Genomic DNA, 71,058 nt, shown 5'->3' with positions numbered 1-71,058 from the left:
TGCCAACGACCCGCTCGCTGGAAGGAGTATCAATCCTTCCATTCCCCACCATCCAAGTCAGAGCTGAAGAAGCTTCTTGGATGAGAAGCGAAATGCCTTCAAAGGAAAAAAAAGTCTGGGGAAAAGAAAACACCTTTGGGACAAAACACGGAAGGAATTGGGGGAACCTCTCAAATCTCAGGTGAGACAAGGTAGCAATGAAAACAACTTCTCTTATTTTCATCCATTCAACCAGCGGTGTAATGTGAAGCGGTGTTTTGCCGGTTCGCTGGCTGCGCATGCGCCCTGCATGCCAAATGTACGCTATAGAATAGAATAGAATAGATTTTTTATTGGCCAAGTCTGATTGGACACACAAGGAATTTGTCTTGGTGCATTCGCTCTCAGTGTACATAAAAGAAAAGATACCTTCATCAAGGTACAACTATGCAGTGCACACCACATGCAAGGGGCGCGTGGGCAGTGCAACGCCAAAAGGAGGCATGGGGTAAGTAGAACAGCGCGCGGGGTGTGTGTGTGTGTGTGTGTGTGTGGGATCAGCTGTGGCGCGCAATCTTTTTTTAAAAAAAACTTTTAAAAGCGTTTTTTTTACAACCCATTCAGCCGAATAGGTAGTTAAAAAAAAAAAAGGCTTTTAAAAGTAAAATAAAAAGGCTCTGACGATCGCACGGCTCAGCGGTGATCGAAAGAGCCTTTTTAAAAAAAAACCTTTTAAAAGCATTTTTTGCAACCTCTTCCCACCATTCGGGCGGGAAAAGCGAGCGAGCCGGGAAGAAGCGGCAAGCGGGCAAGCGGGTGACTGAGCGATTGGGTGGGGCAGGGATTTGTGCTGCCGTTTCTCCAAACCACTCGCCGCCATCGCTACCGGATCGGATGATCCGGTCCGAACCGGGAGTATTTCACCCCTGCATGCAACAAACTGTTGGATCCTGGCTACGAGGGCCAATTGTGACCAAGGGCCAAGGGCAGACTGGTGTCTGTGGATGCTAGGTGCCGACCCCACGGGATCAACATTTTACCCCATCAGAGGACAAAATCTTTTAGAAATATTCTTAAAGCACAGCGAAATCCCCTGACGTCTGACAAGCCTTATCCCTCTGCCTTGGGAGGATACATCTTAATTACTTTCACACTTGTATGTGATGGTGTTCATATATATATATTTTTTCCAGGCTAAAAAAAAAAAAGAGAATTGCAAGCCAAACAGTTCCAGTGAGTTGGAAATAGCTTCGCTTAACAGAATTTCCGTCCAAGGACACTCGGGCCTGATGGTAACAACAGCGCCAGTTTTCCCGTCGAGGCAGTTTTTCGGTTGCTAAGCGAGGAGAAACACAAACACACTAGCTCATACGGGGCACGGTCGAAATCTGAACGTCTCTCCCCTTTTCTTTCCTCCCAAGAAATCAAATCGCCTTAACAGAACAGTTCGTTTTTGAACGTTTTGTTACCGGCCAGGGGTTTCTCTGCGTCCAAGCGTCAATTTAAATGCCCGTGAAGTTGTGTGTGTGTGTGTGAAAAGAGATTTTGTGAGATTTCTTTCCTTGATGGGGATCATGATTAGCAAGACAGATACAGACTAACAGAGGTGGAAGGGACCTTGCAGGTCATCTAGTCCAAAGCAGGAGACCCTTCCCTGTTTCTGACCAATGGCAGTCCAACCTCTTCTTGAAGACCTCCAGGGATGAAGCTCTCACAACTTCCGAAGGCAACTTCTGTTCCATGGGTTGATTGTTCTCACTGTCAGAAAATTTCTCCTTATTTCTAGGTTGAATCCCTCCTTGATCAGTTTCCATCCATTATTCCTTGTCTGGTGCTTTGGAAAATAGCTTGACCCCCTCGTCTCTGTGGCAGCCCCTCAAATATTGGAAGGCTGCTATCCTGTCTCCCGTGGTCCTTCTCTTCACTAGACCAGCCATGCCCAGTTCCTGCAACCGTTCATTGTATGTTTTAGCCTCCAGTCCCCTCATCATCCTGGTTGCTCTTCTCTGCACTCTTTCCAGAATCTCAACATTTTTTTTTTAAATAGTGTGGCGACCAAAACTCAGTGCAATATTCCACGTGTGGTCTTACTAAGACAAAAATTGTGGGATCCATTCTCTCTTAAGCCTGCAGGTGTCAGGTGTGGAAAATCCTTTATTTGGTGTTTATTCCTTTAAGAAAAGACAGGTGGACAGCCAGCTATCTAAAATGGTTTGGGGTCTCCTGCTTGAGCAGTGGGTTGGGCTAGATGACCTCCATGGTCCCTTCCAACACTGTTACTATTATAATCAATGAAACCTCCGAGGTCCCTTCCAGCTCTGTTCTGATTGTTGCAAGCAGAATTTACCAACCCACAACTAAATTCCAAATCAAATAGGATAGCCGTAGATAATAAAAGCAGGATATAGATAATCCTCAGTTTACGATGACTGTTTAGTGACCGTTCTAAATGTCTGACGCAGCAATGAGGACCCAGATTGTTGGGGGCCATAGGCTGACTCTGTAAACCGCTTAGAGAGGGCTGTTGTTGTGACCCAGGTTCCTGGACCCGGACTCCTGGACTCGGATGATTCAGAAAGTGAGGGAGAAGACCTGGCCAGCCCTGCTTCTCTTGAGCCCTTTCCCTCCCTGGCACCCACTCAAAGGGATGGGGAGGGGCCGGCACAGCCTGATTCCATGGAGCCTCCTTCTGATTTGGCAACGCCCCAAGAACAGTTTTGGAGCGATGCAAGGTCACGTAGACGTAATCGCCGTGCGCAGCAGCGGAAGAGTTGGGACAAAGCCAAGTCATAATTGTCATGCAGTGACATCTGCAGAGACTATAAATAGGAGGCGGGACTTCCTGGTTTTTTGTCTTGGACAAAGTAATGAGTTGGCGCGAGCTAATGAATTGGTGCGAGCTAACTATTTCAATGGAGGGAAGAATATATTCGTGAGTAATTCTGGCCTTATCTATAATTTCCTCGTTATCTCCAGAAACTTGGCAGGCCCGTGGGTAGACGTGGCCAGGACATGTATCTATGTAAATAAAAGGAAAAAAGGAAGGCCTCTGACGGACTCTTTGCTGGGAGTATTGGGGGAAGGGAAACAGAACATTTTGTCCAAGATCTGACTAAAACATCTTCCACCAAAGATGGATAAGCAGCAGGTACAGCAGCAGTTAGAGCAGCTACACGCGGCTAATCAACAGCTCCAGCAGCAAGTGGCTCACTTGGCAGGCCAACTTGCTGCCAGGAATGTGCCTGCAGCCCCCCATCCTCCCACCTCCTCCTCGTCGCAAGTGCCCGATAACCGTGCCGGATAAGTTTTCTGGGCAGCCTGAGATGTTCCCGACCTTCTTGGGACAGTGCCAGCTCTACATGGCTATGAGGCCAGAGGATTTCCCAGACGACCGGGCTAAGGTGGCCTTCGTGATTAACCTTCTTTCCGGCTCGGCTGCTCGATGGGCCACGCCTCTTGCTCCAGGACAGCCCCTGCTGGCGGACCAACAGCGTTTTGGCAGCACCTGCGCACCATGTATGAGGACCCGTTCGAATGCTGGCGGCAACCAGGCGCCTTAAGGAACTCAGTCAAGGGAAACGCCCCTGCAGGAGTACATCGCGAATTTCGTCTTTTGTGCCAGGACTCTGACTGGAATGATGCAGCGCTGGTGGGCCAGCGTTCAGGAGGGACTCTCAGAGGAATTGCAAGGCGAGCTGGCCAGCGTGGGCGCGCGGACCCTCGACAACTTGGTGCCCTTTGTCTCCGCCTCGATGCCCGTCTGCAACGGCGACCGTCCCGTCGCACCCCGGGACCCGCCGTCGACATCTGCACCCCACTTCCTGCACCACCAGCACCCAGGGTCGCCCACGTTTTGTAACCGCTGCGGAAGAGCCCATGGAGTTGGGAGCGCCAGATCTCGCCTGACAGCCCAGGAGCGGAACCGAGGCGCCAAGGGGATTGTGCCTGTACTGTGGGAGCCCGGCCGCCGCGCTTCTTGCCCCAGAAAGCGAAGTGGGGCACGACGCCGTCCCCGAATCACAGCGTGACCAATCGGAAGCGGAGCAGGCCCGACCTGGGAAACCCTAGGTCGGGCACGTACTAAGCCCCCACTGGACGCTATGGAAGTAGACTCTGGGCCCCTCGGCATCTGATTCTGGACACACGGATATGGTTGGGGAACCAGTCGGACGGGCTCCAGGCGCATGCGCTGGTGGACTCAGGGCCACAACAAACTTTATGGACCAGGCCTTTGTGACCCAGTTTGCGGTCCCGTGGTTCCGGTGGACCCTCCGATGCGGGTAGAGACAATTGATGGGCGAGAACTGGTGTCCGCCCCATTAAATTCGCCACCCAGCCTTTGCGCCTGGCTATTGGGGACCATGAGGAGGCGATCCAGTTTTATGTCACGGCGGACCTTCATTTTCCTTGGTCCTTGGGATGGCCTGGCTTCGGACCCACGATCCTCAGGTGGCCTGGTCGCGAACGCCATCTCTTTCCCGAGTCTGCAGTGCGTCGATCACATCCGCCACACCTGTGCCGGCCAGAACGTCCCCACCGCTGCCATCACCTTGCCTCCTGAGCTGACGGACTTCGCCCGGCGTGTTCAGCGAGAAGGAGGCGGACCGACTACCCGCATCGGCCCTACGATTGCCCGTGGACCTTCTGCCCAACGCACCACTGCCTGTGGGACGCCTGTATTCCATGTCGGAGCCCGAGTTGGCCGCCTCAGGGACTTCCTGGACAAAAACCTGGCCCGAGGGTTCATCCGCCTTCAAAGTCCCTCTCGGCCCCGGTCCTCTTTGTGAAGAAGAAGACAGGGACTTGCGCCTATGCTGTGATTACCGCCGGCTAAACGCCATTACGGTGCGGAATCGCTACCCCTGCCGCTCATCCCGGAGCTACTGGAAAGGTTGCGGAGGCCACGATCTTCACCAAGCTCGATCTCCGGGGCCTACAACCTGGTGCGGATACGAGAAGGAGGCGAATGGAAGACGGCATTCGCACCGATACGGACACTACGAATACACTGTCATGCCATTTGGGTTGACCAATGCTCCCGCCGTTTTCAGCACTTCATGAACGACGTGTTCCGAGACATGTTGGATCGGTTCGTGGTTATCTACCTCGACGACATCCTGATTTACTCCGGTCCAGGAAAGCCACCGACACGTCAGTCTGGTTCTGCAACGCTATGGAGCAACAACTCAATGCGAAGCTGGAGAAATCGTCTTCTTCCGGACTTCCATAGAATTCCTCGGCATATCATCTCGCCCGAGGGCATAGCCATGGACCCATGTAAAGTAGAAGCTTTGTGTAGCTGGGAAGCCCTCGTCGGGTGAAGGATGTTCAGCGCCTACTGGGCCGCCAACTACTACCGGACCTTCATCCGGGCTTCGCCACACTGACAGCTCCACTTACCCAGCTCCTCAGGAAGAAGGTTGCATTCGGTGGGGTCCCCGCAGCAAGAAGCATTCACAGCCCTCAAGAAAGCCTTCGTCACGGAACCCGTCCTGAGGCATCCCGACCCGCCCGGCCTTTTGTGGTGGAAACGGACGCGTCAATGTGGCTCTGGGAGCGGTGCTGCTACAGGCTCCGACGAATGGTGGCACACTTTTCCCTGCGCTTACTACTCCGGAAACTCAACCTTCCGAGCGCAACTACACTATCTGGGAAAAGAGTTGCTGGCTATCAAGGCTGCATTCGAGGCTTGGCGACACCATCTGGAGGGCCCGACATCAGGTGGAGGTCCGAACGGACCATCGGAATCTCGAGCACCTCACCACAGCTCGGAAGTTAAACCAGCGGCAGATCCGGTGGTCGTTGTTTTGCCCGGTTCAACTTCCGCGTGACCTACATTCCCAGCGGTCACAACCGGAGGGCGGATGCCCTGTCCGCAAGCCAGAGTACCTCTGCGCCAAGGACCCCTTCCTCCACGGACAGTGCTGCCGGCAGAAGCCTTGGCCGCAGCACGGGAGCCAGTGGACTTGCGGGCCCAGGTGCGAGGCGCAGCGCCAGGACGCCTGGTCGCAGCAAAGGAGGCGGAGGTGGGCCCCACGTCTCCTTGGACCTTGGAGGAGGACTTACTCAAGTTTGGGCGATTATATGTACCCACAGGACCACTCCGAGCCCTCGTCATGACCCAGTGCCACGACAACCCTGCAGCAGGACATTTTGGGTTCTTCAAGACCCTCCACCTGGTGACACGGACCTTTTGGTGGCCCCGAGTGCGGCATGATATACATGCCTACGTGACATCCTGCGTACCGTGCCGGCAAGCCAAGACCGCCACGGGGGCCCCTCCCGGGCTCCTCCAGCCCTTGCCGACACCCGACAGACCCTGGGGGGCGATCTCTATGGATTTCCTGACAGACCTGCCGCCGTCCTCTGGGTTCACCACGGTGCTGGTGGTGGTGGACATGCTCACCAAGATGGCACACTTCATCCCATGCCGCGGACTGCCCACAGCCGCAAAACGCCCGCCTCTTCCTGCAGCACATCTTCCGCCTCCATGGTCTACCGGACAGGGTGGTTTCGGACCGTGGAGTTCAGTTCACAGCCCGCTTCTGGAAGAGCCTGATGGCCGCGTTGGAGGTGCAGGTATGTCTGTCGTCATCGCACCATCCGGAGACCGACGGGGGTACAGAGAAGGTCATCGGTATACTGGAACAGTATCTCCGTTGCTTCATCAACCAGCAACAGGACAACTGGGCGACTACCTGTCCCTGGCGGAGTTTGCTTTTAACAACTCTCAGCACACCTCTACTCAGATGACCCGTTCTTTGCCAATGTGGGGTACCATCCGGCTCTTCCTCTGGCACCACCGGACTCTCCTGTTCCCGAAACGCAGACCTTCCTGACGGAATTGCATGCGGTCCAACAGTTGGTACGTCAGCAGCTGAATCGGGCAAAGGAGGATTACAAACGGTCCGCCGACCGCTCCCGACGGGCAACGCCCCCGCTGGCAGTTGGAGACCGGGTGTGGCTCTCCACCAAACACCTCCCGTCCGACCGCCCGGTAAAGAAGTTGGACCACCGATTCATCGGCCCGTTCCCTGTCGAGGCAGTCATCAACCCGGTAGCCTACCGACTGACCCTGCCACGATCCATGCGGATCCACCCCGTTTTTCACCGGTCCCTTCTGGTTCCTGAGGCCACACCGAGTCCCCTTCGGTGCCCAACAGCACCGTCACTGTCGCCGAGGGCGGATCGGAGGAATCTGAAGTCCACAGCGTCTGAGACTCCCGCTGGCTGAAGGGTCGTTTCCAATATTTGATCGCGTGGAAGGGATACGGGACTGATTTCTCCTGGGTAGATGCCTCCGGCGTTCATGCCCTGACCTGGTGCAGGCCTTCCATGAGCAGAACCCAGCCCGACCGCATCCCGATCGTCAGCCCGGGGAAGGGCCCTGCGGTGAGGATAGTGTTGTGACCCAGGTTCCTGGACCCAGACTCCTGGACTCGGATGATTCAGAAAGTGAGGAGAAGACCTGGCCAGCCCTGCTTCTCTTGAGCCCTTTCCTCCCTGGCACCCACTCAAAGGGATGGGAGGGCCGGCACAGCCTGATTCCATGGAGCCTCCTTCTGATTTGGCAACGCCCAAGAACAGTTTTGGAGCGATGCAAGGTCACGAAGGCTTGATCGGCGTGCAGCAGCGGAAGAGTTGGGACAAAGCCAAGTCATAATTGTCATGCAGTGACATCTGCAGAGACTATAAATAGGAGGCGGGACTTCCTGGTTTTTTGTCTTGGACAAAGTAATGAGTTGGCGCGAGCTAATGAATTGGCGCGAGCTAACTATTTCAATGGAGGAAAGAATATATTCGTGAGTAATTCTGGCCTTATCTATAATTTCCTCGTTATCTCCAGAAACTTGGCAGGCCCGTGGGTAGACGTGGCCAGGACATGTATCTATGTAAATAAAAGGGGGAAAAAAAAGGAAGGCCTCTGACGGACTCTTTGCTGGGAGTATTGGGGGAAGGGAAACAGAACAGCTGTAAAGCACTATGAAGCGGTATGTAAGTCTAAGTGCTATTATTTTCCTTCCTTCCTTCCTTCCTTCCCTCCTTCCCAGTGGTTAGAATACGGTATTGCCGGCTAACTCTGCCCACTGCCAACAGTTCGATCCCAAACCAGCTCAAGGTTGACTCAGCCTTCCATCCTTCCAAAGTCAATAAAATGAGGACCCAGATTGTTGCGGGATGAAGCAGTATATAAGTGCTATTCCTATTCCCACGGTCATGTGATCCGAATTCAGACGCTTGGCAACTGGTTCATATTTATGACGGTCGTAGAGTCCTGGAGTCACATGCGATCCCCTTTTTGCGACCTTCACACAAGCAAAGTCGATGGGGAAGCTAGATTCAACGACCGTGTGACTCATTTAACTTAACAAGCGTGGCAAGGGATGTCGTTAAAAATGGGTGGGGGACCCCAAAACTCTCTTCACCGATGTCTCGCTTAGCAGCAGAAATTCTGGGCTCCGTTGTGGTCATAAGTTGAGGACTAGCTGTGAATTAGAAAAAAAGGGAAATCAAACAAATAGCAGAGGGCTATTATCTCACTCAGCCCTTTTTTTTTTTTTTCCCGGCTCGGATCAAAGATAACCAGAAGCAAAAAATAAGAAACATTAAAAAAAAAAAATTGGCTCGCAGACACGAGAATTTTGCTCACTTCCATGAAGTAACTCTTTTTTTCTTTCTTTCTAATTTTGTCTACGAAAAAAGTCGGGCACGGAGCAGGAAAATATCCAGGTTTGCTGAACAAAGGAGGTTAAAGATCAGACAGAAAGAGAAACGTCCCAGACTATTGTTCGAAGTGAGATCCGAGCGGTTCTCCAACGCCAGGTGTGACAGCTTCCTGCCTAGCCAAGCCTCATCCTGTCATTCGGTCAAATCCAGACAAGGAGCCCCGCGTGTGTCTTTCTCATGCTGCTAATACAAAACAAGGAGAAATCCAGGGGAGGGCTGCTGAGGGTTCGGGAAAACCTCTAGCTAAGATTCAGTGCAGTTCGGACAACCCCCAAATCCCACTCCTGGCTGGTCCCGTCCACCCCTCCCCTCCCAGGAGTCCCCATGTGGCCTGTTTTGGAAGTGCAGAACATGTGCGGAGGCTCGGGGAGGGCGAAAAATGGGCCTACTGGAAATGGGCCCGTTTCCGGCCTCCAGAGGGCCTCTGGAGCCTGGGGAGGCCGTTTTCGCCCTCCCGGAGGCCCAAGAAAAGCCTCTGGAGCCCGGGAGGCCGTTTTCGCCCTCCCGGAGGCCCAAGAAAAGCCTCTGGAGCCTGGGGAGGGCAAATGATCCAGGTAGTTGACTAGGCCATGCTCACTGTGGCCACGTCCACCCAGCAACCGGGCAGAGAACCCCTTGCTAAAATTTTTGAAGCCCACCCTTTGAAGAAATCTTGGAGACATGAGAGCAGTCTTCCAATATTTGAGGGGGTCCAGCTATTTTCCAAACCACCCGAAGGCCAGACAAGGAACAACCGGATGGAAACCGTTCAAGGAGAGATTCAACCTGGAAATAAGGAGGGATTTCCTGACAGCGAGAACTATCAACCCGTGGAACGGTAGTTGCCTTTGGAAGTTGTGGGAGCTTCATCCCTGGAGGCTTTCAAGAAGAGACTGGACGGCCATCTGTCAGGAATGGTGTAGGGTCTCCTGCTTGGGCTGGGGGGGTTGGACTAGATGACCTGCAAGGTCCCTTCGGACTCTGTTAATCTGTAACCTGTAATCTCGTTTTTGCAAACCCCGGAAGACAGAAAGGGGCCGAAAAACATTAGGAGATACCTGTCCCGAACCTCATTTTTCTCTAGGGTGCCTATATACAGGTAGTCCTCGACTTACAACAGTTCAGTGACCGAAGTTACAACAGCACTGAAAAAAGTGATCTAGGGCTATTTTTCACACTTATGACTGTTGCAGACTCCCCATGGTCACGCGATTTACATTCGGTAGCTTGGCAACCGACTCATATATTGCAGTGTCCTGGGTGTGTGTTTGTCACATGATCCCTTTCTGTGACCTTCTGACTAGATTAGACTAGACTAGACTAGACTAGACTAGACTAGACTAGAATAACAAGGTAAGGCAAGGCACAGCACGGCATGGCACGGCATGGCACAGCAAGGCAAGGCAAGGCAAGGCAAGGCAAGGCAAGGCAAGGCAAGGCAAGGCAAGGCAAGGCAAGGCAAGGCAAGGCAAGGCAAGGCAAGGCAAGGCAAGGCAAGGCAAAACAAAAAGTTTATTTTCTCTTCCCCCCTCGAATGCAGCCAATCTCTCTTTGCAAATTCCAGGCCCGCCTCAGAGACTCTGCCAGCTGTCTGATGACGGGATCATCCCTAAAAATACTCCTCTGGGTCTTTTATTTTTTTCCAGTCCCCTCTTTGCTTTTCATGAGTTGTGTTTTTGGCCGAGCGCCAGACGAAAGCCAAGCCCGTGGTGCACGTAATCCGGGAACCCACAAAAAAAGGAAAAAAATAAAATAAACACACACAGAAAAAACCCCGATGTCTGTTAATGATGAATCTCCCAGTCCCTGATAATCATGACGGGGAAGGTTTTATAACTTTATTTTTGGCGTGCATTCCTGAGCAATTAAAACAAAGAATAGGAAATAACACTTGGGCCTTCTTTAGAGGCTTGGTTGCCGTTCTTCCTTAATTCGAAAGTTTTTCCCAGCTGGGCTGCCCGTTTTCCCAGAATTCCCCATCCAACAAATTTTTGCTAAGAATTCTGGGAGTTCCAAGCCGCCATGTTGAGACACCCTCAGCGGTAGGTTTCCAATATTCTTACTACCGGTTCACCACATGCACGCCTTCTGCGCATGCGCCCGGTCTCGAAAACGTGCCTAAATAGGACGGCATAGAACCGGGGCGGGCCCACCTGCGATCTCTGCTACCGGTTTTCTCGAACCGGTCCAAACCGACTAAATACCACGTCTGGACGCCCTCCTGTTTGAGAAAAGCAGAAAAGCAGACCCATAGGCAATATTCAATATTCGATAGTCCTCGATTTACAACCATTCATATAGTGGCTGCGCGAAGTTACAACAAGCACTGAAAAGGGTGACTTACGATCGTCACTCACCCTTACGACCGTCGCTGCGTTGCTGCGTCCTCATTGCACAAAATCAGGTGCAGCTCTCTTTAAGAACCGTTTAGCTTAGCAATGGACATTTAATGACGGCAGGGATTCGCTTAAGAGCGGTCGCAAGGAAGGTCGTAAGATGGGGCAAATCTCGATTAATAACCGCGGAAATATTTGGCTCGCTTGTGGTCGTATGTCAGGGACTCCCAGTAGCTGTTTTTCCTTCTCCACACTGCAAACCAAGACAACCATGGGATGCAATCGTTGTGAATCCGATCCCCGAAAGAGCTTTCCTGGGAATAAACAGCGCTAAAAATAAAATCCAGTTCTGGATTCTACTCTGATCAGCAACCTACAACTTTCCTAGCGAGCGGGGTTATCTCACACTTCTTAGGAAGCGCTGGCCTTTTTCTATTTTTAAAAGCAAAGTGGCTGGAATCTCTTTCTGAAAACGCATCGAGAAGGCACGTCTTCGCTGGAAAGCGGCGGTCCGTTTGTTCCCACGGGGAAAACTCTCTGGATCGGTTGAGAGCTCGCCGGCACGTCGAGTAAACTCCGCCATCGGCCGCAATCCGAAATAAAATAATAATAATCATTTTAAAAGGGTGGGAAAAACATTGCACGCTGTTCTCCGGGATATTAGATGTCAAGAGTTCGCTTAAAGTCAACCAGTGTGGTTTGGAGCTAATGAGAACAATTCAACCCAGAAAAAAAGTGTGGGACCCAAATACCGCTTTTCCCAAAAGCTGGGGTTTCCCCCTGGAAAATTGTGGGAAAAGTGACTTACGATCGTCGTTCGCCGTCGCTCAAATTTTGATCACATGAGCAATGAGGATGCAGCGACGGTCGTAAGGGCGAGTGACGGTCGTTAAGTCACTTTTCCCATCCCAGGAGGGAAAATATCAATGCATGTCAGACTTGGGATTCGCACCCGGCACATTGCCGTAATAACCCTGTATTTGCTCTGAACACGAAGCCAAGGATTTGGCATGCCTAAAAAACAGGTAGTCCTCGAGTTATGACCACAATTGAGCCCCAAACATGTGCGGTTAAGTAAAATGTTTGTTAAGTGAATTTCGCCCCCTTTTTATGACATTTCCTGCCACATTTCTTATTTCTAAATATTGTTTTACTTTGTCTTCTGAAATTGTCTCCTGATCATATAGTTTTCCGTAAATGTTTTGAATCACTTTTTTTTAATCGTCATTTTGATGGTGAAGAGTTCCTTCACCATCCATTAATTGGTGAATCAATTTCCTTCCTTTCTCCTTTTTCAATTTATATGCCAAACAGCTTCGTAGTTTATCTGCATTTTTTTTCTCTTCCTGCCACATTTCTTAAGTGAATCACCGCAGTGCAGTGGTGAAATCCTTCGTGGATCGCCACCAGTTCACTGTGCGCACATGCACAGTGCGCGCCAAACACGGGCTTCGCGCGGAAAAAGAAGACTTTACTAGGTACGTAGAATAGCGAGGCGGGGGGGAACAGCTGTGCCGCATGATTCAGCTTCGCTAGAAAGCAGGATTTCCTGCTTTCTAGAGAATATAAACCGTGTGGCACAGCTGATGGTCAGAAATACTGGTTTGGACGAACTGCTAGCTTTTTTTTACTACCGGTTCGATCAAACTGGTAGTTTTTATCACTACCGATTTGCCCGAACCGGAGCGAACTGGTAGCATTTCACCCCTGCCTTAGTGGTTAAATTAGTCAACATGGTTGTTAAGTAAATCTGGTTTTCCCCGTCGACTTTGCTTGTCAGAAGGTCGCCAAAGGGGATCACATGATCCCCCCCGCTCCAGGGGACATGGCGACCGTTGTCTGAATTCGGTCCTTGCAGGAGGACGTGTCAAACCGCCAGCGTGCTGGTTAAGAACGGTACAAACTGCCCTTATTTAATCTCAACCTCGTCTCCGGATCCTTGCAAGCTTCAGATTGTTTGCCCGGGATAAATATTGAATGTGCTTTGGGGCCAAAGCAAACAAATCCTATCAGAATTGAAAGATCAGCTCATGTGTGAACCAATATTGGCTTTTGGAGATGGCCGGTGGGGGGCGGTGGGGGGCAGGTTGAAGTCTATAATCAATTCAGACCAATCGGACGCCGCAACTCCCAGTTTTGATAACTGAGACATGCTTTAACAGCCCCAACATGTTGCCGATTGGAAAGGGTGCAGAGAAGAGCGACAAAGGCGATTAGGGGACTGGAGGCTAAAACATATGAAGAACAGTTGCTGGAACTGGCGATGAAAAGAAGGACTAGGTGCAGTGGTGGGATTTAGTTGGTTCTATCCGGTTCGGGCAAACCGGTAGCAGAGACTGCGGTAGGCCACGCCCACCCGCCCAGACATAATGCCGTCCTATTTCACGATGTTTTAGAGGCTGTGCGCATGCGCGGAAGGCACACGCAAGAGCATGTGAGGACGGCAGAACATGTGTGGAAGGTACTCGCTCTCACCTCCGACTAGCTGATATAATAGCAGTATTCCAGTATTTGGGGGGGCTGCCCCAAAGAAGGAGTCAAGCTTTTCTCCAAAGCACCTGAAAGCAGGACAAGAAGCAATGGGTGGAAACTAACCAAGGAGAGAAGCAACCTAGAACTAAGGAGAAATTTCCTGACAGTTAGAACAAATTAATCAGTGGGACAACTTGCCTCCAGAAGTTGTCTTTGCTCCATCATTGGAGGTTTATAAGAAGAGACTGGACTGCCATTTGTCTGAGATGGCATAGAGTCTCCTCCTTGTGCAAGGGGTTGGACTAGAAAACCTCCGAGATCCCTTCCAGCTCTGTTGTTCCAATTGCAAAAGGTCTTGTTAACCCGCAAATGCCTTTGATTTTCCCATCTGTCTCACCTGGGCTGATCTCAAAGCACCGAAACCTGGGATGGGACGCCACTCGGAAAGCCAAAGAACAGCACGTTGTATTTTATTGCCCGACAAACAATGCCAATGTCTCTAAAACATCCCAGCAGGCATACTTAACTCAACGGTTAAGTATGCCTTAACTCAACAGTTAAGTATGCCACGGCAATGGAAGAGGCCAGCTGCAAGCAACTCCTTGAATGGGAGACCACGAAGTGATCTACAACCCCATATTTATAACGTTTTCCTGCAGGGACAAATATCTAGAGGTGGTGGTGGGGGAAAACCCACCACCTTTTAAGAGTTTTCCTTTCCCTATTTCTCACCCAATTTCCATGCTGTTGAGTTGGAGAAAAATCACACACACACACACACCCTCCTCTCTCTCTCTGTGCCCTTGGATGCGCAACAAAATTCAAGATTTTTGCAACTCCAGGATTCTTTCTCCAGGAGGAATTCCTCCTCCCGTCTCTTTGCAGAAATGGAAAGTGTGTGTGTGTGTTTGTGAAATGTGGATCTTGAGTTCCTCGAGAGCCGCCAATGTAATTTTTTTTGGAGGGTGTGGGGGGCACTCCGGCGATGTTGCAAGCTTGCATAAAACCATCACACACTTCCCCTATACCCAGGGCCAAGCTAACACACAACAGTTGTTGGCAAGCTTAGTGCCTCCCTACATTCCCCCGGTTGGGGGTGTGCGTGTGAGTTGCCATGGTTTTGTACATAAACACACACCGGAGGTAAAGCTGAATACTTCATTTTTGCTGGCTGTCCTACATGTTTGGGTGTCTGGAAGGGAAGACCGATAAAATATTCGCTCTCCCCCCCCAGCTGAAATTATTTTTCCCCGGGCCTTTGACAGCCCCTGAACGCAAAGCACATTCCATCAATGGTTAGAAAGGAAAAGGCCTTCTATGGACAGCCTAGCGGCTGCTTCGTAAGCTACCCCCCCCCACAAGTTCATCTCTGCTCCAAGAATCCCCCTCCCCTTTTAATGGATACCACTATTGCAAATATCGAAGGAGGAGGGAGAGGGGGAAAAAAGGGGGGGGGAAAGAGAGAAAAAGACCCTTAAGTAATAATTTTATTTTATTTTTTTTAAAAAAAGCGGTTCCATAGAAACCGAGCAAAATATTTTTTTGCAACCTGGAGGGGGATTTGCAAGGACCGAGCCTCTCGGGCGCCTCTCAATTTTTCTTGCAAAAACGTTTAAAATAACAAAAACACCACACACACACACACACACACACACACACACACACAAAAAGTCCGTTTCTTCTCCAGTTCACCCACTTCCTCATTTGTGGGGGGACTTGAAACCGGGTTGGCCCCGTTGCTTAACAAGGATTGCAGAAGACGCTCCGAGGTGAGCGAGTTTGCTCGGCCGCCAACCGTTTTTTTTCGTTTTGTTTTGCAAGCCGCAGTGAATACGCTAAACCAGGTTAGAGCTCGGCCTGGTGGGAGAAACAGCCAGACAGACCCTAGTTTCCTTCACTGGTCAGTCTGAACATCCTTTGTCCCGTGAAGTACAGGTCGACTTACGACCGCGATGGAGTTCAAAAACTTCGGTGTTAAGTCAGACCTTTGTTCGGTGAGTTTTGCCCCATTTTGTGACCCTTTTTCCCCCCCCAGTTGTTAAGTGAATCGCTGCAGGCGTTACGTTACTAACACGGTCGTTAAGTAAATCTGGCTTCCCCGTTGGATTTTGCTGGTCAGGGGGTCGCAAAAGAGGACCACGGGGACGTTGCGAGCCTCATAACCAGAAGTGGGATTCAGCCGGTTTGCCCGAACTGGTAGCGGAAATCGCAAGTCAGAGCTATGACTCAGATGTCAAACCTATGAATTTTGATCACCTGACCGATGGTGGTGTGAAAAATGAATCGTAACTTGAAACGTGATAGCTCAGGCTGTTAGAAGCCTGTTATTAGAACACAGCAGCCTGCAATTACTGCAGGTTCAAGCCCGGCCCGAGGTTGACTCAGCCTTCCATCCTTTATAAGGTAGGTAAAATGAGGACCCAGATTGTTGGGGGGGCAATAAGTTGACTTTGTAAATATACAAATAGAATGAGACTATTGCCTTATACACTGTAAGCCGCCCTGAGTCTTCGGAGAAGGGCGGGGTATAAATGTAAATTTAAAAAAAAAACGGTCCCTAAATTAACTGTTGTAAAGTCGAGGACTACCTGCAGAAACAATCCAACCTCGGCATGGAACTGTCAGCTTTAAACAAACTTCCATCTCTCTTTTTTTTTTTCTTTCTTTCTCCAAGTGTTGCAATTCATATTTTCATCCTTTAGTCCAGGGGGTCTCCAACCTTGACAACTTTTAAGGCTTGTGGACTTCAACTCCCAGAATTCCTCAGCCAGCAAAGCAAAGCTGGCTGAGGAATTCTGGGAGTTGAAGTCCACGAGCCTTAAAGTTGCCAAGCTTGGAGACCCCTTTCTTTAGTCATTGGAAACAGCCCCCTCCCTCCCCATCTTCCAGCAATCCAGCACCCGAGAGAATATATTTCATTTTATTTTATTTTTTTGGGGAACGGAAAATGTGTCACTCAAAGATTCATAAACCGTTGGCGAGATTGACAGCCACAGATGCGTAACTATTAATTTTTTTTTTATTTTCGTTCTCTTTTGCTTTCAACGGGGTCCTAATCATCTACAATCCACAAAAGGAAAGGGGGGGGGGGAAACCAGTGAGAGGTTTTAAAAAAAAATTGTACAAGCCAGACACACCAACGATGTGCACCGAAGGAAGGAAGGGAGGAAGGAAGGGGAAATGAAATATTCAAGATAATAAAGCAAAAAAGGAAAGACACCACCTACGTGCCTGAATTTTGGTGTGAGTGGGAAACGGGGACGAAAGACAATTTAAAAACGCTTGGCTCTGCACACATTAAAATCCTTTTATGTGCAATTTTTAAAGTGTTCCGCTCGAAAAGAGTTTTGGTTTTATTCTTCCATTTAAAAAAATAATAATAATAATAATAAGAGACAAGCACAAAGATCGCCTCCCCCAAAAAAGTAACTTTGGCACCAAGTTGTGTGCTTAAAACAAAAAAAATAACATAAAACAAAACAAAAAAACCTGCCAACCTATTTATCTCTTCTTCATTTAAAACAAACTAACTACGATTTCTTTACAGCAGCATGACTTAAAAACATCGACAACAAAAATCAATCCAGCGTTTTTTACATTCAAAACAATGCAAAATGTATATACATACACACACACACGTACACACAATATATCTATATATTAACATTTCCCCCTCCGAATAGAGAAGCCCTCTGTACCAACATACATCAAACAAAAATAACACATCTGGTTAGATCGATTGGGTGGGAGGGACAAAAAAAGAAAAAGAAAAACCAATTTTTTTTTCTTTTCCCTACCTGCATTTAAGGTTAATAAAATATGTGCAAATCAAATCCCTTGGAAGGCAGTATAGAAAATAAAGGGTTTTTTTTTCCTTCTCCCTGCTGGTTGGATCAAGGATCTTTGCTAGTCTAGATCAGGGGTCTCCAACCTTGGCAACTTTAAGACTTGTGGACTTCAACTCTTAGAATTCTGGGAGTTGAAGTCCACAAGTCTTAAAGTTGACAAGGTTGGAGACCCCTGGTCTAGATTATCACATTTGTGGGGGGGGAGCACCCAGGAAGTAGAAGAAGGGGTTTAGGATTGAGTTCCCGCCCCCCTCCCGGCAACCAACTCAAGAACTGGATTCTGGGGTCAGCCAACTGAATTTGAGCCTGACTAAGTGGGCTTTTAATCCGATCGCAAATAAGCTTAACCATCTTGCCTACAATTGAAAGACCCTCTTCCCCCATTGGGAGGTCTGAGGTTTCTGGCACCCCAAATTCCTAGCCAGCTGCGTGGAGGTGAGGGGGTGGTGTAATCCGCGTGGTGCCCATTCCTCCATCCCATGGCAAAAGGACGAATGAAGAAAAATTAATTCTTTCATGCTACGGGGCCGGATTAGGGCATCCCTCCCCTCCCAGCCCTCCAACCCTCAAATGATCGTTACACCACCCACCACCCCCCAATTTTTCATTTCAAGTATTTTCTCCAGCAAAAAAGACGGGGAGGTGAGTTATGCACCAGTGAGGCCCGGGCGATTTGGTGGGCACCAAGGCACGGTGGTGAAGGCAGGGGAAAAATACGTATTCCAGCGATGGCTGGCTTCTTCCTCAAGGCCAACCAATCCAATCCAATCCATTCCTTTCCCGCATCCAGAAGTTGGGCCCCATTGGACGATGCTTGCACTCGTGCCGTCTCCCAACACCGGCAACCCACGGAGGCGTCCCCCCTGCTCAACAAAACTCCACAGGACGGGCCCACCTTTTCGCGGTTGACGGACGAGCGGGAAATTCAAACGTGGACGCAAGAAACTGGAATCTTTCCTGGAAAAAAATCCCGCGGGAAGATGCGATCTTGGAAAAGGAGCTTTTCCGCCTGCGGCGTGGCCCAGATGTCTTTCAAAAGACGCAAGGAAGGACGACACCCCCACCTTGTTCCCCCAAGATTTTGACTTAATAAATCCAATACAATTCATTCCTAGCTGGAGTCTGTCCTTCCGGTGTTCCAAGAGGGGTCATTGGTAAAGAAGGTAATTTTTGAGAGATTTGGGTAAAGGCAGCGTCGAGATCTCGCTCAGCCGGTTCTTGCCCAAAGCGAGGCGCACCGAACGCCGGCACAGGTCCATCAGCGGTAAAGGTTCGGCTAAAAGGGAAACAGATCCAAAATTAGCACCGTTTACAGACCTGAAACGAAGAACAGTCCAAATTCAACCAGCGATTTGACGTGCACAGGACACGTCGAGCTCTTTCAGCGAGCCCAGCTCTATCCTGGATGTAATAAAAACGGACAAGGTGGCGCAAAAACGCCTTTGCTCGTTTAAGATGGCGATAGATCGCAGAGGCCCAATTCTTCATTTAAACTTGCTGGAGGGAGACTTGGCTCCGATCTAAGCCCACGTTTTCTCAATCTCAGCACCTTTTAAGATGTCTGGACTTCCACCCCCAGAATCCCCCCAGCCGGCACGCAGAATTCTGGGAGCGGAAGTCCTCACATCTTGGAAAGGGAATTCTGGGAATTGACGTCCACGCGTTTTTAAAGGTGCTGCGGTTGAGGAACGCTGACATTCGTTAGCACGACGTCAAATTGCCAATGGAGAAGAGTCCCTTTTGGGAAAGGCCTATATATATATATTTTTATTCAGTTACCCCAAATCCCTCGTTTGCTAGACCCAGAAAACTTCTAGGTGGCCACAGAAGAAATCGGTCACACACACACCCCCTTGGGCGTCTCCTCCCAATTCCCCGACTTTCAAAGCGAGCTAAGATGATATATATATATATGGAGAGAGAGAGAGAGAGAGAGATGAAGTAAGCTCTCTCTGGCAAGTAAAGTTTTGTCTACGAGACCGCGTTGGAAATTTAGCGGAGTCAAACAAAACACCACTGCATGGTAGCGGAGGCCAATTTTGACCTGCCCGTTCCTGAGAAAAATTTCATCCTGTTGACTAAGTTTGCCTCACTCATCCCACTTAAAAGCAGCACCTGCAAGAAAACGTCACGAATATTCGGCAATTAAACCTTTTTTCTTTCTTTCTTTGCAGTGACTGATATCTCCCAGCTGCCGTTTCCTCCTCAGGCTGTTTTTTTCCACAGTTGGCTGCCAACGCCGAAAGCCTCCATCAAACGCCACCACGACGGCTAAGCGGCATGGGAGAACACCGGGTGCGCACATTTTCGCGGGTCTCACAATCGGCCACCCAACGCACAACGCCCCCCCCCGCCCGCGGACGGCAAGCAGGGCCGAAAACCGTACCGCCTAACCTCCCGGATTCCGAAGTTCTGGATTAAGGGATTGGGGAAAAAACTCTTAATCGTTCATATTTCCCTTAACTTTTCTGCCTGAAATTCCGTCGTCGTTTGGAAATCGTCGTTTTAACGACCACAAACGGAGCTGCAAAAAGTTTGCTTGATGTGCTAAGCGAGGCAGTGGTTGAGTTTTTGCTGAATTCTGTAACTTTTTGCGCCAGGCTTAAGGGAATCGTGCGGCCATTAAGCGAATCCGGCTTTGCTTTCTTGTCAGTAGCCGGACTGCAAATATTGATTGTAACAGAGTTGGAAGGGACCTTGGTGGTCATCTAGTCCAGCCCCCTGCTCATGCAAGAGACCTATACTAGGGATTCGAACCGCCGACCTTTCTGATTGACAAGCTCAGCGTCTTAGCCACTGAGCCACCTGTCTTAAATACAGGCCAGTGGCCAAGGTGCCTAAATCACGTGACCGCGGGGAAATGCTGCAATGGTCATTAAGTGAGAAAAACGGTCCAGGTTACTTTTTTTTCAGTGCCGCTGTAGCTTTGAACGGTCACTAAACGAATGTCTGCAAGTCGAGACGATCGGTTTGCTCAGGAGCCGATCTGAATATGAGAGTTACCAGCGCCAAACGGGGGATTCCTATTTTATAAAATGAGGACGCGGACAACTGGTCCAAGCTTGAGACTGAACCCCCCAAGAGGGGAAAACCAAGTTACTAGATCTCAAGGCGAGTCGGAAGAAAACCGATCCTGGCATTTGCCCCAGTTCAGCAGGCGGTTCTGAATTACCAGGAAATGCAATGTGACCAGGGACGGTAGTCATTTACCCTTTGCTATTGGTTTGCAAATGTGGGCGCGCAGGGCCTTCCGTGCATGCGCAGAATGTCAAAAACAGGACGTTATTATATCCGGGCAGGTGAGCGGAGCCTCCTACCGGTTTGCTCGAACCGGATAGAATCAGCTGTATACCAGCACTAAGTGCTACCTTACCAATCAATCAATCAACCAAACAACAGCATTATTATGGTTGCGTCTGCATAACTTCCTTCCATCGATCAATCAATCAATTCCTTGATTGCCTTTTAAAAACCGGCCAATTCCTTGGTTTGCGCCTTTAAAAGGCAAACCGATTAAACCCCTAAATAACTATACGATATATGCTTATATTTTATTTATTTTATTTATTTATTTTATTTTGTCACAACAATATATGTAGGTATCATACAAAAAGATTATATAGTAAATAAACACATATATGGGTAAATATAAGGAGGTATAAGCATATATATAGAAAGAAGAAAAGAAAAACAATAGGACAGGAACGGTAGGCACGTTTGTGCGCTTATGTACGCCCCTTATGGTCCTCTTAGGAATGGGGTGAGGTCCATAGTAGAAAGTTTTTGGATAAAACTTTTAGGATTATGGGAAGAGACCACAGAGTCAGGTAAAGTATTCCAAGCACTGATGATTCTGTTACAGAAGTCATATTTTCTGCAATCTAGATTAAAGCGGTTGACATTAAGTTTAAATCTATTAGTTGCTCTAGTATTATTGCAATTAAAGCTGAAGTAGTCTTTAACAGGAAGGACATTACAATAGATGATTCTGTGAGTTAAGCTTAGGTCTTGTCGAAGGCGACGGAGTTCCAAGTTTTCTAAGCCTAGGATTTCAAGTCTGGTGGGATAGGGTATTTTATTGTTTTCAGAGGAATGGAGAACTCTTCTTGTAAAATATTTCTGGACACTTTCAATTATATTGATGTCAGAGATGTGGTGAGGGTTCCAAACAGGCGAGCTGTATTCTAGAATTGGTCTAGCAAATGTTTCATATGCTCTGGTTAGTAGTGTGGTGTTTTTGGAAAAGAAGCTACGCAAAATTAGGTTTACAACTCTTAGAGCTTACAACTCTTAGAGCTATATATTGTATAGTTACTTCATGCTTGTGCTTATATATACTGTTGTGACAAATAAAATAAAGTAATAAATAAAAAAAACCCCGAAATTTAAGGACCAATTCCTTGATTTGCCTTTTAAGAAATTGGCCTTGCAAAAGCTCGCAGTGTTGTGGAAGCAAACCCCAAGGTACAACCCCACCCCCCACCCCAAATTCTCCTTGTGCCCCCTTTCTTTTTCCTCCTATCCAGGATTTGGACAAAACCCCAAGGCTTCTGCCCGAAAAAAACAAACAAACCACCAAACCCATTTGCAAAGGATAATCAAACCCACTTGGAGGTTGGCTAAGCCAGCCAAAACACACACACACACACACACACCCCAAGACCAACCAAGATTGTGCCACCCACCAGGAATCAGAGGAGAGACATGGAGACACACACACAAAACAGCCAGATCCTGGTGAATTATGACTCAGCAACTGGTCTTAAAACTCTTTTGTCATTAATGGGAATTTAACTGTCTGCTTCCAGATAAGCCAACACTGGCTGCCTCCGTTTTTTTTTTTAAAAAACCCACAGATGGTAGGATTTTAGAAAAAAGCCGATTTCTTTGTTTACCTTCTTCTCGGTAAAATTGGCTTCTCTTCTCTCGTGAAAATGGGGAGCCCCGGTCTGCAAGGAACACCACCACCCCCTCCCCAAAAGCAGCAAGAAAATCAAGCCAGCATCGAATTCCCACATAGTCTGTGAGTTTCAGCCGATAAAAGGTGAGCTTCAAGGAGCAAATTAGGTAGAAATTAGCAGAGAATGTTGTGGGGTTTCCCTGGAATTCAGCACACAAGGTGCCCATCGCAGAATGGGAGACGGGCGGCGAGCCAATCCAATCAATAAATAAAAGATGGTTGAAAGAGAGTGCATCTAGCCCTTGACTTACGACCGTTCGTTTAGAGACCGTTTGAAGTGACTTATGACTGTTTTCCCGTTTTGCATCGGGGCAGCATTCCCGCAAGTCACGTGATCAAAACTCAAGAGGCGTGGCAACTGGCGTGTACTTATGACGGTTGCAAGACGGTTGACCGCCGCCCCGCGATCACAGTCAAGTCAATGGGGAAGCCAGATTCCCTTAGCAATCCCGTTCCTCACTTAACAACCGGGGCGAGAAGGGTCAAAGCTCAATAACTGCCTTGCACAGCAACTGAAATTTTGCGCTCAAATGTGGTTGTTACTCGTCGCAGGGAACGAAGAACTCATGCAGAGAAGCAACAGACAACAGGCTGGGAAGTGGCTCAGGTTGCTAATGCAGTCTGTTATTAACACACAGCTGCCTGCAATTACAATTACTGCAGGCTCGAATCCCACCAGGCCCAAGGTTGACTCAGCCTTCCATCCTTTATAAGGTAGGTAAAATGAGGACCCAGATTGTTGGGGGGGGCAATAAGTTGACTTTGTATATAAATACACAAATAGGATGAGACTATTGCCTTACACAATGTAAGCCGCCCTGAGTCTTCGGAGAAGGGCGGGATATAAATTCAAATAAAATAAAAAATTTTTAAAAAAAACCTCCTTTGGGAGAGAAATAGGTTAAATGAAAAAAATAATGCATGGATTTTTAATCATCCCCAACAGCAAGGGCCAAGTCTGAAGGACGTTCCTAAGAATTCCTACTGGGTATGTCTAGTTTAATAAAAAGGACTAAGGGTGACATGATAGCAGTCTTCCAATATCTCAGGGGCTGCCCCAAAAAAGAGGGAGTCAAGCTATTCTCCAAAGCCCCTGAAGGCAGGACAAGAAGCAATGGGTGGAAACTAATCAAGGAGAGAAGCAACCTAGAAACTAAGGAGAAATTTCCTGACTGTGAGAACAATTAATAAGTGGAACGACTTGCCTGCAGAAGTTGCGAATGCTCCAACACTGGGAGTTTTTAAGACGATCTTGGGTAACTATTTGTCTGAAGTGGTGTAGGGTTTCTTGCCTAAGCAGGGGGTGGGGGTTGGACTAGAAGACCTCTAAGGTCCCTTCCGACTCTGTTATTCTATTCCTATTATTCCTATTCCATTAAGGTGGGCCACCGAAGCAAATGAAAAATAAAGGGAGACTTACGGTCAAGGCCGTTCAAGTATCGCATCTGGATTTCACAGTGGCCCCACACGGCGCTTACCACGGGGTACAGCTTCTTCCCTTTCAGCCCCCGAAAGGCCACTCCCATGTACTGTCCGTCCACGATGAAGCTGAGGGTACCGTCGTCCATGTCCAGTACCACCAAGAACGAATCCGGAACGATAAAGGTCTCGTCCGTCTCCAGAAACGCCGGATAAGTCTTGCTGGCCTGGTTTTTCCCGTCGTGGTAGAGCCGGTTGCGCCCCAAATCCCAGCCCCAGGATTCGACGTTGTTCCCGATGAGGGTGGTGTAGCCCACCGAGTGCAAGGGGGCTTCGGCCGTGGCCACGCCCACCACGGCGTGGGTCCCCCGCTGCCTCATGGCCCAGGTGATCTGCCACACGTGGAGCCCGCGGGTGTAGCCGACTTTGCCCCGGATGGCGTCGGTACTCTGGGCTACCGGATGCCGATGAAAAGCCAACTTGTTGTCCTCTTTCACGAAGACGTTGAGCGAGCGGTCATCGTTGTTCCACGAATGGAGCAGCTGGACGTCATAGGAGACGGCCGGCATATCCAGCAGTAGGTCGAGCCGAGCCGGCTTGTTGTAATCCAGCCCTTGGAGCTCCTGCTTCAGCGGCCGGCACACCGGATCTCGCATGTCCATCGTTTTGAAACCCCCTGTCACTTTTTGCCCCATGGTTCAAGGCCCGCCGCACGGCGACGGGCATCCGGCGGGTCAGCCCGCTGCTCCGAGACTTCGTGCGGCCGTCAACAGCACCTAATCGGATGGAAAAGAAAACAAGGGGCGAGTTAAACATTAAAACAGGTGGCTTTGCGAGGGCAGCGGTTTGCGGGCGGCGGAACCTCTGGGGACAGCGACAAAGACAGATGTTTACCACCACCACCACCAGCGATTCTGGGATGAAAAGGAGAAGACGACAGGCCTTAACGGAACAGAACATCTGGCTCCGGCATCTATTGGAAGCCTCCAGAAGTTCTGAGCTGAATGCCTTTCGCGCCACGTTCCGAAGTTCCACGCTCCGCGTTCGTCAACGCTGGGGAGAGGAAGGGGGAAAAGAGAGATTGCTCTGGACTAAGAGCCCCATCATCCCCTTCCAGGAGGACGGAGAAGTATGGCTTTCAACTGGGGAGGGTGTGTGTGCGCGACATCTGAACCGAAGGACTTCCCCTCCCACGATTCCCACGAGTTCGCCTGGAGGTGACGGTTCCATCTCCCCCACGCTATCGTGAGAGGTTTTGGTTTCCCTTGATGTAGACACCTCCTGGCCTGCAACCGAGATGCACTCTGCACATGCTTCAAGTACCTCCCTCTGGGAAGCAGAGGTATTTTAGATCTTTCTCCCGACAAGAAACAAGCATCTACTTCTACCACTTTATAAAGCCTTGGTAAGGTGAAACTTGAAATCCTGCATCCAGTTTTGGTCACCATATTATAAAAAAAGATGTGGAGACTCTAGAAAGGGTGCAGAGAAGAGCAACTAAGGTGATTAGGAGACTGGAGGCTAAACCATATGAAGAACAGTTGCAGGAACTGGGTACGTCCAGTTTAATGAAAATAAGGACTAGGGGAGACATGATAGCAGTGTTCCAATATCTCAGGGGTTGCCCCAAAGAAGAGGGAGTCAGACTGTTCACCAAAGCACCTGAGGGTAGAACAAGAAGCAATGGATGGAAACTAATCAAGGAAAGAAACTTAGAAATAAGGAGAAATTTCCTGATAGTTAGAACAATTAATCAGTGGAACAACTTGCCTCCAGAAGTCGTGGGTGCTTCATCATTGGAGGATTTAAAAAAAAAAAAGATTGAACAACCATTTGTCAGAGATTGTATGGGGTTTCCTACTTGAGCAGGGGGGGCTGGACTACAGGACCTCCAAGGTCCCTTTCCAACTCTTTGTTCTTCAACCCAATCCCTTTCTTGCTTCCCAAATCGTGGTCAACTCACATTCTTGGTTCTTCCCACTGCCACAAAACGATCCCATCGCCAATCCCAAAGATCGAGGGATCATCGAGCAAAGATCCAAGTTTGGGGTGGACAAACGGGGTGGGGGGAAATCGGCCAGCCCCTTTTTAAAAAAATGGCAACGGTGCAAAGCCGCTTTCTAAGAAACATGTTTTTAAAAGACGAACTGCCCCACTGAAGTCCTGCCAGCCGCAGACTGGTTAGTCATGGAAAGGAAAGGGGGGGGCCCAAAAAAAAAAAAGAGAAGAGAAAAAAACGAGGGTGTGAACCAGGTTGTGCGTTAAGGCTTACACAACACACACAGATGTGTGTATATAAAAACCTAAGACTGGAAAATGTGCAAATGTGCGTGGGAGCAAACGGACAATGGGTAATTTAATCTCACGCAAGGGCATATTAAATATAAATATTTTGGCATCACACATTTTCCCCCCCTTCGTTTTAGTTTGCAACTTTTTAAAAGGGCAGGATTGGATTAATCTACCCAGCATGCGAGATGCACCAGTGGTGAATTTCAGGTATTCTTACCACTGGTTCGCCATGCGCACACGCCTTGCACGCGTACACCCAGCCTTCTGCACATGTGCTTGGTTCGCGCCTTCCATGCATGCGCACAGCCTTGAAAACGTAGCTAAATAGGAAGGCATTACAGTCGCCGCTACCAGTTCGCCTCAACGAACCGGCTGAATCCACCTCCGAGATGCACCCTTTAAATAATAATAATTAATCGTACAAGACATAGGATGGATTGGATGATGATAATACAGGTAATCCTTGACTTATAACGGTTCATTTAGCGACCATTCAGAGTTACAGCAGCCCTGGAAAAAAATGAGTTATGACCCCTTTTCTCACTTAAGACCGTTGCGGCCTTTCCCGTGGTCACATGATCCAAAAAAAAAAAAAAAAAACACCTTGGCAATTGACTTCATTATTGATGACAGTTGCAATGTCCCAGAGTCACGTGACCTCCTTCTACGACCAACGGGGAAGCTTGGATGCAACTTAACAACCATGTTATTAAGTTAACCACTGTGGTTGCTTTGTTTAACCACTGCGCCAATAAAGGTCGTAAAACGGGGTATTGCCCGTCCTGCTTTCTACCGTTACCAAATGGACTTGTACGGACCCGAACTCGGTACTCCGACTCATCAAATGGCCACCCCCCGCAACCAAGAGAGACAAGCAGCGCCCCCTCCATCCGCCAGCCCTCCGTTCTAAAAGCGGTTGCGCAATCCCTTTTCTCAGCTACACCCTACAAACCAAACCTAAAAGTTTACTTCTGCTTTCCTCGAGACCGTTCCCCGTAGCGGTTTTAATGAGTAAATCACGGTTAGCGGAAAAACATGGTTTGTGTGCGAAAATTCACGAAGGAAACTCTCACCCCTCCCGCTGAAATGATGTCCAAGGTCTCTTTTAACTCCCCCACCCCCCCCAGTATAAATATAATATCATATACAGTCAGGGGTGGGCTTCAAAAATTTTAGCAAGGGGTTCTCTGCCTGGTTGCTGGGTGGGCGTGGCCATGTGGTTGTGGCCTAGTCGGCCTCCTGCACCATGGCGGTGGGACGTGTGTTTTTGCCCTTCCCGGACTCCGGAGGCTTTCCTCGAGTCTTCGGAAGGGTGAAAACAGCCTCCCCAGGCTCTGGAGGCCCGCTGGAGGTGGGAAACACGCCCGTTTTCGGCCTTCCTGAACTTCCGGTGGGCCCGTTTTTCGCCCCTACCGAGCTTCCGCGTGCACCCTGCACTTACCTGCATCCAAAACGGGCCACGTGGGGATTCCTGGGAGAGGCAGGGCTGGGTGAGCGGGGCCATCCAGGAGTGGGGTTTCGGGGTTCTCCGAACTGTACAGAATCTTAGCTAGAGGTCCTCCCGAAACCCCTGCGAACCCCCAGAAAGCCCACCTCTGTATACGGTCGCCTTTTCAAGGAGGCCTTTTGGAGTGAGAACGCGTGAGCAACCCGACGTCAAAACCCCGAAAACTAAGTCGCGCAGAAGCAAACTTTCTTTTTCAAAGTCCCAAGAAAGAGGAATTTCATCTTTTCTACTCTAGTTGAAGAAAGACAAATTTCGGGGCAGCCCAGTTCAAATGTTCAGCCCCCACACCCAGTTCCCTGCATCTCAAAAGATTACACCGAATTTTTTTGCTGCCATTTTTGCCCCCCCGAAAGACAAGCTTTCTACATGCAGGGAATGTGGGGCTGACGACACGCAAGAAACGCTGCGGGCCGAGACAAAATCTGGCAGAGGAAGGAAAAAACGCCACTGATTCTTCCTCTATTTAGAACAAGCTGTTCTTTAAAAAGAAAAAAGAGACCAAAACGGGTCAGGAAAAACTGCCCTGGGTTTATTACATAACTGACCGTTTTGCAAGCTGCGTTTCCGCTAAACGGAGATGCCCGAGTTGTTGATTCGGAGGGAAAAGATATGCAATTCCCCCTTGATGCTGGCTTGTCCCATAACCTGGTTTCCTCAGTAGCTAGCTTGAACGAAGCAAGGTTTAGGAACTGGCTCTCGGCGCCCGCCGCGATATCCGAGCCTTGCCCTTAAAATATTCTCGGTTTAAAACCTCAGTCACTGCAAATCCCACCATCACCAGCATTCACCAGTAGCTGTGGCTTGGTGAACCCCGAGCTCTGTTCCTCATTCTTGTGGCGGGGAGTTCCACAGGCCCAACCACGCAGGCTGGGTTTTCGGTGGCTGGGAAAAAGCCAAAGCAGGAGAGGTTTAATGGCCTTTGAATCACAGTGACTCACGGACTGGCGATTTAATTCCCCCGTGCAAAACTTTGAGAAGAGGCTTCAGGTCTCGTTCTCACACTCCGAGGTGCCTAAGCCGCTTCCTCCCCAGCCGTAAAAACAGATCCAAATGATTATAACAGGCCAGCAAAACAAACAAACCCCGATAATCAATGTTTTTAGGATGAATTGGCAATACCTGCCTCAAAAAAGTGGGGGGGGGATTTGGAGGAAAAAAAACCACCCGCAAGACCAAACCAGCTTTGAAACAGGTACTATGTTTTCCCCAAAATAAAGACCGGGTCTTATATTAATTTTTGCTCCAAAAGACGCATTAGGGCTTATTTTCTGGTTAGGTCTTATTTTGGGGGAAATACGGTACTAAATGCATCCAATCTGGTTGACAATCTTATCTGAGGCTTATCTTGCGGGTTGGGTCTTATTTTCCGGGAAGCGGGGTAAGTCCTCGACTTACGACCACAACGGAGCCCAACCTCTGTTGTCGCTACGCGAAGACAGTCGTCCGAGTGAATATTGAAAGGTGTTACTACTTGAAGAACGGCGGTGATTCGCTTAACGGCAGGAAAAGTCGTAAGAGGGAGCAAAACTCACTTAACAAATTTCTCACTAGCAACATATACCTGTTGCGCTCAATTGTGGTGACAAGTTGAGACCGACGTATATTTTTAACAGATATATATGTCAGGTGAACGGCCCTTATATATGTCAGCGCCCGCCTTTACTTTTGCTAATTTATGTCCAAATATTGTCATTTTTCATTCTTTGCATCCACGTCTCCCTTTCCCTCCTTAAAGTTCAGGCACATCAGCTTCCTGACTGCGCAGCCAGGACATCATCACTGGCCAGATGTGGCACTACAACTCCCAGGAGACCCTGCCAGCAGCAAAGAATGCTGGGAAACGTAGGCCAGACATTTCTAAGGCCACCAAGCCCTTCCCGTCTTTTCAAATTTCAGATAAATCTCTCTGCTAACGTTAACTTTTCCCAAATGGATCAATTTGCAAAGGAAAAGAGTTACACCCCCATGTTTCTAATCCCATGGTATAACCAGCACCCCAAAACCAGCTTTTAAAAATCGAGGGGAAATAATTGACTAAGAAATAGACCAAGAAGTTCCCCAGTTACAAAGAGGAAAACATAATCCTCGGCTGGCTAGGGAATTCTGGGAGTTGAAGTCCAGGCCTCTTCAAATTGCAAAATTGAGAAACACAGCTTAAATTGGCTGGCTAGGGGATTCTGGGATTTGAAGTCCAGGTCTCTCCAAATTGCAAAATGGAGAAACACGGATTAAATCAGCTGGCTAGGGAATTCTGGGAGTTGAAGTCCAGGCCTCTCCAAATTGCAAAATTGAGAAACATGGCTTAAATTGGCTGGCTAGGGGATTCTGGGATTTGAAGTCCAGGCCTCTCCAAATTGCAAAATTGAGAAACACGGCTTAAATTGGCTGGCTAGGGAATTCTGGGAGTTGAAGTTCAGGTCTCTCCAAATTGCAAAATGGAGAAACATGGATTAAATTGTCTGGCTAGGGAATTCTGGGAGTTGAAGTCCAGGCCTCTCCAAATTGCAAAATGGAGAAACATGGATTAAATTGTCTGGCTAGGGAATTCTGGGAGTTGAAGTCCAGGCCTCTCCAAATTGCAAAATGGAGAAACATGGATTAAATCGGCTGGCTAGGGAATTCTGGGAGTTGAAGTCCAGGCCTCTTCAAATTGCAGAGTTGAGAACACGGCTTAAATCGGCTGGCTAGGGAATTCTGGGAGTTGAAGTCCAGGCCTCTCCAAATTGCAAAATGGAGAAACACGGATTAAATCAGCTGGCTAGGGAATTCTGGGAGTTGAAGTCCAGGCCTCTCCAAATTGCAAAATTGAGAAACACGGCTTAAATTGGCTGGCTAGGGAATTCTGGGAGTTGAAGTTCAGGTCTCTCCAAATTGCAAAATGGAGAAACATGGATTAAATTGTCTGGCTAGGGAATTCTGGGAGTTGAAGTCCAGGCCTCTCCAAATTGCAAAATGGAGAAACATGGATTAAATCGGCTGGCTAGGGAATTCTGGGAGTTGAAGTCCAGGTTTAAAACTAGAAATATTGAGCAGGATAATGTCCTAATATTACCTCTCATTCCCCATTTTTTCATTATGCAGCAATGTAGTTGACCTCCTTAGATAATTAATGGGATGCTAGTCCCGTATTAGGGCTCAACTCCTAAACACATGGATTGCCATCAATAATTATTCTTTCTAATATCTGCTTCTCAAGCCTGCCCATTCCCACACATGCACCTTCTCGTGGCTGGGCTCGCTCACCGACATCCGGGAAGTTGTGGGAAACTATGGCCCGCTATCCGCTTGCCAAGCCGCCACAAATAAGTGTGTGAAGGCCACAGTAACGCCAATCATTTGCCTATCAATGCTCTGCAGCCCACTGCATCCCTTAAACCATATTCCAAGGATAGGCGTGGATAAAACCTGATTTGGCAGGGGACGATGGGCAATGTGTTGTTTTCTTGTCTGGGCCCAAGGTGGAGGGCTTTCCTGAATAAGGTTGTGAAAATTCTATGCATGTAGCTAGTCCTGGTTTAGCAGCTGCCTTGTTTAGTGCGTGCGCGAACAACCCGCCCACCGCCCACGTTTTCCCCAAAAATAAGACCCGGTCTCATATTTTTGGGGGTGACAAAATAAGCAGGAGGGCTTATTTTTGGGGTAGGGCTTAATTTTGGGGAAACACGGTAGATAGTTAAAGGTTCCCCTCGCACATACGTGCTGGTCGTTCCCGACTCTAGGGGGCGGTGCTCATCTCCGTTTCAAAGCCGAAGAGCCAGCGCTGTCCGAAGACGTCTCCGTGGTCACGTGGCCGGCATGACTCAATGCGCCAAAGGCGCACGGAACGCTGTTCCCTTCCCACCAAAGGTGGTCCCTATTTTTTATACTTGCATTTTTTACCTGCTTTCGAACTGCTAGGTTGGCAGAAGATGGGACAAATCATGGGAGCTCACCCTGTTTTTGCGGCACTAGGGATTCGAACCGCTGAACTGCCGACCTTTCGATCCACAAGCTCCGCGTCTTACCCACTGAGCCACCGGGTCCCTTCTGGTGTGTATGTAATAGTTTGTTACACAAACACACATATATAGAGAGAGATTCTTTCAATACAGTAAAATATACGTAAGAGAACAAGAAAGACGGTATATAAAATAAACATATATTTATGTGTTCTGCTCTCTTTTGTAGAGAATATTTTCCCTCCATCTTCTTTGCTCTTTTTAAATCTCCAAGTCATCATTTCAATCTACCCTTTTCTTTCAACGTAAACCATCCCCCCACTCTTTTAAACTCAAAGCTGAACCCTTGTGGCACCTTAACCACAAGAGTTGTGTTACATAACTAGAAAAATAAAAGGTGTTTGCACATCAGAAGCAATCCTTAACCCGTTTAGTAGCATTTTTAGAAAGGCACCGGTTATATCACCCCCGCTAACAAGAGTTGGCAAAAAAGGCAGATAAACTTCCTAGATTTGAGGTTTCCTACATATCAAGTTAAGAAAAGAAAGAAAGAAAAAAAAAAAGGATGCAGGAGAAAATTTGGACTTAAATCAAATGCATCTCAGTCTTCCAACACTCCAAGCAACGATTTGGGGATGAAACGGGATAGAAGCATCACGGTTTAATTTCCACCTGCATCAAACCCGAGTTCGGGCTTTCGATCTGAGCAAGCCAACTCTGTGGGCACAGTTGCGTACTCCTAAGTGTTCAAATGTTAACCATTGAAAGCAAATGCCTCTCCTGTCCGGCTATGTAGGTCAAAATGAAGTTTCTAGTCCTCAGTATGTCTCTTATGGAATGCCCCAATCCAACACCATCCCTCCCACTCCCGAGTGTTTAAGGTATCACTGCCTTCTAACAAACTGCCAAAACACTTGGAAGTTGTGTGGATGAGAACAAGTGTCTCTTGAGATATTTTACACTTTCCCACAGAGATAGTATGCAGCCGGTTCGCACGAACCGGTAGCGGAAATCACAGGTGGGTCTGCCCACGCGCCCCGGCTCTATTTAGGCATGTTTTTGAAGCCAGGTTGCATGCGCAGAAGGCAGACGGCAGGTGTGCGCACGAACCGGGCGCGCGAAGCGACTGGCAAACCGGTAGTAACAAAATGTGAACGTACTACTGCTTTCTCAGGCATTTCAAAAACAAATGGATGCAAATTTTTAAGCGGGATAGACTACTCCGGGAGAAGGAGGGTTGTCATCCCAACAGTCAATTGAAAATACTCTCTTTTTTTTGCTCGTTTTTGGAAACAACCAATACCGATACTTGTCTCCATTTGTCTCATTTGTCCAGCACCTGAAAGCAGAGAACGAGAAGCAATGGATGGAAACTAAAGTAAGGAGAGAACCAACTAGAAATAAGAAGAAATTTCCTGACAGTGAGAACAATTAACCATTGGAACTACCTGCCTCCAGAAATTGTGGGTGCTCCATCACCGAAAGCTTTTAAGAAGAGATTGGACAACCATTTATCCAGAATGGTATATGGTTTCCTGCTTGAGAAGGGGGTTGGTCTAGCGGACCTTCAAGGCGCCTTTAAATTCTATTATCCTGTAAACATTTCTATAATTTATTCCCTGCTTCTTACTGTAAATGTTGCACTTCAAGCCCAGGATGTCTTTGTGTGATGCTCAAAAGTGGGGGTCGCGGGAGAAACCATCATCTCCATCGTTTATTTTGTTTTTCAACCAAAGTGGCTAGTCCTCAGTGACAGCAAAGGGAAGAGTTTTTGCAAAAAATAATAATAAATAAATCTGGAGGAACTTCCTCCGGCAAAGCCTCATTCACAAGAAAAAGAGGAAGCGGAAAACTGTTAAGGAAAATGCAACCCTCTAGATTCTTAACCAGGGTTGTTTATTTTGTTTGAAATCATGGCTCAAGTTCATCTTTTAAACATTTGGCCAAAACAGACGCCCTGCCAACGTGCCTAGGAAATTTCTGCCTCCCATTAGATAACAACCTTATGTTAATCGAGTGTTTCTCAACCCAGTGGTTTCCAGATTCCTACATTCCTGTTTATATATCCTGGCTTATTCATAATCTAAACTAAAGGAATGGAATCCCGATTTGATTTTCAAGGGAAGAATCAGACTGCTCTGCATGCAAAATTAATTCAGAGACGGACTATAAACTCAAACTGTTGTTGGAAAATACACAGCATTGCGTTCAGCAGAGGGAAGGCTCAGTGTGGCTAAAAGCTTTCCACAAATCTAGGTTTTATCCCAGTTTAATGGTTATCCTTCTCCCATCCCACCGAGAGTCACAATTTTACCCTCAACCACGTTTAGCTAGCAAAAACAAAGAGTCACCTAACAAAAACTCCCAGCATCCTTTATGCTTTCTAGGCATGCTGGGAAGTGTAGTCCAGCAACATCTGGCTAATGTCGGATTTCATACTTGCTTCTTCGTTGCCCCACTCTGGCTGCAAAACCACCATTCCTAGGTTTTGCTCCTTTTTAAAAAAAATTTATTTGCATTTATATCCTGCCCTTCTCCGAAGACTCAGGGCGGCTTGCACTATGTTAGCGATAGTCTTCATCCTATTTGTATATTTATATACAAAGTCAACTTATTGCCCCCAACAATCTGGGTCCTCATTTTACCTACCTTATAAAGGATGGAAGGCTGAGTCAACCTTGGGCCTGGTGGGACTAGAACCTGCAGTAATTGCAGGCAGCTGCTGTTAATAACAGACTGCATTAGCAGTCTGAGCCACAGAGGCCCTCACATTCAGGCTCGGTTACCGCATTCACACATTCCCGTTGAAATCAGGTTGGTTATGAAAAAGGCTGGGCCTTCCCAGCTAAATGGAAATATTTGATTTTTTTTTAGCTTCCTTTGTGGCAGGTGACCAACATCTGTTTGGAGAAAAGGGCCTGGAGCACGGTACAAATTATCCAACAAAACTTCCGGCTGCCAGACAGGAGTTTGAAACCCCAAACTATGCCAAGCTATGCCACCTCCCAAAGCAAAAATGAAAAAAGAAGAAAACAAGCGCTCACGTGCTACAAAAAAATAAATACATTGCATAACTATGTTTTGATGTTGTACCGCAACTTTAACAGCAAACAGTTGAGAAGCTAAGAAGACAATAGAATTGGGAAAGGAAGGAAACTACCTCTGAAATAGCCAAATTAAATCAAGATCAATACTGGGGATTTAGTGAATTGGCTTGGAGGGAACACTCTTTCTCACCCTCCCCACCCCATCCTCCCAAATTTCAATTTTTAAAAATGAGTTCCTGCTGAAATTCCGCCGGGTTGAACCTCAAAGGGCCCTGCATTATTAGTCCACCAAAATTAAAAATATCCAATTCTTCCAAGGAAAGTTTGCAACCAGGACAAACCTTGTCATAAAACATCCTGTGGGTTGCCAGATTGCAAGATGTCCCTTTAAAAAATAAAAATAAAAACGGCAGTTGACTAACTTTAACAAAAATCAGGATGCCTGGCTTAAAAGTCGCACCAACTGGCAAATGACGGCCAGGTTTCCTAACCCTGGCAACTCGGAGGGGTGTGTGGACTACAACTCCCAGAATAAAAATAAGACAATAAAATAGCATTGTTCCAATATTTTTTGTAACTTTTTGTTGCTATCAGTAAGGGTTAAATTGCAACCTACGACCATCATTTGTGTTGTAAATGTTATACCTTTGATGAAGGTACTTTTTATTTTTCTTTTATGTGCACTGAGAGCATATGCACCAAAACAAATTCCTTGTGTGTCCAATCACACTTGGCCAATAAATTCTATTCTATTCTATTTAGAATAGAATATTTTGCTGGCTGGATGCTAAACCACAGGTGAAAATTCCCTTAAGTCAGACAGAATAGAATAGAATAGAATAGAATAGAATAGAATAGAATAGAATAGAATAGAATAGAATAGAATAGAATAACAGAGTTGGAAGGGACCTTGGAGGTCTTCTAGTCCAACCCCCTGCTTAGGCAGGAAACCCTACACCACTTCAGACAAATGGTTATCAAACCTCTTCTTAAAAACTTCCAGTGTTTTTAATTCCCAGGGGAATCCTGGGAGTTGTAGTTCACATGACTCCGAGTTGCCAACAGTAACAGAGTTGGAAGGGACCTTGAAGGTCATCTAGTCCAACCCCCTTGCTCAACGCAGGAGACCTGCACCAGGGATTCGAACTGCCGAACTGCTGACTTTTCTGATTGACAAGCTCAGGGTCTTAGCCTCTGAGCCAGTTTGGAAACCTGGCATTACGGTGTCTACCCAATGCAATTTAGGCCCCAAAACATGCATATATATTTTTTGCTTTACTTTTCAAATTGTATAATTACACCGGTATTATTTGTGATTTTCTAGACTTGTTCATTGCAAAAATCCTCCTTCTCCTCCTCCTCCATCCATTGCAATTACCCCCTTGGTTCCCCAAAATGCAGACCCCAGAAGAGAACCTAGAAAAGTCCCCCTAAACTAGGGTATTGTCCACCCCAAACCAGAATGTGGTCCACACACCATTTGCCAATCAGGATTTGCAGGATATTTTCTCGGCCGTTCCTCTTGCAACAAACTTCGCGTTTTAATCCATGTTTCGGTTCTAAGAGGAGAACATCCAGAACCTGACTGGCCACATTCCAACTGCCCTGGTGCTGCAGGACTCCAACCCCCATCATTCCCTGGCATCCAACGTGCTCAGCTTCCCTCCCTTAGTTCTGCAGCACACAAGGATCAACTTCCAAAACAGGGAACTGAGCAGGGACTCATAGAGAGAGGTGACTCCCCACAACCTTACACTGTTTGACCCTCCAGAGAATGTGACTGCAACCAATCGTGGCTTGTTTAGCTGTCTTTGTAAAACCATGGCTTAGCCTGCAGCGGGAACTAACTTAATTCAGAGTTTCTTGCGGACAAACCACTTGTGGTTCCTGACCTACTAAAATATTTCTTCTTGGCTGTGCTATGAAGAGGGCAGTTTTTCCAGCTGTAGGAAACTTGTAGTAGAGGAGGGTCCTGCTGGCTGGGGATGATGGAAATTGTAGTAAACAAGGGGATCCAGCAAAAAGACAGGCATGTAAGTTTAATAACTCAAAAGGAAAAACCACTTGTGCCATCATATATATATGAAATTAGAAATATTACGCAATCAAATGCAAGCTTTAAAACAGAAGTCGGGTTCGGTCAGCACAGAAAACCATTGTTTATTCTGAACAATGTTCAGTTAGTTTTAAACCCCTTCCCCCCAAGTTTTCTGAATAAGCCACGATCAGTGGGGCCCACCCATCACGCCAAGCCACAGCTTCTTTTCAACCACCATTTGACCAAGAAGCCGGGACAGATTCACCCAGTTTTTAATCATGGTTTGCTAAATAAACCATAATGTGTAAAGCTCCCAAATTAGCAAGAAGCTCACAAGACCTCCCCATTTCAGATACAGCGTTGTTTGTTAACTTTGCATTATGAAAACGAAAAGTACACCGCGGCCTACCTTACAGGGTTGTTGTACCGGACACAGCAAGCTGCTATAAACCAGCCGGTCCCGCCATGACAAACATGGGTGAGGCTGTTTTAAACTGCCGGGCTGCTACTTCCTATCTTAGTCACCGATATACTATGCAGCTCTGGAAAAGCTAATTATTAGCAGTCGTATCTTAAAGGGGTATCGGCTCTTATTTCAAACATTCTAACCCCTAGGTTTTTTTCAAGATTTTTTTTTTTAAAAAAAGGTTTTAATAGCTTTGAAAAGGCAGCAGGTCAGAGATTCCAAATTTTAGGCTTAAAAAAGAAAATATTCCTTTTTTTCCCCTTTTATTCGCAGGGGCTGCTGAACCTAAAGTCCAGAACACCCCCCCCCCACCCCCACCCCCACAAAAATAGGGTCCCGAAGACAGGCATTAAGATAATGTAATGCAAACCAAGAAGCAAGGTGATTACAAACAAGAAACAATGCCATTACTCCCTTAGCAGGGGACTCAATCAGAGGTACAACAACATGCAAGTTTCAAAACTCCCTCCTTCCCTAATAATGCAAATGAGTTTTTTACTCAAGGATTTTTGGTTATTTTCAAAAACATGGCCCTAAAAATGCGGATTTAGCTCTTTATCCCCCTCCCCGCTCTTTTAAACGCTTCCGAGTCGTCCCCCGCCCCCAGCAGCTTTTTTATTTTTTGGGGGGGGGCAGAATTTTTTTCAAATTGCTGCATCCCCCCCCCCGCCCCCCCCCAAAAAACCCCTCTCCAAGAGTGGATTCACACAAGCCACAAACCCAAGTCAAAGAGAACAACCATGGGGGCAAAAACTTGGCTTTCCTTTTTTTTTTTTTAAATTAGAGCCCCACCTTTATTCCTCCTCCGGCTTGGTGTGTGTGTGTGTGTGTGTGTGTGTCAACACAACGGTTGTGTGGAGCCTGGATGGGGGTTAATTTTGTAAGCCCGTCAGACTCACAACAACAGACTGTGCAAGGGTGGGGAGGAGCCTTCAAACTTTTCGAAGGTGAAAGCCAGAAAGATGCACAATTCAAAGCTGGAGGGGGAAAGGTCGGCCTGTGGGGAGAGGGCTTCTGCCCCATTTCCCCCCCAAAACCTGGATATCCATCTCTCTATCTATCTCTATCTCTCTCTCTGTATCTATCTATATCTCTATCTATCTATCTATCTATCTCTATCTCTCTACATCTATCTATTTCTATCTATCTATCTATCTATCTATCTCTCTCTCTCTCTACATCTCTCTCTCTCCATCTCTCTCTCTCTCTCTCTCTCTCTATATATATATATATCTGTCTATATCTCTCTCTCTCTACATCTCTCTCTATATCTATCTATCTATCTATCTATCTCTCTACATCTCTCTCTCTACATCTATCTATTTCTATCTATCTCTATCTATCTATCTATCTATCTATCTATCTAATCTATCTCTCTACATCTCTCTCTATCTATATCTCTCTCTACATCTCTCTCTACCTCTCTATATCTATCTATCTATCTATCTCTGTCTATATCTCTCTCTCTCTATCTATCTATCTATCTATCTATCTATCTATCTATCTATCTATCTATCTATCTATCTATCTATCTATCTATCTACATCTCTCTCTCTATATATATATATCTCTACATCTCTCTCTACCTCTCTATATCTATCTATCTATCTCTGTATATCTCTCTCTACATCTCTCTCTATATCTATCTATCTATCTATCTCTCTGTCTCTCTACATCTCTCTATATCTGTCTGTTTGTCTATCTATCTATCTCTATCTCTCTACATCTCTCTCTCTATATATATATATCTACCTCTCTCTCTCCATATCTCTCTCTCTGTATCATTATCTCTCTACCTCTCTCTATATATCTATCTGTCTGTCTGTCTGTCTATCTCTGTATATATATCTATATCTATATCTATATCTATCTATCTGTCTATCTATCTATATCTACATCTCTCTCTCTAGGTTTGGGGGGGAAACGGGGCAGAAGCCCCCTCCCTACAGACCTACCTTGCAGGGCTGGCCAAACAGGCGTCGTCGGGCCCTCCACCCACCCCACCCCACCCAAAAAAACAAAAACAAAAAAACCAAACCTGGGGAGCGTCCTTCGCAATAACGCGAGTTTGCGCTCTGGAGGCAAAACCCGGCAGAAGCCAAGCGCGCAAACTTAAAAAAGTCGCGATCCAAAGCCGGCCGAAGAGCTCCAGGGTGGGAGAAGAGAGCTCGCGAATTGGGAATTCACTACCTTCGTCCTCCCCCCCCCTCGGGAGCGCCCCTTCCCCAATTGCACCCACTCACTCAATCCGGATCCGAGGTTGCAAAATGTTGCAAAAGGTTGCAAAGCGAAGCGGAGTTTTTTTTTTTTTTTGCACACCTTCGCCGGGCTGCAACGCCGACCACCATAACCTCCCTTTTCCTCCTCTCCGGCCGGCTTAAAGATCCGCCTCGGGGGCGATCAGCTGCAGCCGCGGCTGGCAAAAGACGAGCCCTTTTTTTTTGCTTGAAACTCGCGTCGGGCTTGACCCGGGTCGTGAGAAACCGGGGCAGGCGGGCAGCCGCAGCAGAATCGACCCGGCGGCTCGCCCGCAGGCCGGAGTCCGCCGCGGGGGCGCCGAAAACGCTCTAATAGCGAGCGCGTCGCCATCACATGAGCCGCCAACCCGCCCAGCTCGGGCTCCGCTCCTCCTTCTTAAGGGCGACCGGCTGAATAGGGGGAAGGAGGAGGACGGAAGGGTGGGGAGGGGGGACCTTGGAGGTCATCCAGTCCAACCCCAGCCCTCCCAAAGCCTCCAGGGATGGAGCACCTGCAACTTCTGGAGGCGAACTGTTCAAGCAAACCATCGGAATAAGAGTTGGGAGGGGACTTTAGAGGTCATCCAGTCCAACCCCTTGCTTAAGCAGGAGACCCTGCCTGTACCATTTCTTTCCAGGCTCTTCTTATAAAAGCCTCCACGGATGGAGCACCTGCAACCTCTGGAGGCGAGCTGTTCAATCAAACCATCAGAAAATAGAGTTGGGAGGGGACCTTAGAGGTCATCCAGTCCACCCCCACCCACCAAGCAGGGGAGACCCTGTACCATCTCTATCCAGGCTATAAAAGCCTCCAGGGATGGAGCACCTGCAACTTCTGGAGGCGAGCTGTTCAAGCAAACCATCGGAGTAAGAGTTGGGAGGGGACCTTAGAGGTCATCCAGTCCAACCCCTTGCTTAAGCAGGAGACCCTGCCTGTAACATTTCTGTCCAGGCTCTTCTTATAAAAGCCTCCAGGGATGGAGCACTGCAACCTCTAGAGGCGACCTGTTCAATCAAACCATCAGAATATAGAGTTGGGAGGGGACCTTAGAGGTCATCCAGTCCAACCCCCCCCCAAGCGGGGGAGACCCTGTGCCATTTCTATCCAGGCTCTTCTTGAAAGCCTCCAGGGATGGAGCACTGCAACCTCTGGAGGCGACCTGTTCAATCAAACCATCAGAAAATAGAGTTGGGAGGGGATCTTAGAGGTCATCCAGTCCACCCCCCATCCCCAAGCAGGGGAGACCCTGTACCATCTCTATCCAGGCTATAAAAGCCTCCAGGGATGGAGCACCTGCAACTTCTGGAGACCAGCTGTTCAATCAAACCATCAGAGTAAGAGTTGGGAGGGGACCTTAGAGGTCATCCAGTCCACCCCCCACGCCCAAGCAGGGGAGACCCTGTACCATTTCTATCCAGGCTCTTCTTGAAAGCTTCCAGTGATGGAGCACCTGCAATTTCTGCAGATGAGCTGTTCAATCGAACCATCAGAAAATAAGAGCTGGAGGGGACCTTAGAGGTCATCTATTCCAACCCCTTGCTTAAGCAGGAGACACTGTACCATTTCTATCCAGGCTCTTCCTATAAAAGCCTCCAGGGATGGAGCACCCACAACTTCTGGAGACCAGCTGTTCAATGAAACCATCAGGGGACCTTGGAGGTCATCCAGTCCAACCCCTTGCTTAAGCAGGAGACCCTGCCTGTACCATTTCTGTCCAGGCTCTTCTTATAAAAGCCTCCAGTGATGGAGCATTCCCAATTTCTAGAGGCAAGCTGTTCCACTGGTTAATTGTCCTCACCGTTAAGTTAATTCCTCCTTAATTCCCGGTTGCTTCTCTCCTTGATTTAGTTTCCACCCATTGCTTCTTGTCCTGCCTTCCGGTGCTTTGGAAAATAGCTCCTCTCTGTGGCAGCCCCTCAAATATTCAGAACCCGGCTATCATGTCTCCCCTTAATCCTTCTTTTCCTTAAAACTAGACACGCCCAATTCCTTTGAAATACTAGAAAATATTTGTAGCTCGCAGTTTTTAAGAGTTTGGCAGAGGGTTTGCCCTTCAAGCTTGTTTCAATGTAGTTTCTGAACGTTTCATTACCAGACTAGCTAACGTCATCAGTATGGTTGTCTTGTCCTGTTCTCCTTAGCTTATAAATGCCTTGGGTGCCAATGCTGTCAGCTGGTCGGTTGTACGTTTGGCGCTATTATTTAAATCAGACCCAATTCCTGCAACCGTGCTTCATAGGTTTTAGCATATATGTCAACGGGCCGCCGGCGAGATCGGGACGGCATGAGGAGGCAGGGCGGCCCCCTTTATTCATGGGGGGGTATGCCTCAACTTACAACAATCCTTCTCCTGGAGTGGGGAGGGAATGGAGATTTTGCAGTATCCTTCCCCTGGAGTGGGGAGGGAATGGAGATTTTGCAATAGCCTTCCCCCTGGAGTGGGAGGGAATGGAGATTTTGCAGTGTCCTTCTCCTGGAGTGGGGAAGGAATGGGGATTTTGCAGTATCCTTCCCCTGGAGTGGGGAGGGAATGGAGATTTGCAGTATCCTTCCCCTGGAGTGGGAAGGGACAACTTACAACTTACAAGTGACCGTTCAAATAAGGGGCATGACTGTTTTTCACACTTGTGACCGTGGTCATTTGACCAAAATTTGGACCTTGGCCGATAACTCATATTTACCATGACCCCGGATCGTGTGATCTCCTTTTGTGACCTTATGAGCAAAGTCCGTGGGGGGAAAACCAGCAGAGGTGGGCGTCAGCAGGTTCTGACCGGTTCTGGAGAACCGATAGCAGAAATTCTGAGTAGTTCGGAGAACTGGTAGTAAAAATTCTGACTGGTCCTGCCCCCACAACTATTCTCTGCCTCCCGAGTCCTAGCTGATCGGGAGGAAATGGGGATTTTGCAGTATCCTTCCCCCTGGAGTGGGGAGGGAATGGAGATTTTGCAGTATCCTTCCCCCTGGAGTGGGGAGGGAATGGGGATTTTGCAGTATCCTTCCCCCTGGAGTGGGGAGGGAATGGGGATTTTGCAGTATCCTTCCCCCTGGAGTGGGGAGGGAATGGAGATTTTGCAGTATCCTTCCCTTGGAGTGGGGAGGGAATGGAGATTTTGCAGTATCCTTCCCCTGGAGTGGGGAGGGAATGGAGATTTTGCAGTATCCTTCCCTTGGAGTGGGGAGGGAATGGAGATTTTGCAATAGCCTTCCCCCTGGAGTGGGAGGGAATGGGGATTTTGCAGTATCCTTCCCCTGGAGTGGGGAGGGAATGGAGATTTTGCAGTATCCTTCTCCTGGAGTGGGGAGGGAATGGAGATTTTGCAGTATCCTTCCCCTGGAGTGGGGAGGGAATGGAGATTTTGCAATAGCCTTCCCCCTGGAGTGGGAGGGAATGGAGATTTTGCAGTGTCCTTCTCCTGGAGTGGGGAAGGAATGGGGATTTTGCAGTATCCTTCCCCTGCCATGCCCACCAAGCCACATTCACAGAACCGGTAGTAAAAATTTTTGAAACCCACCACTGGAAACTTAACTTGTTCACTTAACAACCGTGTTAACTAATTTAACCGCTGCGGTGATTCACTTAACAACCGTGGCAAGAAATGTCGTAAAAACGGGCCCAAATCCACTTAACGAACGTTTGACTTAACAACCGTGGCAAGGAAGGTCGTAAAAATGGGCCAAAATTCACTTTAACAAATGTTTCGTTTAGCGGCAGAAATTTTGGGCTCCGTTGTGGTCGTAAGTTGAGGATTATCTGCAAAGACTGAGCTGAATTTTGGCTTGTCCGGAGTTTTTCTGCAGCCGAAACGAAAATGTGTTTGACTCCACTGGAGTCAAATAAACATCCCACAAATGTTGCCAGCTTTCCTTTCATCTTCCCCCAAGGAAAAATGAAGGAAAAAATTAAATTTAGACTATTAATTTAAATTGGGAAGTTTTTGGGTTTGGAAGATAACAAGATTCCTATTAATAAGAACCAGTAACTCTTTAACACTTCCGGCTTCTCAAAAACAGATTTAAATAGTTCGCTGAGCCCTATAAAACAAAAACAAAACTCTTTTTTTCGCCTCTGGAAAAAAAAAATATATATATATAGGAAATATTAAGGGCAGACGTGAACGGACCTGGCTTGCATGTTCCCAAGAACTTAAATGGGGGAGCTTTTAAGTTTCTAGTCCTGAGTGAACTGATTGAGGAAGGAAACATGGCATTTTTTAAAAAATAGCCCTCGATATAAACACTATTAAACTCGGGAATTACTTCTCTGTGGCCTTAATACCTTGGGGGGGGGGAATGCTTGCATTCCACAGTTATCCCGCACACCAGCCCTGCGAGGTAGGGCCCGAAGAACACTTTAGCAAAACCTCCAATTGGGGAGGATAGCGGCTATTCAAATGAATGTGTTACCTAGATTTTTGTTTCTGTTCCAGATGATACCAATAATCAAGAAAGATAAAAATCCGGAGGAATGGCAGATTGGGATTAATAAATTTATATGGCAAGGTAAAAAGGCGAGGGCTAAAAATGAAAATAATTCAGGACTCACGGGAAAGAGGAGGCCTAAAAATGCCTAAATTTTAAACTATATTATGAAGCAGTAGCCCTTTCAGTAATAAGCAAAACCTCCGGGCTGCTCTCTTTAGCAAAACCTCCATGGTCCAAAGCAGTCTATCTGCCCATACGAAAGCAACGGGAATTCCAGCGTACACCGACGGCAAGGAAGTAAGAAGATATATTATGCCCATTTTATGGATGGCGAATTAATTAATAGGGTAAGGCTGTCATGTCAGGGTAGCTGCGTCCACCATCGATTAGCCAACTTTTTCCCCCCATGTCAAGAGATTTGTCTCTTTCTTTCCCTTCGGCACAAATGAGTTTGTTCCTCCTTATCTCCCAGCAGCTGTGCGTTCAGGACTGTTGTGTACCACTCAAAGTTTGTTGTTTTCTTGGCTGGCCGACACCAAGCGCACTAACAAAAGGCTCTTTTGTGACGGATGGATGATGCCACCGACAGCTGCCAATCTGACGCGAGGAAACAGCGTTGTTGTTTTTTTTTTGCCTGACCTTCTTAAGTCATTTTCTGAAAACAGACTTCGCATTTTCGCCCCCTCCCCTTACACAGGCTGGGTTGTGTGTGTGTGTGTCAAAACTACACAACCGCCCACGCAACACGCCACTGGTTTTGCATACACTGGAGACACAACAGCTGGGCTGCTTTAAAGTGAAACACCATTCACATTCCTGGGTTAGTTGGAACCAAAGCTACACCCCCCCACACACAACAGAGCCTCCTTGGCTACAGGCAGTCTAGCCCAAGCCCAAGCCCAACAGCAAAGCCAGCGAATGCAAGAGAGCAAATGATTTATTACAATTTTCTTTTACAAAAAATTTTTTTTTTCTTAAAGAAAAAGATTATTTCAGGCGTATAAATACCGAACATCGATCCTTTTGGACAAAAACAGGAAGATTTCAGTTTAAAAATATCAGTAGTATTGAAAATGGCAAGTGGAAAATCTCCGTTTAAATCAAGAGTGTTGTTTTTTTTTTTCCCCAAACACTGCCACTTTAAGGGGTGCAGACCTCAACTCCCAGAATTCCCCAGGCTGGCTTGGGAACTCTGGGAGTTGAAGTCCACACCCCTAAAAGCGGCCGTGTTTGAACACACTTTAGCAGGAAATAGCTCTTTAAGGCACTTTCTTATTATTGCAATAATTCCATCAAACATTGATCATCTGCAGTTTAAATTCAGAAAAAGCAAACATGGTTTGTCCCAGTTTTTTAAATGCTAGCATAGGCTTCTGCAACTGGCTGCCCTCATGGGTTTGAAGAATTACAGTCCCTAACACCCCCACCTGGTCACTGTTTTCTGTTTCTCTCTCTTTTTTTTTTTTGCAAAAGTTTTATCCTGAAAAATAAAAATGCTAAAAATTAGGAAAGGGCACCACCTGGTGGTAAAATTACATTTCTCTATCCCCCCCCCACACTTACCCCAAATCAGTTTTAGCAACTGTTTTGACACCAAATCAAAACCAGATTGCAAGATAAATCTCTGACCTAGAGCAGGATTGTGCCGATTTGAATCGGAGGAGTGCCAGCAAAACTTTGTTTGCTTAGAGGTGCAATTTTCTGAACTCGGCCCAAACTTCTACAGGCCAAAACCAACCTGCCTTTTTTCCATACCCAAAAGGAGCAAAAATCTCAGAACCCATATCGGTCCACACCGGAACATCGATATACCTGCTTAATTTTATCCCAAAACTGAATTTTCTTGCAGACTGTATATTTTTTACCTGGGATTGAACTCTGCGAGGTAGTTTGTTTTAAATAACTCCCGAAGGGGGAAACTTGAGGCACACAGCAAATTTGTTCCTTGATCAGGAAATTAGAAAAGAACTGAAATTTTTTTTTTCGTACCTCTCCCACTTGAAAAGTTCCAGAGGCCAATCATAGCCGGTGGAACTCTTCGCCACAAGGTGCGGTAATGAATGCCATCTCTGATGGCTCAATTAACAAGAATTAGATAAATTAATTAAAGGGAGGAGGAAGCGGCCATCAAGCAAGCTGCACGTTGTTTCAATGAAGCTTACATAGGCTCCACAAACCACGGCTACTGACAAACAGGGAATTAAGCCACTTCCTGGGTGGGGAGAGAAAAACTGGCTGGCTGTTATTAAGACAATTTAATGAGAAGAAAAACAGCCTAGCCTGAGGTGATCCTTGAAGTTTTTTTTTTTTTAAATGGCGTTTTTTTTCCTTCCCTCAATTCATCCCTCAGACGATTTTCACACCGCACATACACTGAAGGATTTCTGCTGAGAAACGCCAGGTTGAGGGGCGGGGAAGGGGGGGGCGACCCACAGCTTCAGGAGGATCACCCCATTAAAGATTCATAGTCGATGTACCAGGAGACCTGGCCATTTTGGGGCTTCACGCCCGATATCGGCCATTTCTGGGGCTCGTTCCCCGCTCGACTGACAATAGAGACAGTCTCGTGTTTGCTTTTCCCCATCACTAAGACAGACACCTGTCTGGCCTTGTTGATAAGAGACAGAGTGACTGTCATGCGCTGGTGAGGTTTCGTGGGGCTCTCGGCGAAGATGACGTCCTTATCCGCTTCCAGGCTGGCTGAGGATGGGAAGAGAGAGGCCGTGTGCCCGTCGGTGCCCATTCCCAGGATAACCAGATCGAAGCTGGAGTTGGCTACCAGGGCCCCGATCTCGTTGGCGTACAGCTCCGGCCCTCGGTCTTCTTCCACGCAAAGTCTCCGGTTCAGATGTACTGGCATCGGATGGATGTTGAAATAAGGAATCCGGATATATTGGAGTAAGTGCTGGTGCAAGTGGCCGAAATTCGATTCCAGGTCGGCGAGCGGGACGCAGCGCTCGTCCACCATCCATAAGTGAGTCTGCTTCCACGGGAAGCCGTAACGATGCCTGCTGAGCTGCCTGAACAAGGCCAAGGGGCTCGAGCCGCCGGAAAGCGCCAAGTGGAATTCTCCGCGCCTCCGGATGGCGTCGAGCGCCGCGGTTTCTATGTCGGACGCCAGACGGCCAATGAGGTCGTCTGCCCAGGCGGTAACCAACCGGCTTCCTCGAAAGGTGGAAAGTAGGGTCTGGAATTTGTCGGCGGTGTGTTTATCCTCGGGATCGATCACCTCCAGCGTCTCTCTTGCTATGAAAGCCGCTTCCTTGCCGACCATCTCGAAATCCAACAGGTGCCCGTTTTCTGGGCCTCCAGGATACAGGCGGGGCGATTCGCGGCTCAGCTGATCCAGCAACGGGGACCAAAACGCCCACGAAGCCAGCAGATTCTCCGTGGTGATAAAGGATTCTTTTTTCCCATGGTAGATCGCGGACAGCAGGAAGGAATAAGCGTCCCGCTGGGCTGCGGGGACATAGACGTGATAATCGGATAGACTTTGTCCCCAAAGGCGCAGCTGCGGGTGATCCTGGAACTCTTTCCAGGCGCCGCGGGGCATGGCTGGCTTAAAGAGGTTGCGGCTGACTAGGATCGCGGGCGAGCTCAGCTCTCCGTGCACAATGGAGAAGATGATCTGTTTCGGCTTGCAGTGGCTGCGTTCGGCCTCCCAGGCGCTCTCGGTCTGGATGCAGTGCGCCTGGTTTTTGAACAGGATGCGGACGTAGCTGGCCCGTTCGTCGAGGACTTTGCCGGACATCAGGACGAACGGTACCCCTTCCCAACGTAGATTGTCCACATGAACCAGCACCCCTAAAATGATAGAGAATGGGCGGCTACTGACCCATAGACGCACGCCTTCCCCGCCAAGGCAGGGAAGACCAGGTGCGCGGGAGTTATAGATTAGCCTCAAAGATTAAAAACGCAGCTGATGAATCGCACCATAATTTTTCAAGGCGGAAATAACCATTCTGCTCAATTGACTCAAGCTCTCCAAACGGGGGTTAACTACAAGCCCCATCATCCCCAACCAACAAATCCATTCTCTGCCTATCAAGGGCTGTACTTATGTCTCTATAGACCCATGAATAGGGGAAATCTAACTTTTTATGTTTATTTTTTTTTGGTCCAGATTCCCAAATCATACAACTGCACCCGGATTTTCATCCTAGCAAATAAATAACCATTTAAACTGTTCTGAAGATTGCCGTTCCTTTTATTTTTTTCTTCCTCTTCCTTCGGCAGTCCAAAATCCTTCAAGAAAAGTGAGGGTTTTTTTTTTTTTTGGGTAACAATTCAACCTTGGAAAGGAGTCAAAATACATTGCTCCTATGCAGACGATGTTGAGTTCATAAATACTCATATGGTGTTGCCATAAGGCCTGGAAAGAGAGTCAAATTCAAATTCCTATTTGTCTCCATCCATCCTTAAGCCAGGACGCTCTGTGGGCAATTGGCGGCCTGATTAGGAGCTCAGCACCTACCTTATAAGGTTGTTGTGATGCTCGAGGAAATTCTGGGCCTTGTTAACTTCTGCATGATGCATAAGCGCTCCATGGCTTAGGACCGGGCTACTTACGGGACCGTCTACTGCCGGCCTCTATCTCCCAGCGTCCGGTGCGTTCCCACAGAGAGGGACTCCTCAGGGTGCCGTCAGCCAAACAATGTCGACTGGCGGCCCCCAGGGGGAGGGCCTTCTCTGTGGGGGCTCCTACCCTGTGGAACGAGCTTCCCCCCGGGCTTCGACAACTACCTGACCTCGGGACCTTTCGCCGCGAACTTAAAACTTATTTATTCTTTTTGGCTGGACTGGCTTGTTATTTTAAATTCTAAATTTTAAATTTTAATTGTGGGTTTTAAATTCTGTAATTTTTATGGGGTGTAAGGTTATTTTAAATTTTTTGGCTAATTTGAATCAGTTTTTTAAGGGTTGTTTTAATTATGGTGTATGTTTCTGTTTGTATTTTATTTGCCTGTTCACCGCCCTGAGTCCTTATATTATTATTATTATTATTATTATTATTATTATCATCATCATCATCATCATCATTATTATTATTATTATTATTATTATTATTATTATTATTATTATAAACTTGGTTTTCCCCCCCTCCTGCTGGCATTCTCAAAATAAGAGGAAGGTGACACCTCCCCCCCACGCTCTGCCTTGGGTGTCAAGATTTACCTGCAAACGTCGGCGTCGTGGTGAAATAGTCCTGCCCCTTCTGAAGCTCCTCCCTCACGTGGGCGCCGTACGCCTCGTACTGGCCAATCACGGCGCTGGTTTTTTCCAAGCTTCGCAAGCAAGAGAAAACGCCAAGTTTCCTCCGGAGGACTTCTTCCGAGTTGGTGAGGTTAGCCGGCAGCTCCATGGCGAGAGACATCAGGATTTCGGTGAGATGGTTCTGGTGGATGTCGCGAAGGACCCCGTACTGTTCGTAAAACTCCGTGCGATCTGGGCGAAGAAGGAACAGCAGCCCATGAGACGCCTCCCTGAGCCAAAATGACGTCGAGATGAATCGGTGATCGATTCATCTGCAGCGTTAAAAGCTTCCCGCGCTTAGGCGGCCGTTGGCAAAATTATTCGACCCGCTTAAGCAGGCGAGGAAATGTTATTCACCCCCCACCCCCCCGGCTGTCTTCCCAGATGGTACTTTGGCCTTTGCATCAGAAGTGGTATTTAGCCGGTTCGTACCGGTTCGTGAGAATGCTCGGATGTAATGCCGTCCTATTTAGCCACATTTGTGAGGCCGGGCACGTGCGCAGAAGGCATGCGTGCCAGCAAAGCCCATGTGCGGAAGGCCGGGCGCATGTACGGATGGCGGGCACGCATGCAAAACGAGCGTACGCATGGTGAACTGGTGGTAAGAATATTGGAAGCCCACCGCTGCTCTGCCACCCTAGTGTGGGATCACCTAGTGGCCTCCTGTTCAAAGGACTACAGTACCTGGGCCTGTTCCTACTTAGCCTTTGGGAACCCCAAAGGTCGTCTAGCTCAGTAAAGACTGAGAAACGAGTCAGGGGAGTTAAGACTCTGCTGGTGCTGCAGTATCCTTCAAAAAAGGAAGAGAAAATAACTTTTGGTCAGATTGCTTCGTACTGCACCAGGAAGAGTAAAGGTGAGACTTTTTTTGCTCAACCAGTTTTTCCAACTCAAAAGAGAAGGAAAAACATTTAAGGGCCGTACTGCACGCAAACGCACGGCCCATTTTCTTTTCCTGTCCTGTCCTTCAACAAACGAGTTCTCGCACGAGCAAAACCGGTGTGCAACGCACCAAGAATTTCCTCCTTGTTCCTCAGCCAGGGGAAAAAAAAAAACACCTGGAATTTGCCAAGCTAAAAATGATTATTTTAGGAAACGGACGATTGTCACTTTTAATAACATAATGCGCTGCTGGCACCATGCGCAGCCCAGGCGCATTTCTGAGGCTGCAGAAAAAAAAAGGAAGTTAACTTCAGGTGAGTGATGGGGGCTGGGTGTGGGAACACAGCGGCGTTGTGAGTTTTACCCACAACAGTGACTTTCCGAGGTTTCTCAAGGTATCTCCCCGCGGACGACTATCCGTGTGCAAAACGAAGGCGCTTTTATCATTCAGCCGCGGCCCTTCCTGTGTAATTAAGGTTAAGTCACTAGTCCTCATGGTTTTTAATAAAGGGCTGATTTCCACAATTACACAGGAAATCCTCTCACGGACTCAGCCCGCTGGAATTCCATTTGATCGTGGAAAGCAACCAGCGTGCATAAAATAAAGAACACGGGACTGTTTTTGCAGCTCTTGTCGCCGGGGAGTTTTTTTGGGGCTGCTAAGAAAGATTATCCCCCGATTGAGAGAGAGAGAGAGAGAGGAAAAAAAAGTTTCATGAATTGCTGACCTGAACTGGAGATACTTAACTTAAATGGGAAAAAAAAGAAGAAAGAAATTAAGTTGAAAACTTAAGGGAACTTCAGAGTGGAAAGCCCAGGAAGGAAAAAAAATAAATAAATTGGAAATCAGGATTGCTTGTGGAGAATTCGTTTACATTAATAATAAAATCGTAAGTCTACCTCTCCCTGATTCTCCCTCCCTACCCAAATCGACGCTGACGTACTTTTGACATCCACCGTCTCTTTCAGAACAATTTCCACGCGTTCCACGTGATGGCGGTTCCAGAGTGGGTCCAATTTTTCTCGGTTTTGGTTCCGGAAGGGTAAAATGTGAGCCACCGCCTTTAAGAGGAGGAGAAGAAGGGGGAAAAATTTGTAGGGACTTCCATTTTTGGGGAGGAAATAAAAACATGCCGGAGGGCCCCTCTGTCTTTCAGGGCTGTGATGGTGAACCTATGCCAGAGGTGGTATGCAGGACCCTCTCTGTGAGCACATGTACCGTCACCAGCTGGTCTTTACTGATGCCGGAGCCCCGAAAAACAGCCTGAAAATGGCCTGAAAAACAGCCAAAAAACAGGCACGTGCACGCCAGCCAGCTGCTCCTCAGATTTCCGGTTCTCCGGCGCACGCTAAAACCAACTAGCTGGCGTGCATGCGCTTGCCGGAAACCCAAACACCAGCTGGCTGGCACGCATATGTGTGTCGGCAGCTGGTCTTTGGGTTTCCAATGCTCTGGCATGCACACGCATTCCAGTTTGGGCATTCGCTGCCTAAAAGTTTCGCCATCACGGTTCTAGGGGGTCTTGCCAACGAATTGTGCCACAGTTCTAAAAGACCCAGCACCGATCAATTTCGCGATTCAATTAAATCGAAGAGCTAATCCAATCCCCAATTAAATCAAAGATTTAATCATATCAGAGCCCCAAATTGTGGATTAAAAGTAAAGGTTCCCCTCGCACATACGTGCTAGTCGTTCCCGACTCTAGGGGGCGGCGCTCATCTCTGTTTCAAAGCCGAAGAGCCAGCGCTGTCCGAAGACGTCTCCATGGTCATGTGGCCGGCATGACTCAACGCTAAAGGCGCACGGAACGCCGTTCCCTTCCCACCAAAGGCGGTCCCTATTTTTCTACTTGCATTTTTTATGTGCTTTCGAACTGCTAGGTTGGCAGAAGCTGGGACAAGTCATGGGAGCTCACCCCGTTACACGGCAGCACTAGGGATTCGAACCGCTGAACTGCCAAACTTTCCATCGACAAGCTCAGTGACTTAGCCCCTGAGCCACCGCATGCCTTTTAATTGTGGATTAGGCCTTTATAATAAAAGTTGGTTCAACCCTGGCTGTTGCGCATGAAATTTGGGAAGCAAAAGTTAGCAGAGTGTTTTCCTAATTCCCCCATCAGAAATATACCTAATTGGATCCTGATTAATTAGGAGCTCCATTCAAACATTCGGGAAGCTAAGTTTCTCCATCAGGGGTAGTCCTCGACTTACGACCGCAATCTGTCGCTAAGCAATATGTTACTCAAACAAGTTTTCTCCCCATTTTACCACCTTCCTTGCCATGGTTCTTAAGTGAGTCACCGCCGTTGTTCAGTTAGCAACCCGGCTTCCCCACTGACTTGCTCGTCAGAAGGTCGCAAAAGAGGATCGCGTGACCCCGGGACGCTGCGACCGTCGTAAATACGAGTCAGTGGCCAAGCGCCCAAATTTTGATCGCGTGACCACAGGGATGCGGCTGACGGTCGTTAAGTGTGAAAGACGGGTCATAGATATGAGTTAGTTGCCAAGCATCTGAATTTGGGTCACATGATCACCGGAAATGTAACTGAAAAATGGTCCTCCTAAATGCACTCTGCACGTACTCAGAGGCCCAGCTTTCTTTAGATTTCTACAGCAGTGGAAATCTCAATTTGTGGCCCCTCCTGAAAGCCAAATTACCCAATTTCTAGGCAAGATCTTGCTCTGTCAAAACCTACAGCCGTGATGGTGAACCTATGACATGCGTGCCACAGATGGTACACGGAGCCCTCTGCGGACACGCCTGCTGTCACCCCAGCCCAGATCCCCTGCACATGTAGGTGTGCCTCCCGCGGGCCAGCTGGTCTTTGGGTCTCTGCTGTGCATGCGCAGGGGGTGCGGCTAATGGGGGGGGCCCTGTGCGCACGCACAGGGGAGCAGGGCGCATGCACGGGGAGGTGCAGGTTGGTGCAGGAGGTTCTCCAGACCCAAAACAAGGGGTGTGGGGGTGTGGTTGGGCTTGGAAAGCCACCTGCAGCAACCTGGAAGCCAAAATAGGACACGGGGGGGCAGGGCGCATGTGTGTGGGGTGTTCACATTGCATTTTGGGGGTTCTGGCACGCACACGGCACCAAAAAAGTTAACCATCACTGCCCTACAGTAATATCCTTCCATCCCCATCTGCAGGGGTGGGTTTCAAAACCCGCCGCTACCGGTTTTCCCGAACCGGTGTGAACTGGTAGCAACTCACCACTTCCAGTCTGCTAAGATTCCTTGCCTTGCAGAACAACGGATCCTTCTCAAACCGGGGTGGGGGGTCGGGTTTAGAAGGGGGGGAAAACTGGGTGGAGGGGAAAGAGGAGTGAAAATTGCACGCTTCACTGCCAGCTTATCAAATTAAAAGCCTCGTGCGGGGAAATTTTGGGATTTTTGGCAGCCAAGCAGAGGTGGGAGGCTGAGACGAGGGGAAAAAAAAAACACCTTACTCAACAAAACTGAAGCGACAACCTTGGATTCCTGGCAGGACGGTTTGGTTTCCCGATTGGTCTTTTGACACACTCACTCCCTGACACACTCTCCCGCACACAACTGCAGTGGGTTAGCTCGCAAGCGTGGGGAGATAACCTCCAATTAAATAAACGAACCACCCTCATTTTTCGACTCCCGAGGTCAAAAAAAGACATTGGCCATTTGTCTGGAATGGTATAGGGTTTCCCGCTCGAGCAGGGGGATGGGCTAGAAGACCTCCAAGGCTCCCATCATGGCTTGGGACCAGGCTATCTGAGGGACCTTCTCTTGCCGATCCCATCCACCCAAGCCACCAGAGCGTGGAGGCAAGGAATATTGTCGGTCCCATCCCCTAAGGATGTATATCTGGCGGGACCCAGAAGAAGGGCCTTCTCTGTGGTGGCTCCCTCCCTCTGGAACATCATCCCTGCAGAAACTACACCAGGGGTGTCAAACTCGATTGCATCGAGGGCCGCATCGGAGTTGCGTTTGACTTCGGAGAGGGGCTGGGGGGGAGTAGCCAGCTCGACGTCATTCATGTCGGGGGCACCTCTGGTTCCCCGGGCGGGCCTGGGGGGGGGGATCCTCCTGCAGCCCTTTGCCAGCGAAAATGGAGCTAGGGAGGGCCGCGTGTGGCCCACCCGAGCTCCGTTTTCGCTGGCTATGCCGCCGCGGGCCGGTCCTTCGCTATTTCCAGAGGGGGCCCCGCAGGCCAGATCTAAGCACCCCGCGGATTGGATCCAGCCCGCGAGCCTTGAGTTTGACACCCCTGAATTAGGAAGGCCCTGAAGACGTGATTCGGCCAGTGGGCCTGGGGAACTCAGAGCCCATTAAACAGCTGGTATGAGTGTGTGTTGTCGCCGGGTGGGGAGTTATTATTTTATTATTATTATTTCTTTTATATTGTGTTTTTATTTCCTGTAAGCCGCCTTGAGCGAGCAGGCAGCAATCTAAATTGTCCAAATAAATAAATACCCATTGAAACCTCTTAACCACCCTACAAGGTCCTCTGGTTGGGGATGATGGGCACTGAACTCCCAACACCTCTAGAGATCTCGGCCAGAGTCACTCCGCTTAAAAAGTGACAACACAGCCGCTGAGTTCCCTGCCAATCAAACCAGGATCCCTCCTCTCTTCCATCCAGATGGGGTTGCTCCCGGTTCGGTCTGGTTCTTGCGAACCGGCAGTAAAAGCGGTGGGAGGCTCCACCCACCCGCCCGGACGTCATCAAAAACAATCTGCGCATGCGCAGAAGCCTCCCGCGCGCTCCCGTTGCGAACCGATGGTAAAGGTAAGTAGAACCCACCCCTGGTCCAGATGTTGTGGTAGATAATTCAAACCCTGTTAAGAATCTCCCCACCTGCTTCCCTAGGTAATGATCCACCCGGTAAATTTCCTCTTCGCGGAAGACGGCGGCGAGCTCCTCTGCCAGTTGTTGAGCAGACAACAAATCGTGGCCGAAAGGTTTCTCCAGCACCACGCGCAACCAGGCGCCGGAAGGCGGCCTACAGCTGCTGTTAATATGCCGGGCAATTTCGGCATAGGCGAACGGCGGCACGGACAGGTAAAAGATACGGCCGGTTTCCACAAGTTCCTCCTGAGCAAGGCTGGTTTTAATGCCCCGGTTGAGGCTGGCGTAGTCTTCCTCTCCTTTGAGTTGGTGGTACTCCGTTAATTTCAAGAACTGGTCCTTTAGCACCGCGCATCTATTGGGGGCCACCTCCGGCGAGCAGGCCAGGCTTTTCAAGGGACCAAACATCAGCTTTCTCCCCACGTCGGGGTCCTTCTGACCGGCCCCATAGAAAGTGAACGTGTGCCCGTTCGACACTTCGTCGACGTAAAGCTGGAACAAGCTTTGCCACAGGTATTTCTTGGCCAAATCTCCCGTGGCGCCTAGAAGGACGACCGAAACGTGGCCGCGGGATTCCCTGGATTCGGTGGGGAAAATCCCCCACAGCAAAATGACGGCGAGGGTCTCTTTAAAAAACATCTTGAAAGCGGTGGTCCGGCTGGAAAGAAAGGGAGGAATGGAACGTGAGGTCTTTTTTCAAAAGTCAGGAACAAAAAAAATAGAATTTGCGTCTTTGGTCCGTAAGGCTTTGGACTGTTTCAATATCAACTTTGTACCCTGTGAGGCAACTCTATGATTTCACATCGTTGCTCACTGCACTCACAAACTTTTTTAGGAATGGACAAAGCAGGATTATCACTGCTTCGCTGCTTATATTACCTTTCTTTAAACCAGAGGTCTCCAATCTTGGCAACTTTAAGCCTGGCGGACTTCAACTCTCAGAATTCCCCAGCCAACTTTGCTCCACAAGTCTTAAAGTTGCCAAGGTTGGAGACCTCTGGTTTAAACCCTTTAATTTTATTTTTTAAAATTTGCATACGGGCTGGACTACCAACCTAGCAGTTTTGAAAGCACGTAAAAATGCAAGTAGAAAAATAGGGACCACCTTCGGTGGGAAGGGAACAGTGTTCAGTGAGCCTTTGGCGTTGAGTCATGCTGGCCACATGACCACGGAGACGTCTTCGGACAGCGCTGGCTCTTCAGCTTTGAAACGGAGATGAGCATCGCCCCCTAAAGTCGGGAACGAGTAGCACGTATGTGCGAGGGGAACCTTTACCTTTACCTTTTAGTCCTCGACTTACGATCACAACGGAGCCCCAAATTTCTGTCGCTAAACGCGGCAGTTAAGCGAACTTTGCCTCATTTTAAAACCTTGCCACAATGGTTAAGTAAACCAATGCAGTCGTTCACTTAGTGACCGCTGGTTGTTAAGTGAATCTGGCTTCCCCATTCACTCGGCTGGTCAGAAGGTCGCGAAAAGGGGATCCCGTGACCCTGGGACACTGCAACCGTCTTAAATATGAGTCGGTTGCCGAGCGTCTGGATTTTGATCACGTGACCATGCCGATGCGGCAACGGTTGTTAAGTGTAAAAGTGTCCTAAGTGACTTTTTTCAGTGCCGTTGTAACTTTGGTCACTAAATGAACTGCTGTTAAGTCGAGGACTACAGGTAGACAATGGCATAGATCAGCGGTTGGTTTCCAATATGGTTACCACCGGTTCGCCGCATGCTTGCTTTGCATGTGCATTTTCAGGGCTTGCGCTTTGCTCACTCGTGCGCCTTCTGTACATGCGCCCTGTCTCGAAAACATGCCTAAATAGGACAGCCTAGAGCTGGGGCTGGTGGGCCGTCCCACCCATGATTTCCACTACCGGTTCGCCCAAACCAGTACGAACCGGCTGAAGCCCAGCCATCTCTTACTAGCTAAGGTCCAAACTTCCTTTGTTACTTATCCGGGAGCTTGTCAACACCTCTACTGAGGTTCAATCCAAATCTCTCCTTCTTGTAATTCAGTAGTAGTCAACCTGATCCCTACCGCCCACTAGTGGGCGTTCCAGCTTTCATGGTGGGCGATAGGGGTTTTGTCCGATACTGAAGCACTTTCCTCTTTTTTTAAAATTTAATTGACTTTTTAAAAAAATTTCATAGCGTTATTTAAAAACATTTTCATTAGGTTTTCATAAAATTCCCCGTGACAATTTAAATTTCTGAAAATATTTGCATCGCCCGCGCTTAAGTTTAGTTCATGTTACCTAAGTGAAACTAAATGGCGCTATAGTGCGGGCGCAAACAAAAGAGCCTCGTCCCAGGATAGCTCGCGCATCTCCCCTCACACCACCCAGCTGTAACAGACAAGCAGAGCTGGTAGCTGGCGCCCCTCCCCAAACCCAATCCACGATGCGCGAGAGACATGGGCAGACGACGATACATGGCGCATTACTGTGGAACCGGTGGGCGGTTAGAAAATTTTACTACTAACAGAGATACAAAAGTGGAAGGTAGGTATAAAAAGATTGACTACCCCGCTGTAATTGTATATTATATCCATTTTGAATTTACGTAAAGGGCAGGTTTATTAGCCTTACTGGCAATTAATACTTCCTTGTTTGACAAGTTGGTTTTACACAGCGAGGATCAAATGCTTTCAACACTCCAACCGTCCAACAGTTAGTCAAACAAAAAAAAACCGTAGATTAAAAAAATAAATTGGCATTTCCTGGTGCAGAAGCCACCCCCTCAGACGGCCAAGAAAAGAAATAGATTAAATAGCAGTTTAAGAGAGTCCAGTCACACCCTCGCTGGTCTGGTCTGGGTTCACACAACACGTTTAACTCAGATCAGTAAGAAACTCACTGGCTACATGTGGAAAAGAGGCTTAGTTAGATTAGGGGTGTTTAATTCCCAGTCGGGAGATTGGTACCGGGCCGTGGAACCAGGCTGCACAAGCATCAGGCAACGGTGTGAGCCCACCGAAACTCCCGTTTGTGCAAAAGCGCAACAAAACCATCCACTCCGCCAATGCTGGTGCTCGGGAGCCAGCAAGACTGGGGAGCGCTGAGTTAGATAGCTAAATTGACCCTTCGTTTAGGGTTGTTGGAAATCATGCATATCTAATCCCTGTTTGGTTCTGTTCACTGGCTGACCCAGGAATGGGTTTATTTTGAACACATTAAAAAAAAAAAAAGTTGTGTGAAACCAGCCCATCTTTGCAACTCGGATGCTCTGGGGTTTTTTTTCTTTTCTGATTTCAGTTGCTTAATGTGCAGAAAAGTGACTCACTCTCTCTCTCACACACACACATACTGAAACTTCAGTGCAAAAGGCAGTTTTTAAATCCTATGTCTAATGGCAAAATTGGTGCCCCACCCTTTGGCTGGCTCGGTCTAAAACTATATATAAATAGAATATCTGTATCTATATCTATCTATCTATCTATCTATCTATCTATCTATCTATCTATCTATCTATCTATCTATCATCTATCTATCTATCTATCTATCTATCTATCTATCTATCTATCTATCTATCTATCATCTATGTTATGTTATGTTATGTTATATCATATCAGTGGAACAACTTGCCTCCTTAAAAATACTGGAAATTTTTAAGAAGTGATTGGTGAACCATTTGTCTGAAGTGGTGTAGGGTTTCCTGCCTAAGCAGGGGGTTGGACTAGAAGACCTCCAAGGTCCCTTCCAACTCTGTTATTCTAACTGATGATATGATATATGAGTTGTATGTATATACCATTTCCCCCAAAATAAGACCCAACTGGAAAATAAGCCCTCGCATGATTTTTTCAGGATGCTCGTAATATAAGCCCTACCCCCAAAATAAGCCCCAGTTAAGATTGTCAGCCAGATGGATGTATTTAGTACCGTATTTCTCTGAAAATAAGACTCAACTGGAAAATAAGGCCTAGCATGATTTTTTCAGGATGCTCGTAATATAAGCCCTACCCCTAAAATAAGCCCCAGTTAAGATTGTCAGCCAGATGGATGTATTTAGTACCGTATTTCCCCAAAAATAAGTCCTAACCAGAAAATAAGCCCTAATCCGTCTTTTGGTGCAAAAAATTAATATAAGACATGGTCTTTTTTTTTTTTTTATAATTTGCATTTATATTCCGCCCTTCTCCGAAGACTCGGGGCGGCTTACACTATGTCAAGCAATAGTCTTCATCCATTTGTATATTATATACAAAGTCAACTTATTGCCCCCAACAATCTGGGTCCTCATTTTCAGGGAAACACGGTATAATGGAATATAAAACTCTCCCCCTCTCTCTGTCTCTCTCTCTCTTTATTTATATACATACATACATATACATATATATATGTATATGTATATAGTATATATTATTTTAGACTGAGCCAGCAAAAGAGTTGAAGACACTTTGCCATTAGACATGGGGTTTAAAAACTGCCTTTTTGCGCTGAAGGTTGAGAGTGACAGTTGCCAAAGGGTCACCACAAAATAAATAAATAAATAAACACAGCCTTGTTTTGGCACGGAACCCCGCTTTCACCACAATTCATCATCCCACAATATTGGAGAAGGGAGTTGGCTTAGCAGACTGCAGCATACACCTTCAACAAACTCTGCAAACTCGGCTGCCCTGAAGCATCTTCTGGCTGGAACCAGAAGGTGATTTTGGAAGTCTGGGAAAAAAAAAAAAATCCGGTGGCTTTTTTTTTTTTTTTTTGGCTGAAACTGGAAATTTCCAGCTTGAGCAGAAAAACCAGTTTATTCGGTCTTGCCCAAGGTCCCATCCTGGAGACAGCCACTTTTCTGCTGATGTTCAAATAAATCCAGCAGGATGTGCCAAGAGGATGGCTGGATTAATTGCTGACATATTAAACGGAACACACAAGGTGTGTTTGCACATCCAGGTTTCTGACAGAAACCAGCATACACAAATTCCCCCCCCACCCCATTTTTATTATTATTCTTTTATTCATTCAACATGAAACTCGGTCAACTGAACATTTAAAAATGTATCATAAATACCACTGACTGGCGCTAATGGTTGATACAGGTTGCTGCCAGCATGTTAGGTATCAGCCAAGTATTTTCTTAGAATTATTATTATTATTATCTCTTTTATTCATTCAACATGAAACTCAGTTGTTATATTATATTATATTATATTATATTATATTATATTATATTATATTATATTATTATATTATATTATATTATATTATATTATATTATATTATATTAGAATAGAATAGAATAGAATAGAATAGAATAGAATAGAATAGAATTTTTATTGGCCAAGTGTGATTGGACACACAAGGAATTTGTCTTGGTGCATATGCTCTCAGTGTACATAAAAGAAAAGATACGTTCATCTATTCTATTCTATTCTATATTATAGATGGCACTGAATATAATACAGTGGTGTTTAATCTCAGGAAAATCAACAAGGAATCCAGATTATTCTATATCAAGTTACATCAAGCATTTCCAACTCTGTTGTTATATCAGTCAACTGAACATTTAAAAATGCATCACAAATACCATTGACCTGTGCTAATGGCTGATACAGGTTGCTGCCTATGCATATTATTATTATTATTATTATTATTATTGTTGTTGTTGTTGTTGTTGTTATCATCATCATCATCATCATCATCATCATCATCATTATTTACTTCATTAAATATGAAACTCAGTCAACTGAAAATTCAAAAATGCATTATTATTCTTATTATTAATCTTTATTCATTGAACATGAAACTCAGTCAACTGAAAGTTCAAAAATGCATTATTATTCTTATTATTAATCTTTATTCATTGAACATGAAACTCAGTCAACTGAAAGTTCAAAAAGCCATCACAAATACCATTGACTGGTGTTAATGGTTGATGCAGGTTGCTGCCAGCATCCTAGGTATCAATAATAATAATAATAATAATAATTATTGTTGTTGTTGTTGTTGTTGTTGTTGTTGTTGTTGTTGTTGTTGTTGTTATTATTATTATTATTATTATTATTATTATTATTATTATTATTATTTACACAAAATGACAGTATACACAGCAAACCAGATAACTATGCTGGATTTCCTATCACAGATCACTAGTCGAACACTTCCCAAGCGTTTAGGACTGCCTGATGTATCGGCGGATTAGGCGAGCGGATCCCAGTAAGGTGGCCTTCTGCAGCTGACTATTATTATTATTATTATTATTATTATTATTATTATTATTATTATTATTATTATTATTATTATTATTATTATTAGTGGAATTCCTAGATTTGGGGAAGAAATTAAACTGTTTAAAAGGACAAATTTAGTGTCAAAGAACAGAATTTTTTATTGGCCAAGTGTGATTCTATTCTAGTGTCAAAAGTGGGGGATGTTGGGGGGTGCATGTACAATGCCAGGAAAGGGGTGTGTGTGTGTGTGTGTGTGTCAGATCGTGGATTATCCAGGCTTCCCCAGTCCAGGAGAGGGGGCACCCAAATGTGGGGGCAAACCTGGAAGAAAAGCGGGTGGGGGCACCCAACCTAAATCTATACCGCCCTGTCCACCCATCCTACCCTCCTCCCCTTCTCCCCTTTTTTGTTTTGTTTTTTCCCTCCAGCGGGCGCCTTTTTGCAAAAGGGGGAAAAAATGCACGCTCAGGTTTCATTTTTTGCAATGCAAAACCGGTGTAGAAGGCCCCCCCCCACCCCACATCCCTCCTTCTCCCCCCTCCCGCCACCCCCACTCCTGCCTTTTTTTTTTTTTTTTGCTGTCGGCCCACGCGGGAAAAGACCCACTCACCTCCCCCTCCCACGGGCGGCGTTGGAGAAGCCCAAAGGCGGAATCCGGGAAACGGGAGACGGGCGCCAACGCGGAGAATTTCCTCCCTCGCCTCCTCTCGGCCGGCCAGCTCCGCCTCTTCTTCCCAATGGCGAGGAGGAGGGAGGGGGGAACAAAAAGCTTACGGTTCGCGTCGAGCCGGAGCGGCCGATGGCGAAGCGGGCGGGCGGGAGGAAGCGAGTCTTCCTGGTTGGTCCTATTTTATTCTTATTTTCGCATCCCGTTTGTATTTTATTTCAGCGGCAACAAAGTATAAACTTTGGGCCCAACGTGAAAGTTCTCCGCGCGTTTGCGTAGCAGTTCCCTTCTCTGCTTTCCCAACCAGGTATGGAGTCCCATCATCCACCAATGCATGGGGTAAGGGAATCCAATCCTGGGTAATTGGATTAGAATAGAATAGAATAAAATAGAATAGAATTTTTTATTGGCCAAGTGTGATTGGACACACAAGGAATTTGTCTTGGTGCATATGCTCTCAGTGTACATAAAAGAAAAGATAAGAATAATTATAAGAATATAATCTATATAGGAATATAGGTGATCTGAGGAGATTATGGGGAGCGCCTTCCAGTTGGTGGGAGAGGCCCTTAACTAAGTTTCCAATCAGCTAAATTTTATTTATTAAATCAAATATTACAACTCCGTCGACTTCGACATGACCTGTGTTTAACGCACAAAATCATCTATTGCAATATCCTTCCTGTAAATGACTACTTCAGCTTCAATCGCAATATTACAAGAGCAAAAAATAGATTCAAGCTTAATGTCAACCGCTTCAAACTTGACTGCAAAAAATACGACTTCTGCAACAGAGTTGTTAATGCTTGGAACTCATTACCTGACTCCATGGTCTCTACTCAAAATCCCAAAATCTTCAACCAAAAACTGTCTACTATTGACCTCACCCCATTCCTAAAAGGACTATAAGGGGCGTGCATAAGAGCACAAAAATGCCTACCGTTCCTGTCCTATTGTTCCCTTTATTATATCAAATTAATATAGCTGATGCATATTCTTTATTATATATATATAATAAATAGAGATAAATAGAGATAGAAAAACGCCCACACAGCATGAACAAACGAGATGATACCTCCCGCCTACCAGCCATTTGGAAACCTGCCCTTATTGACAAACGTGTCCCTAACACGAGGAATGACACCAGACCCACACTCACGAGGTCCACACAGGATGTCACCACCACACATCCACCCAGAAAGCACACCCAAACCCACACTGATCAGGAAGCACGACCAAGGACCAGAAGCCAGACCGCAGCTGCAACATTAGCCACTTCAAACCCCTCCAATCCATACATGCAGCAGACTGACACCCACTACGAAGATGTAGCACGACCACGAGCACGAAGCCAAACAGCAGCAGTGCAGCTCACCAGCTCAAATCCCCCTGCAGCACAGATTAGACTGAGCACAACCAAGCCCCCACCAACACAGGACACACCCCCAGCCTATCAGAGCACAGAAAAACCCATCCAATCAGAGCACAGCCAAGCTCCCACCCAATCAGTTCAAACCCCACTAGCAGTTAAAAGGAAGAAACAGCTGCGATCACACATTGCTCCCAGAAGCACGAAGCTGAAGCCTGAAGATGACGAATGAGACTTCGTCGAAACGTCGCCAAGACACTTCCAATTTTACACGGAGAAAACCCGAACAACCAAAGACCTATATACACACACACGTGAAAACCACAGAATACACATATATATATATATATATATATATATATATATATATATATATATATATATATATATATATATATATATATATATATATATTCTTCATGATATGTTTTTTTTTACTTATGACAATGTTTGTGTATACTGTTGTGACAAAATGAAATTTAAAAAAAAAGTGTTCTTTATATCTTTCCTTCTGATACTATTTCTCCAAGAAGCGTTTAGCAGCAGCTCCGAGGACCTGGTATAACTAGCTGCATTCACGTTTGCTACTTAAACAACTCTACCCTCATTGTGGTCTAGTGCATTGCTAAGTACAGCCCGGTGGGCGTCAAATCATCGCTTATGGCCAGACACATACAACAAACCAAGCTAAGCCCCTGTAACTTAACCCTACGGGGAATAAGTGGACCGTGCTAGAGGTACGATTCCCAGGTCTACCTTTAAGGAACGTTGTGTGAACAAACATGAAATGGAGCGTTCAGATTAATTTCTCCTTTATTTGGGGGAGAAAAGGGGATTCTTTGCAGGACAAGCTGGGCTTCAGTCCCAACTGGGATTGATTTAACCGCCTTTAATTGAACAAGCCGCAATGCATTGGCTTCCCTAAGAAGTTATATTCCTGCTTAAACCGTGGCTTGCCGGCCACAACAGCCAAGCTTTGTGCAGGGCATTATGTAAACCCTCAATACATCATGGTTTGCGGCCAAAGGACAACCTTGCATTCTTAGCCCTGCATTTCTCTATCCTTCTTAGGAACCGCGAAAGCCGCCGTTTGACCTCCAAAGCCTCTTTGGCAATGAGCCAGTGAGTCTACAAGCTTCCTCCCCCCCCCAACCCCCCACAACCAGTCTGCAGCAGACTGCAGTGAACTGCGCAGCCAGCTAACATGTCCAAAACTGCATTTCTCTGCAGCTCAGAAATGCTGCAGTTCAGTCAGGATGGTTAAAAAAAATAATAATAATAATAGTAAAAATGAATTAAATATGTCCTTCTCGCCTCCTTCAGTTTCTAGATGGGGTTAAGGCACCACAAACGCACTCTGGTTGTGCGGAAGTCACCGTCGCACCATCGGACAACAGCTGCCTATCCCTGGTCCATGGAAAGGGGCCAATAGGTGGGTATTAAAATGCCAGGTCCAGGCTAAAAGATGTGGTTGACTGTGAGATTATAACCATCTAATCTAGCGAAAAGAAGGACTTGGGGTGACACGATAGCAGCGTTCCGATATTTAAGGGGCTGCCCCAAAGAGGGGTGTGTGTGTGTCAAGCTATTCTCCAAAGCACCTGAGGGCAGGACAAGAAGCAATGGGTGGAAACTGATCAACTTAGAACGAAGGAGAAATTTCCTGACCGTGAGAACAATTGACCCGTGGAACAACTTGCCTCCAGAAGTTGTGAATGCTCCAACACTGGATGTTTTTAAGAAGAGATTGGATAACCATTTGTCTGAAGTGGTGTAGGGTTTCCTGCCTAAGCAGGGGGTTGGACTAGAAGACCTCCAAGGTCCCCTCCAGCTCTTATTATTCTGTTATTATTATCCATCATTTGTCTGAAGTGGTGCAGGGTCTCCTGCTTGAGCAAGGGGTTGGAGTAGAAGACCTCCAAGGCAGGGATGAATTCCAGCAGGTTCTGACAGGTTCTGGAGAACCGGTAGCGGAAATTTTGAGCAGTTCGGAGAACCGGCAAATACCACCTCTGGCTGGCCCCAGAGTGGGGTGGGGATGGAGATTTTAGAATATCCTCCCCCCAGGAGTGGGGAGGGAATGGGGATTTTGCAGTATCCTTTCCCTGGAGTGGGGTGGGAATGGGGATTTTGCAGTATCCTTCCCCCAGGAGTGGGGAGGGAATGGGGATTTTGCAGTATCCTTCCCCCAGGAGTGGGAGGAATGGGATTTTGCAGTATCCTTCCCCAGGAGTGGGGAGGAATGGGATTTTGCAGTATCCTTCCCCAGGAGTGGGGAGGAATGGGGATTTTGCAGTATCCTTCCCTGGGTGGGGAGGAATGGGGATTTTGCAGTATCCTTCCCTGGAGTGGGAGGAATGGGATTTTGCAGTATCCTTCCCCAGGAGTGGGAGGAATGGGGATTTTGCAGTAACCTTTCCTGGAGTGGGAGGAATGGGATTTTGCAGTATCCTTCCCCAGGAGTGGGGAGGAATGGGATTTTGCAGTAACCTTTCCTGGAGTGGGAGGAATGGGGATTTTGCAGTATCCTTCCCCAGGAGTGGGAGGAATGGGGATTTTGCAGTATCCTTCCCCAGGAGTGGGAGGAATGGGGATTTTGCAGTATCCTTCCCCAGGAGTGGGAGGAATGGGATTTTGCAGTATCCTTCCCCAGGAGTGGGGAGGAATGGGGATTTTGCAGTATCCTTCCCTGGAGTGGGAGGAATGGGATTTTGCAGTATCCTTCCCCAGGAGTGGGAGGAATGGGATTTTGCAGTATCCTTCCCTGGAGTGGGAGGAATGGGATTTTGCAGTATCCTTCCCCCAGGAGTGGGGAGGGAATGGGGATTTTGCAGTAACCTTTCCCTGGAGTGGGGAGGGAATGGGGATTTTGCAGTATCCTTCCCCTGGAGTGGGAAGGTAATGGGGATTTTGCAGTATCCTTCCCCTGCCACGCCCACAGAACCGGTAGTAAAAAAAAATCGGATTTCACCACTGCTCCAAATTCCCTTTCCAACTCTTATTATTCTGCTGTTTCTGTTATTTTCTGTCTTATTGTCTGGGCTGGCAAGAATCATAGCAAGAATCAGGATCGCCAATTCATTCAAATTAAATTAATACGTTAATTAGGTGTTAAATTATTTGATCGTGGTTCCTTTGGGCCACCCGAGAGACTTTTAAAACCCTTTTCATAAAAGATCTCCAGGTGGCCTTCTCGGATTCTTCAGCCGGTTCCGCCTTTGGAACGTTTATTCCTTGAGGTCTTTTGGGTCTGTTGTACATAGTGCAACAGTGTGGTATCACAATACTTTGTGATGTGCTTCCCAGCCTCCGTTTGCCCCCTGTCTCAAGGTCAGGGGTCTCCAACCTTGGCCACTTTAAGACTCGTGGACTTCAACTCCCAAGAGTTCCTCAGCCAGCAAAGCTCTGGGAACTGAAGTCCACAAGTCTTAAAGTGACCAAGGTTGGGGACCCCTGCTCAAAATTACAACGCAACCCTTGGTGTATTTGCTGGGAAACGGCACCGTTCAACCAGCTTGGATTTCGCCACGCCCGTCTTCTCGGCCCAATGAGTCAATGACAAATATTCTTTTCAAGATTGGCCTTTCAGTTCTTCTAGACCTGGGATGTCAAATTCAAGGCCCGGGGCCTGGATCCGGCCCGCAGGGTACTTAGATATGGCCCCCCGGAGCTATCCTGGAAACAGCAAAGGACTGACCTGCAATGCGTCTGCCAGCAAAAATGGAATTTTCGCTGGCAAAGGATTTGAAGGAGGGCGTGGCAGCCGAAAACTGAGCTCCGGGGTCCATTTTTGCGGGCAGAGCGCTCAAGCCACCGCGGTTGCCCCCAACACAAGTGACGTCGAACTGGCCACGCCTGGCCACGTCCATCCGAGGTCGAACACAACCCTGATGCGGCCCTCAATGAAGTCGAGTTTGACACCCCTGTTCTAGGCCCACTTAAGTTGCCTACAAGAGAAGAATAACAGGGTTGGAAGGGAACCTTAGAGGTCTTCTAGTCCAGTGGTCACCAACCAGTAGGAGTCTCTGGAGGCTGGGGACAGCAAAAAAAAGTCACTTCCTGTCCAACTGGAAGTTCGTAAACGGGTCGTTTCTGGCCTCCGGGGGCGTGGGAAAGGCAGTTTTTGCCCTCCCCAGACTCATAGAGAGGCTCTGGAGCCAGGTGAGAGAGAAAAACAGGCCTACCAGGCCATCGTATGCCAGGAGGAAGTCACGCGCGCATGCGCAGGGGCGGGGTTCATAGAATTATGGGTGTAGGCATGCGCGCGCGTGACACACACACACACCCCCGCCGTCCCCTCCTGGCACGCGATGGCAAAAAGTTTAGCCATCACTGGTATATAGGTTCTCCTGCTTGAGTAGGGGGCTGGACTAGAAGACCTCCAAGGTCCCTTCCAGCTCTATTCTATTCTAAAGGGTTGCCCAATCTCTTGTTGTACCTTGATGAAGGTATCTTTTCTTTTATGTACACTGAGAGCCTATGCACCAAGACAAATTCCTGGTGTGTCCAATCACACTTGGCCAATAAAAAATTCTTTTGTTGTTAGTTGCGAAGTCGTGTCCGACCCATCGAGACCCCATGGACAACATTCCTCCAGGCCTTCCTGTCCTCTACCATCCTATGGAGTCCATTGAAGCTCAGGCCGACTGCTTCAGTGACTCCACCTAGCCACCTCTACCGTCCCCTTCTTTATTTTATTTATTTTTATTTATTTATTTTGTCACAACATCATACAAAAAGATTATATAGTATATACACATATAAACATATATAGGAAGAAGAAAAGAAAAACAATAGGACAGGAACGGTAGGCACGTTTGTGCGCTTATGCACGCCCCTTATGGTCCTCTTAGGAATGGGGTGAGGTCAATAGTAGAAAGTTTTTGGTTAAAGCTTTTAGGGTTATGGGAAGAGACCACAGAGTCAGGTAAAGTATTCCAAGCACTGATGATTCTGTTGCAGAAGTCATATTTTCTGCAATCTATCTTTCCCAGCATTCGGCTCTTCTCCAGTGAGTCCTTCTTTCTCATTAGGTGGCCAAAGTATTTCAGTTTCATCTTCAGGATCTGGCCTTCTAAAAAAAAATTAATAAATAAATAATTTATAATTTTTTTTAAAAAAAATTAAAAAATAAATCTTCTAAAGATCTAAAAAATTCTATTCTATCCTATTCTGAAAAAGGAAGGAAGGAAGGAGCGCTACCCTGCACGGGGAACGTAAAGATTTTGGAGCAGAGTCTGCGCAATCCCACTTTTAACCTTGTTGGACAGGTGGATGCGCGCCCGATCCTTTGCAGCCCTCTGCAGCTGCAGGATTCTTGGCATTCACTGGAAGCAATTATTCCTCCCCCCCTCCCTCTCCAAAAATAGAGGGTTTTTTTTTTTAATCTATTTAATGCCTCCCTCCCTCTTCCTCCTCCTCCTCTTTTTTTTTTTTTCCTCTTTCTTTCCCATTCTCCTCCGATCTTCCTCAGTTGGCTATCAATCACCCTAAGGAATCCTTTTCTTAGTTCAGTCTCCCGGGAACTTCTGTTAGAGCACCGGTTAGAGAGAAGACAAGCCGTGTCCCAACAGAGGAAGCAGGTAATCGATGGGCGATGGGACGGAGATGGGGGTTGGTTGAGCAGGCTTGCGGGACATCCTTGTTTCGTGCCCGGAAAAACTTGTCCAGGCCGGGCCAGTCGGGTTAGACCTGGCGTGTCCCCCCCCCCCGGTCCCTCGCCTCAAATTATATATCTCCCTTTTTAGATGATTCCTTCTCATTTTCAAGAGTGTCTCATACACACCCACCAACTCATCGTTGGGCTCTGAATTACTTCACAAACACCCCCCACCTCTCTCTTTTTTTTTTTGTTTGAAGGCCAACTTTTGCTTTCCAGGGGCTGACCTTGAGGGTCGGGCTTTGCGGGCAGGAGACCCCCGTTCCCCCTCCCCACTTTCTCTCGGATTTTCTGGGTCAGAGAGGGAGGTAGTGCTTGCTTGCACGCCGGGGGGGGGGGGGCTGGCTTTGAAGGAATCCCCTACCACCAGCACCTCCCACAGCATCGGTGGAGGGGTGGGGGGGAGAAAGGGGGTAATTGTGGCTCCGCTTTGCTGATTCTCTCCAACCCCCCCCCCCCCGATTTTTGATGCAGTCTCGCTGCAGAGGGGAAAGAGAAGCTGCAGAGCTCTTACACACTCACTCACTCACACACACACACACACACACACACACACACACACACACACACACCTCCCCCCCCCACACACACCATTGCTGCAGAATGCATGACCAAGGTTGGGAGAGGGAGGGAGAGAGAGAGAGAAAGAGAGAAAGAAAGAAAAAAAGAAAGGAAGGAAGGAAGGAAGGAAGGAGGGAGGGAGGGAGGAAGAAAATATTCCTATTTTCTATATTTGATCCTTCCTATCTTTTGCCCTGCTTTGCACGCCTGGCTGGGCTGAATGATGGGAAAGCAGCCCATTTATTCTTACTTTGTTTTCTCTCCCTCCTTTTTTTATCCTCTTTTATTTTATTCATTTTTTGATTTCTGGGTCTTTTGCAGTTTTTGAGAAAAACCAACAGTTGCAAAGTCAGGCGTCTGAAGATCGTTGCGGGGGTGGTGGTGGTGGTTTCAGGACTGGGGAGGTGGAGAAGTGGCATCTAGGGGTGGGGAGGTTTGGGGAGGGTTCTTTCTAGGACTTTTAATGGGAGGGGATGAGGAGCTGGGGGGGGATTATGGGAGATGTAGTCTGCAGGTGAGCCCAGCAGGAGGAAGAGTGGCGCACCAGAAATATGAGAGAGGGCGGGGGGGGGGGGAGATAGGATGGGCCTTCTGAGCTTTTGGGTCTGGGCTGGTAGCTGAATGGCTTTAAAAGGGGATAAGTGTGCCAATAGAGTCTTACGTAGAGCCTCCTTATTCCGAGGCAGTCTACCAGGATGCTCCGATGTGCAGGATTAAAGAGAAAAGCGAATCCCCCTGCTTGGGATGGGTTGTTTTTTGTGTGTGTGTGTGTGGGGGGTTATATGTGGCTCTGCAAATATTCCCTCCCCACACACACACTTCTGCCGCCCCATTCCGTGACTCACTTCAAATCAGCGAGTTTTTCCCTTCCCTCCATTTTTTTACACACGCACCCCACTCCGTTCTCATCATCTTACACATTTTAGTGGAAAAGGTCTGGGCCCTTTTTTCCCCCTCTATTTCTCCGCTTTTCTAACCTTCTCAAAAAATCCCAAATTTTTTTTTTTCAATTTTTCAATTTTCACATTTTTTTTCAATTTTCAATTTCCAAAAAAAAAAAAAAAATCTCAATTTTTTTTTTAAAGAAGCCCCCTCTTATTACCCAACCGCTTTTCTTTCTTCCTCTCTCCATTCCTGGATTCCTGCGCGACGTCCTTCCCCCAAACCACGGTTCTTCAGCAAGCCACCATTCGGGCTCAGGCTAAGCCGTGACCCCCCCCTACTAATTTCCCCCACCACAGGAATGGCGGGACCCTTTTGCCTTAAACTGGCCAGAAATCCCTAGGACCGATGCCAACGTTGCAACTTAGGCCTTGCCTCTTTTAAACCATGTTTGGGGGGGGGGCTGAATTAAGCCCCAATGGGGGGAGGGAGGAGGGCTCTTGTGTGCTTAGCCAGGCCACCCTGCGCAAACTGGGATACGTGCCACGGTGTCGCCTGCAAACCTGACTCAGGTATCTTACCAGTTCCGTTCCCCGAAGGTCAAATCCTTCGGTTGGGAAGGCAGGAAGACCCCTTGTGCGTTTCTCCATTGCCCTCTGCAAAGAACCATCTGAGACCGACAACCACAACCACCACAAGGACACAATTAAATGCAGGCCATTGGGAAGGCTGGGATCTCTGCTTGGCCGGACACAAGAAAAAGCAGATTTTACGTGTTTGTTTGTTTGTTTTAAAAAAAAATGCATCAAAGCACCAAAAGGAGAATGAAAAAACAACAACAACAACAACAACACAAAACTCCCAATGGTTTCTAGAAAAGGAAAGCGGGGCGAATCCTTACAGATCCTCCGTCCCCTCCTCACGCCAGCTGCAATTCGCTCAAGGAGTGTTTGGACACAAAGTGTGGCTTTTCACCCACGCTGGACGTTAAGTGTGCAATTTTTGTTTCCCGTGGACGGATTTGCGGCCCGTCTCAATTTGCAACCAGCCCCCTTCCTCTCCCCCCCAACCCACTTTTCAAGGTGAAGGTGTTTTGGATTTGGATTTTACTGCAGTTGTCTGACCCCC

At 47.5% G+C, this 71,058-nt stretch overlaps 2 protein-coding genes across 4 annotated transcripts; both read right to left on the bottom strand.

The window, feature by feature from the left end:
* Positions 1-16,503: 16,503 nt before the first annotated feature.
* SPSB1 (splA/ryanodine receptor domain and SOCS box containing 1) lies at positions 16,504-39,606 on the bottom strand. 3 transcript variants are annotated; one of them, XM_058161153.1, is made up of 3 exons: positions 39,252-39,606; positions 23,722-24,496; positions 16,504-18,617 (listed from the first exon to the last, which is right to left on the bottom strand). In XM_058161153.1, the coding sequence occupies exons 2-3, from the start codon at positions 24,413-24,415 to the stop codon at positions 18,490-18,492; spliced, it is 822 nt and encodes a 273-aa protein (XP_058017136.1). In that variant the 5' UTR covers positions 24,416-24,496; positions 39,252-39,606; the 3' UTR covers positions 16,504-18,489. The 3 variants fall into 3 exon arrangements, with proteins under 3 accessions (XP_058017136.1, XP_058017135.1, XP_058017137.1); XM_058161152.1 differs by having other exon boundaries at positions 39,328-39,606; XM_058161154.1 differs by lacking the exon at positions 39,252-39,606 and adding an exon at positions 34,107-34,680.
* Positions 39,607-44,609: 5,003 nt separating this feature from the next.
* H6PD (hexose-6-phosphate dehydrogenase/glucose 1-dehydrogenase) lies at positions 44,610-61,503 on the bottom strand. The gene is made up of 5 exons (XM_058161151.1): positions 61,403-61,503; positions 54,632-55,280; positions 50,751-50,868; positions 48,847-49,116; positions 44,610-47,475 (listed from the first exon to the last, which is right to left on the bottom strand). Exons 2-5 carry the CDS (start codon positions 55,259-55,261, stop codon positions 46,118-46,120), a joined length of 2,376 nt encoding a protein of 791 aa, XP_058017134.1. The 5' UTR covers positions 55,262-55,280; positions 61,403-61,503; the 3' UTR covers positions 44,610-46,117.
* Positions 61,504-71,058: the final 9,555 nt, after the last annotated feature.

This window comes from Ahaetulla prasina, chromosome 18 (assembly GCF_028640845.1).
Source record: "Ahaetulla prasina isolate Xishuangbanna chromosome 18, ASM2864084v1, whole genome shotgun sequence".
Taxonomy (NCBI): Eukaryota; Metazoa; Chordata; class Lepidosauria; order Squamata; family Colubridae; genus Ahaetulla; species Ahaetulla prasina.
Note: the sequence above shows the minus strand (reverse complement) of the source record. Positions and strands in the feature narration are given on the sequence as shown.

Excerpts from the sequence above, each read along its gene's own strand:
- SPSB1 (XM_058161153.1), bottom strand. The coding sequence starts at position 24,415 with ATGGGGCAAAAAGTGACAGGGGGTTTCAAAACGATGGACATGCGAGAT. Across the intron at positions 18,618-23,721 it reads ATACTTGAACGGCCTTGACC|CCGAACCTTTACCGCTGATG; the intron begins GTAAGTCTCCCT and ends TTTCCCTTTTAG.
- H6PD (XM_058161151.1), bottom strand. The coding sequence starts at position 55,261 with ATGTTTTTTAAAGAGACCCTCGCCGTCATTTTGCTGTGGGGGATTTTC. Across the intron at positions 50,869-54,631 it reads ATCATTACCTAGGGAAGCAG|GCGGTGGCTCACATTTTACC; the intron begins GTGGGGAGATTC and ends CTCCTCTTAAAG. Across the intron at positions 47,476-48,846 it reads CACGACGCCGACGTTTGCAG|GGGTGCTGGTTCATGTGGAC; the intron begins GTAAATCTTGAC and ends CTATCATTTTAG.